Here is a 72089-nt window from a genome sequence, read left to right as displayed (position 1 = left end):
GATGACAGACAGACACAAAAACAAAAAACACACACACACATCATTGTAAAATCAATACATTCATCACTCCGATCAAAATAGCTATCTAAAAATGTTTGGTGAAGTTGATGGTGGATATTACACTGGAAAAATTGTATGTTTTAGTATATTTATTACGGAATATGTATATTACATGTCAATGTAATAATACAGTGTATGAACTCAGCCAGTTCTTAAAAAAATATTTAATATTTAAATTATTAGGGAAAAGTTTTTCAATTACCTGAAATTAAGAACATAAATCCATATACATTTAGACACTCAACTTAGCGAATTTGCTTGAAAACTTATTCCGAAGCTCCACCAATAGCAACTGCGCAAAACACTAAAAACATTATTGAATAGTGAGAGTGATTCATAATTATTATTAATAATATAACACGTAATATAATATAATATGATGAAATACGTAAAGTTTGAAATTTGAACATGTTGATTTTTAGTGCGCTTGCCGTCGTGTCTACAGTTTCTACTCCGTAAATTATATGCGTTGATATATTGCGATAATATAACGCATTGTTGCGCCGCGATTTTGGCAATTGTTTGCAGTGACCATAGATAATAAAGACATGGATAAGACGTATACAGGATATACAGGATGTAACAGGAAGACCTGACGGATGAAATAACTTTTATTCTAATTAATGATGTAAAATAACTTATATATATAATATATAGTCACTTGCACCACACGTAGAATAAAAAAAATAATTATTTTCATTTTTCAATACTGAAAATAAAAAATTTTTAATTTATTTTAAATTTTTTCGGAAAAATTGAAAATAGGAAATTTGCAAATTTGTAAATCTGTTTATACGAACAATTTGTACGGTAAGACCTCGGGTAAAACATTTAACTAAGTCAAGTATACTATTGAAATAATTAAATAATATATTGAATTATTTACTTTCAGTTAAGTGTGCAGTTTTTAACATTTCATCTAATTGTTTTTTTGAACTAGGGTCTTTTATTTTTTCTTTCAGTACATTTGCCTGAGAGTTTTCAATAAAATTGCAGTTAGGATACATTTTTTTGAAATCAATATTAACCTAGAAAAATATATTTTAAGATACAAAATTAATGAAATACAAAAGTACAAGACAATGAAATTTGTTAATATAAATTTCTCACAAGTCTATATCCCATTGGTTCTTTAAAGTGCTTCCAATGAAGAAAAATATTTTCCTCCTCTTTAATATTTTTTAATCTATAATTAGTTGTTTTCAACCATATTGTTTCTATTTCAGGCCATGTAAGTACTTCATGATGCAATTGTGAAATATATATACTGACATCTTCAATTTCTGGAAATAATTAAGTTATAAACATGGAAAATGCATTTAAGACATATTTAAATTTGTTATATAAATACCTATCATTTTATCAAATGATGATGATGATCGGTTTGTAGGCAAATTTGTTTCTGTTGACTGATATATTTTCTTATCAACTAGACCATGGTTTTGTAGTTGTTTGATGGTATTGAAGTACTTAGAATAAATTTTCCCTTTAGGAGTTTTATTAATGGAATCTTTAATGAAGTATATGTCCTAATATAAAATAAAATGTATAATATTGTTTCGAAGTTAGTCTTAGTTTATACTATTGAAAACTCTTACTTTTAATTCAGTGGGGAATTTAGCAACAACTGTGTCTTCTATAAAATTTGCTAAAGTAATAGACATTGATATTTTTGATTTTATAATATGGTTTATGATAGCAGTTACAATTATTGATCTGCATGAATCATTTAAACAATTATGTCGATGGAAATAATCAATTACATAGGCACACTGATTATGTTCTTCAAATACAGTTTCAAGACAAAATTATGTTTTTGACTGAGGAATAGATAAAGGTAACGCTGACGTTATTGATGAATCAGATATATTGGTCAAACTATTTATGTCCTTTTCTGGAAAGGTATTTTGCCATAACTTAAGACTTTTTTCAAATTTAATTATTATGCCAAGTGGATAAAGCAATAAAAGTTTCTTTATATGATGTACTTGCATGTTCTTTAACACTGCTATAGGTATCAATGTAATTATCTAAACAAATTATTTAATAAAAGTTAAAATGCATTTAAAATGACTATATTAATAGTTTACCTATGCAAGTTTGATGCAGAAACACTAGATCCCATGACTCTAAGATAACTTTAACTTCATTATTTTCTATTGTTGGAAATAACATATCCATCTGTTGTTTCTGATCCATACTGATATTAACAAATAGTGGTTTTTGCCATAACTTAAGACTTGTTTCAAATTGTATTATTATGCCAAGTGGATAAGACAATAAAAGTTTTTCTACATGATGTACTTGCATGTTTTTTAACGCTGCCATATCAATATAAAGATCTAAGCAAATTATTAAATTATAGTTAAAATACATTTTTAAACTAGTAGGTATATTAACAATTTACTTATGCAAGTTTGATACAGAAACACTAGATCCCATGACTCTAAGAGGACTTTAACTTCATTATTTTCCAATGTTGGAGATAACATATCCATTGGTTGATTCTCATCTATACTGATATTATCAAATACATTTGAACAGTTGTCTGGTAACTGATATGATTGGCTCATTGTGACTTTAATTTAAATAGTGTAAAATATAAGACTTAAGAATACATTAATAAGATAAAAAATTAAATATCAAGAAAGTAATTAATAGGTAATTAAATTTAAAAATAAATGTATCTATTTAAGATACATGCAGTTATATCTAACTAAATACATATAATATGCATTTACATTAGAAATATTCTTTTAATCGAATCATTAATGATCCATCCAAAACTGTATTAATGTTTATTGGTGGACCATTAAAATCCTCTATTGGCATAGCTGTAGTAAGAATTTCAGATTTATTTTTGTCGATCTTATATGATTTCAAATGTTCAACATAGCAATCAACTCTAATTTGTTTAAGAATTAATATGATTTCATTTGTTGTGTTTACTAGAATAATTTCTTAAATGTCATAAAAACTAAGTTCATATGTAAATTTTGTTACATAATATCCAATTCTATACACCGTACCTTTAAATTTTGAGTTGTTTTTACTTAGAGGAAAACTATAGTATACAGCAGATATAGATTGAAAATTTGCATTTGAACCTAAGGGATTGTTGATTTCAAAGTCATCAATAGGGCTCGGATTTATATGTATTAAAAAAACCAAAATATGTAAATATATATGTAATAATAAATCACTTTATATGTGATTAAAAAATGAAAATATGGAATACAAAAAAATTACAAAAAAATATAAAAAATTGCTTTATAAATGACATTATTAACTAATTTACTTATTTTACTACTATTATTCATTATTCATTTTGATTATCTTGATCTTGAAAGCAATGAGATACCATATACATGCTCAAATTTTCAAAGTTAAATGATCTACGATTTGGTCGTAACACAGATTTGTACCAACTGAAGGAGCACTCGACTTCTACCGAGGTAATGGGTGCAAATTTCATATTTGCAATGTCCAAAGCAGTGAGTTCAGCCGGAAATATTACCCCATTAATTTCGCAATGTGTATCTCTAATTAATTTTAGGCAGTCTAAACCAGGATTTTTATGTAATACGCTGTGCATTTTTTCTTTTACTGCAACTCCCAAGGGTCCTTGTACTTGTTCTATGCATTTTTCAGCTTCTTCTATAAGTCCTAAACTTTGAACTAAAGTCATTTTTCTTGTTTCTAGTTGTTTTATTGTATCTTCTAAAAATCCAAAATTAACAGATATATAAATTAAATTATTTTTAATATCATCCATATTTAATAAATGTTTCGCTTTTTGAATAGAAACTGCTGAAGTAGAATCCAACGTTGATACAACATCTTTTATTTTTTCAAAGTTTTCGCAATAGTATTTGACTGCATTCAACCATGTCCCCCATCTAGTAATTATTGGTTCTGGTGGAAGACTCAAATTTGGATACATTTCTTTCAGCTTTTCTACACGACTTGGAGCTGTTAAAAATATTTTTTTTACCTCAGTAATTAACTTGTCTACTTTACTAAATTTAGCTCTAATGGTTTCTCCGATTCTATGAAGTCCATGAGCTAAGCATGTCAAGTGAATCATCTTTGGGTAAAATACATTAATGGCAAATGCGGATTTCACCATATACGGCGCTGCATCAGTTAAAAACAATAATACATTTTCGTGTTTCACACCTTTTTGCCACAATAAAATCATCGAATCGTTAAATAGTTTGGCTATGGTTTTGTGGTTGCATTTTATTTTGATATAATTTTACTTTATCTTTCCATAAAGACCCTTGAATGAAATTAGATAAAAAAACTATCATGGAAATAAAATTCCCTTTGTATTTATTTCATCATACTCATTTTCACCAGCATGAGACACAAAATTGATTTCATTATTTATTGTGAATTGCACAATATCTGCAGTTAATTCCTTGTTAGACAACCACTTGTTCAACTTATATTCACTACCACAATATTTAAAAAGTGAAGAAATTTCAGATATGATCATTTTTGTGGTTGATATTAATAAAGGATCATTAATCTTATCTAGTAAAGTACCTTTGAGCAATAATATAATTGAATTTAATATTTTATCAGAAATTTCACATTGAATATTTAAAATATTTTTTCTAGAAAAGTTATTATTATTATGTAATTGAAGACTAAATTTAACAGCTGACACATTTAGAAAATCTAAAGCTTCTTTTAAATTAAAATGATTAGTATTCAACAATGGTGAAGTGATATTACTATTATTTAACATATTAATATTTGTATCAATTAATGGTGCACAAGAAGTATTAATATGACTTGGGTTTACCATGGTATATGTCGAGGTATTTGTATTAAAATTACTATTAACTTCAGTAAGTTTAGAACTATTATTGTGTATCCTAAGTATATTCAAATTTTGAAATGTTTGAGAACAGTTGCTCTCAGAACACTCATATGAGCTTAAAGGATTAAGAAAATGCATAAATTTATAGTGAAAAGCCAATGCCAAAAATGTATCTACACTAATTTTACAAATAAATCAAATCATAATTCTAAGTCAAAAGTTATTACTTATTACCTTTATCATGGTTTTATCTATTTAAAGCTGTATTCAATTTACAATGTTTTTAAAAGCACAATGCACCTGTAAAATGGTAAAATTTCTATAGTATATTAAATAAGTTATATTATAGCCTATAGGCTATAGGGCATAAAACTAGTTGCATTTCCATATTTTTTTTGTTTATTGGATTTGCTGTTATAGCGATTTAAATCCAGTCCATCACCTTATGACAAACATTATAATGTACACATTTTGTAACATTACATGCATAACTGCATGTAGGTATATATATTTACTAAATGTATAAAGCATTAAGTTCCAAGCCGTAGACTAAGGGCTGTATTCATAGTTGGAGAAATAGTATTGCTTAAGCTATATACTTATAACTAAAATGAGATTCATAAACGAGATTGAGAGTTTGGCTTAAGAAAAGAAAAAGTATAAGGTAGGTACTTAAATTAAGGTTAGTCGAGACCTACCTTAAGCATTGCTTAAGTTATCATCACAATTTTTTTATTTTTTAAATTAAGAAAACTAGCTTAAGCAATACTTATTTTTAAGCATCAAATATGAATACAGCCCTAACAATATTTAAAAAATCATTACTTACCACAACACGCCAGTCAACAGGACAGGACTAAGTAAGAACTAACTATACCTATAGTTAGTTCTGTAGTAGCTGTATAGTAACTATTAACTATTTTTTTTTTATAATAACTGTAACTTGTAAATTGGAAACTGACAAACTGTATATAGGTAGTAACTGTAAGAAGACAACTCGTAAGTTGCAAACTGTATAAGTAGGTAGTCCTTACGAGTAACGGCCAACTGTAACTAAGATATTGTAACACCAACGACCGACTGCAGAAGACATCAAAACAATACAGTAATAAACGATAGTAGGTATGATAATATGACGATATTTGAATCAATAAATAATATATATATACAGTAGAGCCTCGATAGTCCGGACCCCCGATAATCCGGTGAACGCGGTAATCCGGACGGCAAAATTCCATTTGTTCGTAAATAGATTTTATTTGATTTTATTTGATGCTCTAAAGGCCATAAATTTAAAAGACGTAGTTTTCAGTCTTGCAAATTGTTGGAAATTGGTCCCGCCAATGCTCATAAAGAAATCGTGGAAACACTTACTTCCTTTCCAAGCAGAAAATGAAATCGACAAAGTTGTTGAAATCGATGACATTCAACTTTCTACGCTCATAAACCAGATACAGGAAACATGTACGAATAAAATGTCTGATTCTCAAGCACAGGAATGGGCTTGCCGTGGCGCAGACGAAGATTTAGCGAATCATGAAATCTTAACTGATGATCAAATTCTACAAATTGCAGCAAAAGAGGATGATATTGACGACGAGGATGAAAGTGGCTCAATCAGTACAAGTAAAGTTTCTCCTTCAGAAGCTGTGAATGCACTGAATACTGTATTGCAATGGGCAGAAGATGAGAACATGGATAGCACTGATATTTTGTTGGTACGTCAATTAAGAGAACTCGCTTTTGAAATGAAAATTAAAAGTATTATTCAGAAAAAAATTACCGATTACTATACGTCTTAAGTTCTACATACATATTATTATAAACATTTTTTTTTGTAATTCATTAGTTTAGTTTTAATTTAATTTAATTATTATTCTTGTAATTTAAAATGCAATAAATATAAAGATGGCGAAATTAAAAATAAAATCTTAGTCATTTGAGTAGGTAATTTTGAAAAACCTCCGGTAATCCGGAAAATCGATAATCCGGACGATGCTCGGTCTAAATTCGTCCGGACTATCGAGGTTCTACTGTATATACATTTTACTATACTATTTATTATTTTACCTACTTACTAAGGGAAAACCCAACGGGCAACGGGTATAAATAATGATAAAACTGGCATTATTGCCATAGGTTGGGGTTTTTTTCTAAAAATCTATTTTCATTATAAACTTGTAGCTCGATAAAATTATTTTCTTGAATTTAAAATAAATATTATTAATTTCACAAACTCAAATTATTTAATTAAATACAATTTTACTTAAACTAATAAAAACAAATAATTATTTTATTATATTTATACAAATAAGTAACAGTACAGGTTTTATTGAATTAATTAATCATTGTTGATTTAATAAATTCAATATACTTGATTCCATAAAATTTTAATTAATTTAATCAAAATATCATTGAATGAATAATAATTTGATTGAAATTATGAAAAATCATTGGTTGATAATTAATAAAATATATTTGTTGATTTGTATAGTATTTTTTCGTTCAGTGTAGTTTATTTTTAAGAATTTTTAAAAATATCAATATTTTTTTGAGTAAATTAATTTAGAACGTAATACCTAACTTTTTCAGAATTCTATTTATGCGATCTTTTTCTAACAATATTTGCCACTGGACCTCCCTCTCTGTTATCAGTCCATTTTTTTATAGGTAATGGTTTGAACATAATATACATCATTGTATAATGCCCCATGCGTATTGCATATACCTAAGTACACGGGAGTACGGGACTACTATACCTTTAGTTAATGTATTTAAATAAAAAATTAATGGAGGTTTGAGTTAATAAAACGCTGTTTGATTGTTCAGTGTTGAGTTCGTAAATTATTATATAACTGCTAGGTGTGATAGGCCAGTGCAATGCACGAGCACGATATCATCAAATATAAATTTACGATTCTGTAAACTCGTTCGCATTTATTACGCGAGAAGACGTGTGCTGCCGCTTTTATCATTAATTTTGTCGAACAAAATTTTTTCTTATTTGTGAAATATAACATAGTATTGTTATTTGGTACGGCGAACGATGTTTTTAACTGCGTTTTTGGGAAAACGATGGGGATAAAAACTGATAGTTATCTTGTTTTAATATTGTGATTTACGGTGCACAAGGTCGCAACAGTTTAGTATACCAAAAAACCGTTCTTAAAAAACTCGTAAAAGCTTAAAAGCGTATGATAATTCAAAATAAAAAAAACAGTTGTATACAACGACGTCCACGAAAACAATTCAGAAAAAGTCTCGGAAAAAGTGGAAGCGTTCGGTTTGCTTTTAAATTTCGTTTTGAATGTAATTGGTGAATTAAATCTGATTACCTATTAGGTATTTATCTTAATTTTTTTTTCTCATAGAAACTGAGAGTGTAGAATCTCGCTTAACTTCGCTTATTCCGGTGAATGTCCTTCGCATTAATCATTTTGTTTTTAATCATTTTCATCCTTCATAATATCACAACAACCTATACCTAAATTATATACCATAATATACCAACATCACGCATTTTTCCCGCATTTTTATTATCAAAATAATTATTGTGTCGTATTATTATGATATAATATAATATATTATATTAAAGGTATACTTATTACCTGCAGCGATATATAACTACAATTTCGTTTTGATATACGCCTATATAATATGTAGGATTTTTATAATATTTTTTATTGTATAATATAACGGAGCAGAATAATCTTCTGAAAATGTTGACTTTAATTGTTCATAAAATGATAACGAATTTCAAATGTTAAATTCGACAGCGGCTGCACTGCAAGTACTGTACGTGTGTGAGCGCGAACGGCTGGCGACAAGTAACTTATCCGTCCCGTCTATGTGATTTTCGTCGTACCGGTAACTCTGTGGTAGTGAGAAAGAGAGTGGATTGTATATTGGGCGGATTGGTTTAAATAATAAAATCCTAATTTAAAAATAAATGGTGATGGCTGCGGTATACCCTAGCGCAGTGGTTCTTAACCAGTGTTCCGCCAACATTTTTAAAAAGGCGGAAAAATTATAAAATTGAGAATATTTTTTATTGATTATATCATTTTTTACTGACTAATTTGTAATTTGTATGTAAACTGTATACATGCATTGTTTAATATACTATACAATTTGAAAACGTATATAAATACTATTTTATTTTACGGCTATGTTCCGCAAAAATTGTATAAAATAGCAAGTGTTCCGTCATTCAAAAAAGGTTAAGAACCACTGTCCTAGCTTAATGAAAACAACAATGTTTTCGGTATGGAACATTATAAATAATTGTATTGTATGGTTCTGAAATAAAATGTATACCTTACGTGCTGTATTAGTAAAATATGCACGATCACAGACGATTGGCTATAAAAAATCAAATAAATAGTAAATACAAACGAGTGTACGACCCACAGAAAAATGTTTAAAATCTGACATGATCCGGGCCAACGACACCGAGTACGTACGCACCGTGGTCGCTCGGAAGAACAGGATTAGAGACCAAAACTGGACGAACGGGCGACGGCAAACATAATAAGTCGTGGTACCTATGCGCGCGTTTTCAGTTATACATCGGTTAGAGTCATTCTTGCCACTACGACGATGGAGCGTTTCCCAGTTCCCTCGTGGGTATGGTGCGCATGATACGCGTCCACGTGAAACACGTGCCTTAGAGACGGACGGGTGAAAAACGTGGGTGAGCACGGCTCACACTGCGTAAGACGGTCGGGCGACGGTAAAACGAAATAATGTCGTAGTATGACACATATGAGGCCAAAACACCAATCGTGAACACGACGAACAAATATGAGCGCAGGAGGCTCGGACGCACGGAATCCAAAAACGGCGATGGGCGATAACGGGCGTGATGACAGCTCCGTAACGGATCGCGAACGACAAGTTAGAAGGCCGTCATGGCAAGCGGCATCTGCGGTGATGCCATAGAACAGCTTACCGTTACCTCTCCGAGGGTACTTACCAAAGCATAGGCGCAACTAGGGTTGACATTTTGTGGGAGCTAACAAAACTATTTATTAAAAATAACCTATAGGTAGCTTATATCTAAATCAATAAAGAATATTTTTGGGGGGGCTAAATCTTAGTCAGGGGGCTAAGCCCCCCTAGCCCCCCTGGTTGCGCCGATGAATCTTCTAAAGGCAGAATTTCGTCGGTGGCAGCGCTCCGAAATGTCAAACGTAATTGTTATGTCGCGCAACATAGCCACGCCAAATTCAAAATAAATGATTTTCTATCCAACATGTAGTTGAAAGCAGAATGTTTGTTTTACTCGTCGCGAAAAATAGTATGAACTGATATGAATTGATATTTTAAAAAAACTAGTGCGTGTTACAAGACGTATGCGCTGGAAAAGTGAAACTTCTTTTGCGGTTAATCGTATGAATTGTGTGTAATAGAACCTTAAATCGCATATTTGTATGTATTCGGTGTGTGTAGTAAACCATTTTTTCCATCAATAATTATATATTTTACTCAATTATGTATCTATACACAATACCATGGACATAATATATGCACAATATATTATGCATGTCTATGCACAATACACTGTTTGAATGTAATTTATTCAAAGAAAATGAATGATCTGGCCGTTAAATTATTCCATATAAATAACAAAATTAATCACGGAAATGTCAATAGTATGCTATTGAATATGAATACATTGTAATTTCTGTTGTTTTGTTGATTTTTATCATATTGTATATTATATGGACATAGTGGCCACCTATGATAAATTATAAACTATTGTAATAATAATAATACGATGATGACGACGACTGCAAAACCAATCCAAGGTTATCCATTTTTTTTAATTGATAAAAATATTCTCTTAAATATTTTTCCGATTACGTTTTTAATTTATTACCTACACCCGAAGTTATGTGTATAAAAATAGGATACAATAAATTAAAATATTTGATGGATGGTATAATCTTCAGCTTTACTAATTAGTAGGTATTAACTACATTTTTTTTTCGGGGAATATTTATCTTTATTTGGAAATTCCCTGTTTTGTAACCAAGATCATAAGCTTACCTATCTATTTTTAGTTACACTATATTATATTGCTTTTGAAACCAGCTTTTGACACCAAACTTCGTTGCATGTTATCGATCCTAGTCAAATTGTCGTTTGACATTCTGTTTTAGATACGCTATTCATAATACATTATTGAATATTATTTACCACACATCTATAGTGTCGTCGAAAACAGTATATGCCACGGCAACAACGAAATGTAATATTAATATAGTTAGACGATTGAACATTTGAACAATATTCTGTCTTTGTATTAGTATTCTATCGGGCTCCTTTAAATTCAACTATAAATAGAAACTTACTTGTATGTAATACCTATTCAGGTTATTTACACATTATACCGATAATACGATAATAATAATACTAATAACAATACGATACACATATTTTATGACGGCGCATTGTGTAGGCAATTTAGGGTCACCTCGGTTTTTTACATCATATTATTATTTCCATTTATAATAATACTAGTCATTCGCAATAGAAAATCATAATGTACAATGGTTGGAAATCTGTCATATTTTTGATCGGTTATCAAAACATATTATTAAATATGAAAAAGATAATTCTGTAAATATGTATTTAGATAATGATAAATATTAATAAATTATAAATATTGATAAATATATTTTTTTTTTTAAATTGGGTAGGTTGGTACACGTGTGTGTTGTGTTTTGGTAGAATTTCTAATGGGGCACCCGTAGGTTTCTGCCGTGCCCCGGTTGGGGGGATGGCGGCACTTGTTCTCCGGACACCGTGACTTGCCCGAAGAAAAATGCCGCCCGCGGCCAAGGTATCGAACTCGGGTCGGCTGTGTCGCAGCCGACGCCTTAGTCCACTCGGCCACTCCGTCTCCCCAAAAACACAAATTATAACGAACGGTTATGCGTTATTACAATAATTCCATTAGAACTTCAACAATTTCATGCAGTCAATTAATGAATTATTTAATTGAAAAAAAATAATAGATAAATAATAGGTAATACTTTTCAGTTGGTTGATTGAGTAAAATAGTTTTAAATACTTTATACTAGTATTCACTCATGAAATGCTACTGACTATAAATGGTTAATTTTTAATATTTTAGGTAATAACAAAACTTGTATACAGTCAACTAACATTGTTTATAGTACTTTTAGTACTTTATACAATATTATACTGCATATTATTATTATCTTACGAAATACACAATCCGACGCGATGCTACATATTATACAGATACAGTGTCGCAATGAAGTTATACGTACTATTAATTTGACCTCTGTATAAATTCGCATTATATCCAATTACACTTTAATCAGTAAAGACTCGGCACATCCTTATAATTATACGAATAAACCTCACCTTGGTAATGCACATTAAATATATAATTTAAGTTTATGAGTTTAATTTTATGATATTATAATACATATAGTAGGAACTGACCACTAGTCACTAAAAATATACTGTTTTTACATAATGATATTTCAAAACGTCACTAATAAGTAATAACACGTTTATGAAAGCACGCGTGACAATTAAATTACTTTCAATAATTTGGACGTTCAATTAAAACGAGTAACTCATACAAAACTCGTACATGTGTCTATGCTAATTATTATTATTATTCTTTTATTCCCAATAATAGTCATTAACCGCAGTAACCATTGTTATCAATACAATTGTCAATAAAGTGCTTTGTAAGCTGTGGCTCCATGTAATATTTATTGTTGTTATAATGGACTTTTTAATGGTATTTTATTCACTACTTGGTGGCATGAAACGATTTAATCAAATATTTTGATTCACGATAACCAACCGGTAATCTAACTACGATTAAACTTTCAAATAGTATACTTAATTAATGTATACCTATTAGTTGGGTTGTTTTTTGGGCTTATAATCATCGGGAAGGTGATCTAAATAGAAAATTCTTAGTTTTCAGGCAGTATTGTGCGCAGATACCAAACTTTAAAATTATCAAGATAAGATATCAGAGACGTTGAAAATGTATCTAGATAAAAACAGATAATCATAATACTACCTAAATAGTTTTTAGATTTTTAATAACTATATAAATTAAATTAGGTATAATATTTACACTTAGATACAAGCTATTTTTCTACCTATAATTTAGATTTATTATATTAATTGGAAGATGTTGAAATTTGGAGCAACTATTTATTTAATAATTAATTGATGTATTTAATATTTTTTGAATAATTAAACAACGGAATAAAAACTGATAATATATATATAATTTATTTATAAAAATAAGTAATATATATGTTTTTAATAAATGGTTATAAATGTTATATTATGTTTTAGGCAATCATTACAACGTAGGTATAATATATTTTGTTTTATTTTATTTGGTAGGTCGGTGAGGGAGACTCCCAGACCCCCTCCCCTGTGTTAACTAAAAGTGGGTACCGATTTTGGAGAGTCGTTCAAATTATAAATGTCACGTCTGTAGGTGGGTCAAAACCAAAAAATCAGATGAAGTGATAAAGCTTGCGCTTAGACGGTCTCGTTTCAAAGGTGGGAATGTTTTAAAATCGAGTTTGTGGGTCTAAAAATATATCGCGCCCATAGAAAATCAATTTTCTATGATTAATATTTTTTCTGGCTATAATGTCCTGCCCTGAGGTTATTAGTTATTTCCTATATAAATAACTAATAACTTATAAGTATTCTTTCTGATAAATACTGTACATTTCTTTCTGAACACATCATATACTAACTTATAACTATTAAGAAATCCATGGAGCTGCAGTTATAATGATTTAACTACCTACATACTTTCGCAAGTTTAAAAAAAGCATGTTCGAGTATTACAATATTTTAATACAAGATTTAAGTTGAATTCTCCATTTTATTATACTAAATAATGTTTTTATATTATACTAAAATATTAAAATACTTATGTGTTTTATTTATGTTCAAAATTTGTTTTTTTTACATTTTTATACATATTACAAAAAAGTTTTAACATTAAACAATTCAATTTTTTTTACATATTTCCTTTTGTAAAGTATTGTTTAAAATGTTAAAAATGTAAGACGAAGAATAAATGAGAATTTAAAACTGACATTATAAACATATAGCACATATTAATATGATATAAGTTATTCAGAATTTTTCTTTGTCTTGAACTTTTCGTACATTTTTTTATCTCACTATTATACTATTATATATTCAACACACAAAGTATAGTAACTTTGGCTACATATATAAGGTATAAGGTATAGGTTAGGTATACCTTCGTCATAATACTAAATAGTTAGATACACATGTGTCATGCCAATCATATGTAGTTGCATTCAGTGGTGGCGCATAAAATGATACTCCTAATCTAATATTAGTGTCGTTGTCCGTCAGACACTTTTGTGATATTGTATGGTAAAATTCAGGTACCTATCATTTCATCCAACATATATCACACCCGCGCTTTTCAAATTACATTTATGGTGTACATTTAATTCATAAAAGGAGAAGAAGTTATACTTTGGAATAGCACACATTTTGCAATCACACGTCACTACATAGTTACTTTATAATATTATATTTATAGACAGTGTGTGTCTAACTTTCACAATATTTGACAAATTTACCCCTTAAGCTACTTGGAATTGCAGAAAGTAACAAAAAAGTACTAGGATCATTGTAAAACTTTTTTTCTTATTTCACGCAAAATAAAAGTTGAAAACCACGATAACCCGTTCTCCACAATTGCCAGGTATAGAACGTTTACATTTGATCCTATAATTCCTATTGCAATCAAGGTGCAATGTGCAGTAAATCTTGTTAGTCGCGAGAGTGCTCTAAATAGCGACAAAGCCTCGGGATCCACTTCCTAAATGCGCTTAATGTGTTCAAATTCATAAATTTAACTTTAAATTCTATGAAATACGTACAGCTAACGAACAACACGTCGCTCATCTTCAGTGCCACAACTAGGTTTTGTGGGGCCCTGATGCGAAATATTTATTATATAAATATTTTATAAGTAATAACAATGGTTATGATTTATTAACATAATTTCAAATTAACTCAGTGAATACCTAATTTATCCAAAAGGTATTATTTGTTGACTATAATTAACAAAAAATCAAATAAATAAATATAAGTCTTGTAAATATATAACTTATAAGTGTAACATAAGTCGTAAATGTATCCATATATAATACACTATATATTATATTCTGTATTCTGGAACACAGTTGTTAAATTATTATTTAAATCTATAAACTATTAGAATGTTAGTTTAACAATTAATATAATACTTACTAGAAAAAAAACTTTTTAAGAGTATTCAAATACAGATACATGTTTTGAAAAGTATGTAAAATACGCGTATTAAAGTGATTAAAAAGTATTTGAATACTTTTGCTCAAATAGGTACTTAATGAGAATTTATCATAGCTGATCTCAGTTCCAAAAATTGAACTTTAGATTTAGAGTTTTTTTAAAAATACTTGAAATCCTAACTTCAACAATGTTGGTCGTATCGACATAAAGTCTTCAAGATTCAACGCAGCCAAGCCTTGAAATCAAATTTATATTCTCAAAAAAGTATCGACATTAAGATTGACAAAAGAAAATTTCCCGCCAAATTAATTTTTGAATAAATTAAATTTTGAACTACTTTTTGAATATATCATGTATTAAAAAACTAAAAAACCCAACCAACTGTACCTAAAGTCCCTACTAATTATACGAATGGCGATACCAATATAAAAATTTATTTATGTAGGTATTCTATGAAAAATATCTATTTCCATATTCAAATATTATTGAATAATCCAAAAAAACTTCAAAATCAGTATTTAATATTCAATATTTATAAAGGCAACTGCCTTTTAGGAAACCAAAAAAAAATTTTGAATACATTTAACTGTAGGAATACACATTACAATGTACAAACTAAAATGCCCAGAATCTTAAACAGAAAAAAACTATTCAAAATATTAAGTTCATTAAGATAAGGATTATTCAAGGGTACTCTATAGTCAATGTTTAAAATATTTGGCTAGAGGTTAAATCCTAAAAAAAAAATGAAGGAGAGTGTTGGAGCCCGCAGGCAAATGCATTTTAGGAAACCAAAAAAAAATTTTGATTACATTTAACTGTTTGACTACACATTACAAAGTACAAACTAAAATGCCCAGATTCTTAAACAAAAAAAATCATTTAAAATATTTAGTTCATTAAAGATAAGGATTATTCAAAGGTACCCGATTGTCAATGTTTAAAAAATTTGCTAGAGGTTAAATCATAAAAAAAAAAATGAAGGAGGGTGTTGGCGCCCGCAGGCAAATGCATTTTAGGAAACCAAAAAAAAATTTTGAATAAATTTTACTGTATGATTATACATTACAAAGTACAAACTAAAATGCCCAGAATCTTAAACAGAAAAAACTTTTCAAAATATTTAGTTCATTAAAGAATGATTATTCATAGAGCATCAAGTTATCAATATTCAAGGCAATACAAAATATTCAACGAGAGTGACATTTTAAAAAAAAAAAATTAAAGGAGGGTGTTGGCGCCCGGAGGCAAATGCATTTAAGGAAACCAAAAAAAAAATTTGAACAAATTTAACTGTATGATTACACATTACAAAGTACAAACTAAAATGCCCAGAATCTTCAACAGAAAAAACTATTCAAAATATTTAATTCATTAAAGCATGTTTATTCATAGGGCACCAAGTTATCACATTTCAAGTCAATACAATATATTCAACAAGAGATACACTACTAAAAAAAAAAAATTAAAGGAGGGTGTTGGCGCCCGCAGGCGAATGCATTTTAGGAAACCAAAAAAAAAATTTGATTACATTTAACTGTATGACTACACATTACAAAGTACAAACTAAAATGCACAGATTCTTAAACAAAAAAAACCATTTAAAATATTTAGTTCATTAAAGATAAGGATTATTCAAGGGTACTCTATAGTCAATGTTTAAAATATTTGGCTAGAGGTTAAATCCTAAAAAAAAAATGAAGGAGGGTGTTGGCGCCCGCAGGCAAATGCATTTTAGGAAACCAAAAAAAAATTTTGAATAAATTATACAGAAGAAAAATACATTTCAAAGTTCAAACTAAAATGCCCAGATTCTTAAACAAAAAAAACTATTTAAAATATTTAGTTCATTAAAGATAAGGATTATTCAAGGGTACTCTATAGTCAATGTTTAAAATATTTGGCTAGAGGTTAAATCCTAAAAAAAAAATGAAGGAGGGTGTTGGCGCCCGCAGGCAAATGCATTTTAGGAAACCAAAAAAAAATTTTGAACAAATTTAACTGTAGGAATACACATTACAATGTACAAACTAAAATGCCCAGAAACTTAAACAGAAAAAACTATTCAAAATATTAAGTTCATTAAGATAAGGATTATTCAAGGGTACTCTATAGTCAATGTTTGAAATATTTGGCTAGAGGTTAAATCCTAAAAAAAAAAATGAAGGAGGGTGTTGGCGCCCGCAGTCAAATGCATTTTAAAAAACAAAAAAAAAAATTTGATTACGTTTAACTGTATGACTACACATTACAAAGTACAAACTAAAATGCCCAGATTCTTAAACAAAAAAAATCATTTAAAATATTTAGTTCATTAAAGATAAGGATTATTCAAAGGTACCCGATTGTCAATGTTTAAAAAATTTGGCTAGAGGTTAAATCATAAAAAAAAAAATGAAGGAGGGTGTTGGCGCCCGCAGGCAAATGCATTTTAGGAAACCAAAAAAAAATATTGAATAAATTTAACTGTATGATTATACATTACAAAGTACAAACTAAAATGCCCAGAATCTTAAACAGAAAAAACTTTTCAAAATATTTAGTTCATTAAAGAATGATTATTCATAGAGCATCAAGTTATCAATATTCAAGGCAATACAAAATATTCAACGAGAGTGACATTTTAAAAAAAAAAAATTAAAGGAGGGTGTTGGCGCCCGGAGGCAAATGCATTTAAGGAAACCAAAAAAAAAATTTGAACAAATTTAACTGTATGATTACACATTACAAAGTACAAACTAAAATGCCCAGAATCTTCAACAGAAAAAACTATTCAAAATATTTAGTTTATTAAAGATAAGGATTATTCAAGGGTACTCGATAGTCAATGTTTAAAATATTTGGCTAGAGGTTAAAACCTAAAAAAAAAAAAGAAGGAGGGTGTTGGCGCCCGCAGGCAAATGCATTTTAGGAAACCAAAAAAAAATTTTGAATAAATTTAACTGTATGATTATACATTACAAAGTACAAACTAAAATGCCCAGAATCATAAACAGAAAAAACTATTCAAAATATTTAATTCATTAAAGCATGTTTATTCATAGGGCACCAAGTTATCACATTACAAGTCAATACAAAATATTCAACAAGAGATACACTACTAAAAAAAAAAAATTAAAGGAGGGTGTTGGCGCCCGCAGGCAAATGCATTTTAGGAAACCAAAAAAAAAATTTGATTACATTTAACTGTATGACTACACATTACAAAGTACAAACTAAAATGCACAGATTCTTAAACAAAAAAAACCATTTAAAATATTTAGTTCATTAAAGATGAGGATTATTCAAAGGTACCCGATTGTCAATGTTTAAAAAATTTGGCTAGAGGTTAAATCATAAAAAAAAAAATGAAGGAGGGTGTTGGCGCCCGCAGGCAAATGCATATTAGGAAACCAAAAAAAAATTTTGAATAAATTATACAGAAGAAAAATACATTTCAAAGTTCAAACTAAAATGCCCAGATTCTTAAACAAAAAAAACTATTTAAAATATTTAGTTCATTAAAGATAAGGATTATTCAAGGGTACTCTATAGTCAATGTTTAAAATATTTGGCTAGAGGTTAAATCCTAAAAAAAAAATGAAGGAGGGTGTTGGCGCCCGTAGGCAAATGCATTTTAGGAAACCAAAAAAAAATTTTTGAACAAATTTAACTGTATGATTACACATTACAAAGTACAAACTCAAATGCACAGATTCTTAAACAAAAAAAACTATTTAAAATATTTAGTTCATTAAAGATAAGGATTATTCAAGGGTACTCGATAGTCAATGTTTAAAATATTTGGCTTTAGGTTAAATCCTAAAAAAAAAAATGAAGGAGGGTGTTGGCGCCCGTAGGCAAATGCATTTTAGGAAACCAAAAAAAAATTTTGAATAAATTTAACTGTATGATTATACATTACAAAGTACAAACTAAAATGCCCGGAATCTTCAACAGAAAAAACTATTCAAAATATTTAGTTCATTAAAGATAAGGATTATTCAAGGGTACTCGATAGTCAATGTTTAAAATATTTTGCTAGAGGTTAAATCCTAAAAAAAAAAATGAAGGAGGGTGTTGGCGCCCGCAGGCAAATGCATATTAGGAAACCAAAAAAAAATTTTGAATAAATTTTACAGAAGAAAAATACATTTCAAAGTTCAAACTAAAATGCCCAGATTCTTAATCAAAAAAAACTATTTAAAATATTTAGTTCATTAAAGATAAGGATTATTCAAGGGTACTCTATAGTCAATGTTTAAAATATTTGGCTTTAGGTTAAATCCTAAAAAAAAAAATGAAGGAGGGTGTTGGCGCCCGTAGGCAAATGCATTTTAGGAAACCAAAAAAAAATTTTTGAACAAATTTAACTGTATGATTACACATTACAAAGTACAAACTCAAATGCACAGATTCTTAAACAAAAAAAACTATTTAAAATATTTAGTTCATTAAAGATAAGGATTATTCAAGGGTACTCGATAGTCAATGTTTAAAATATTTGGCTTTAGGTTAAATCCTAAAAAAAAAAATGAAGGAGGGTGTTGGCGCCCGTAGGCAAATGCATTTTAGGAAACCAAAAAAAAATTTTGAATAAATTTAACTGTATGATTATACATTACAAAGTACAAACTAAAATGCCCAGAATCTTAAAGAGAAAAAACTATTCAAAATATTTAGTTCATTAAAGAATGATTATTCATAGAGCATCAAGTTATCAATATTCAAGGCAATACAAAATATTCAACGAGAGTGACATTACTAAAAAAAAAAATTAAAGGAAGGTGTTGGCGCCCGCAGGCAAATGCATTTTAGGAAACCAAATAAAAATTTTGATTACATTTAACTGTATGACTACACATTACAAAGTACAAACTAAAATGCCCAGAATCTTAAACAAAAAAAACTATTTAAAATATTTAGTTCATTAAAGATAAGGATTATTCAAGGGTACTCTATAGTCAATGTTTAAAATATTTGGCTAGAGGTTAAATCCTAAAAAAAAAATGAAGGAGGGTGTTGGCGCCCGTAGGCAAATGCATTTTAGGAAACCAAAAAAAAATTTTTGAACAAATTTAACTGTATGATTACACATTACAAAGTACAAACTCAAATGCACAGATTCTTAAACAAAAAAAACTATTTAAAATATTTAGTTCATTAAAGATAAGGATTATTCAAGGGTACTCGATAGTCAATGTTTAAAATATTTGGCTTTAGGTTAAATCCTAAAAAAAAAAATGAAGGAGGGTGTTGGCGCCCATAGGCAAATGCATTTTAGGAAACCAAAAAAAAATTTTGAATAAATTTAACTGTATGATTATACATTACAAAGTACAAACTAAAATGCCCGGAATCTTCAACAGAAAAAACTATTCAAAATATTTAGTTCATTAAAGATAAGGATTATTCAAGGGTACTCGATAGTCAATGTTTAAAATATTTTGCTAGAGGTTAAATCCTAAAAAAAAAAATGAAGGAGGGTGTTGGCGCCCGCAGGCAAATGCATATTAGGAAACCAAAAAAAAATTTTGAATAAATTTTACAGAAGAAAAATACATTTCAAAGTTCAAACTAAAATGCCCAGATTCTTAATCAAAAAAAACTATTTAAAATATTTAGTTCATTAAAGATAAGGATTATTCAAGGGTACTCTATAGTCAATGTTTAAAATATTTGGCTTTAGGTTAAATCCTAAAAAAAAAAATGAAGGAGGGTGTTGGCGCCCGTAGGCAAATGCATTTTAGGAAACCAAAAAAAAATTTTTGAACAAATTTAACTGTATGATTACACATTACAAAGTACAAACTCAAATGCACAGATTCTTAAACAAAAAAAACTATTTAAAATATTTAGTTCATTAAAGATAAGGATTATTCAAGGGTACTCGATAGTCAATGTTTAAAATATTTGGCTTTAGGTTAAATCCTAAAAAAAAAAATGAAGGAGGGTGTTGGCGCCCGTAGGCAAATGCATTTTAGGAAACCAAAAAAAAATTTTGAATAAATTTAACTGTATGATTATACATTACAAAGTACAAACTAAAATGCCCAGAATCTTAAAGAGAAAAAACTATTCAAAATATTTAGTTCATTAAAGAATGATTATTCATAGAGCATCAAGTTATCAATATTCAAGGCAATACAAAATATTCAACGAGAGTGACATTACTAAAAAAAAAAATTAAAGGAAGGTGTTGGCGCCCGCAGGCAAATGCATTTTAGGAAACCAAATAAAAATTTTGATTACATTTAACTGTATGACTACACATTACAAAGTACAAACTAAAATGCCCAGAATCTTAAACAAAAAAAACTATTTAAAATATTTAGTTCATTAAAGATAAGGATTATTCAAGGGTACTCTATAGGCAATGTTTAAAATATTTGGCTAGAGGTTAAATCCTAAAAAAAAAATGAAGGAGGGTGTTGGCGCCCGCAGGCAAATGCATTTTAGGAAACCAAAAAAAAATTTTGAACAAATTTAACTGTATGATTACACATTACAAAGTACAAACTAAAATGCACAGATTCTTAAACAAAAAAAACTATTTAAAATATTTAGTTCATTAAAGATAAGGATTATTCAAGGGTACTCGATAGTCAATGTTTAAAATATTTGGCTAGAGGTTAAATCATAAAAAAAAAAATGAAGGAGGGTGTTGGCGCCCGCAGGCAAATGCATTTTAGGAAACCAAAAAAAAATTTTGAATAAATTTTACAGAAGAAAAATACATTTCAAAGTTCAAACTAAAATGCCCAGATTCTTAAACAAAAAAAACTATTTAAAATATTTAGTTCATTAAAGATAAGGATTATTCAAGAGTACTCTATAGTCAATGTTTAAAATATTTGGCTAGAGGTTAAATCCTAAAAAAAAAATGAAGGAGGGTGTTGGCGCCCGCAGGCAAATGCATTTTAGGAAACCAAAAAAAAATTTTGAATAAATTTTACAGAAGAAAAATACATTTCAAAGTTCAAACTAAAATGCCCAGATTCTTAAACAAAAAAAACTATTTAAAATATTTAGTTCATTAAAGATAAGGATTATTCAAGAGTACTCTATAGTCAATGTTTAAAATATTTGGCTAGAGGTTAAATCCTAAAAAAAAAATGAAGGAGGGTGTTGGCGCCCGCAGGCAAATGCATTTTAGGAAACCAAAAAAAAATTTTGAATTAATTGAACTGTATGATTATACATTACACAGTACAAACTAAAATGCCCAGAATCTTAAAGAGAAAAAACTATTCAAAATATTTAGTTCATTAAAGAATGATTATTCATAGGGCACCAAGTTATCAATTTTCAAGTCAATACAAAATACTCAACTAAAGTGACATTTCTAAAAAAAAAAAATTGAAGGAGGGTGTTGGCGCCCGCAGGCAAATGCATTTTAGGAAACCAAAAAAAAATTTTGAATAAATTTAACTGTATGATTATACATTACAAAGTACAAACTAAAATGCCCGGAATCTTCAACAGAAAAAACTATTCAAAATATTTAGTTCATTAAAGATAAGGATTATTCAAGGGTACTCGATAGTCAATGTTTAAAATATTTGGCTGGAGGTTAAATCCTAAAAAAAAAAATGAGGGAGGGTGTTGGCGCCCGCAGGCAAATGCATATTAGGAAACCAAAAAAAAATTTTGAATAAATTTTACAGAAGAAAAATACATTTCAAAGTTCAAACTAAAATGCCCAGAATCTTAAACAAAAAAAACTATTTAAAATATTTAGTTCATTAAAGATAAGGATTATTCAAGGGTACTCTATAGTCAATGTTTAAAATATTTGGCTAGAGGTTAAATCCTAAAAAAAAAATGAAGGAGGGTGTTGGCGCCCGCAGGCAAATGCATTTTAGGAAACCAAAAAAAAATTTTGAACAAATTTAACTGTATGATTACACATTACAAAGTACAAACTAAAATGCACAGATTCTTAAACAAAAAAAACTATTTAAAATATTTAGTTCATTAAAGATAAGGATTATTCAAGGGTACTCGATAGTCAATGTTTAAAATATTTGGCTAGAGGTTAAATCCTAAAAAAAAAATGAAGGAGGGTGTTGGCGCCCGCAGGCAAATGCATTTTAGGAAACCAAAAAAAAATTTTGAATAAATTTTACAGAAGAAAAATACATTTCAAAGTTCAAACTAAAATGCCCAGATTCTTAAACAAAAAAAACTATTTAAAATATTTAGTTCATTAAAGATAAGGATTATTCAAGAGTACTCTATAGTCAATGTTTAAAATATTTGGCTAGAGGTTAAATCCTAAAAAAAAAATGAAGGAGGGTGTTGGCGCCCGCAGGCAAATGCATTTTAGGAAACCAAAAAAAAATTTTGAATTAATTGAACTGTATGATTATACATTACACAGTACAAACTAAAATGCCCAGAATCTTAAAGAGAAAAAACTATTCAAAATATTTAGTTCATTAAAGAATGATTATTCATAGGGCACCAAGTTATCAATTTTCAAGTCAATACAAAATACTCAACTAAAGTGACATTTCTAAAAAAAAAAAATTGAAGAAGGGTGTTGGCGCCCGCAGGCAAATGCATTTTAGGAAACCAAAAAAAAATTTTGATTACATTTAACTGTATGACTACACATTACAAAGTACAAACTAAAATGCCCAGAATCTTAAACAAAAAAAACTATTTAAAATATTTAGTTCATTAAAGATAAGGATTATTCAAGGGTACTCTATAGTCAATGTTTAAAATATTTGGCTAGAGGTTAAATCCTAAAAAAGAAATGAAGGAGGGTGTTGGCGCCCGCAGGCAAATGCATTTTAGGAAAGCAAAAAAAAATTTTGAACAAATTTAACTGTATGATTACACATTACAAAGTACAAACTAAAATGCACAGATTCTTAAACAAAAAAAACTATTTAAAATATTTAGTTCATTAAAGATAAGGATTATTCAAGGGTACTCGATAGTCAATGTTTAAAATATTTGGCTAGAGGTTAAATCATAAAAAAAAAAATGAAGGAGGGTGTTGGCGCCCGCAGGCAAATGCATTTTAGGAAACCAAAAAAAAATTTTGAATAAATTTTACAGAAGAAAAATACATTTCAAAGTTCAAACTAAAATGCCCAGATTCTTAAACAAAAAAAACTATTTAAAATATTTAGTTCATTAAAGATAAGGATTATTCAAGAGTACTCTATAGTCAATGTTTAAAATATTTGGCTAGAGGTTAAATCCTAAAAAAAAAATGAAGGAGGGTGTTGGCGCCCGCAGGCAAATGCATTTTAGGAAACCAAAAAAAAATTTTGATTTAATTGAACTGTATGATTATACATTACACAGTACAAACTAAAATGCCCAGAATCTTAAAGAGAAAAAACTATTCAAAATATTTAGTTCATTAAAGAATGATTATTCATAGGGCACCAAGTTATCAATTTTCAAGTCAATACAAAATACTCAACTAAAGTGACATTTCTAAAAAAAAAAAATTGAAGAAGGGTGTTGGCGCCCGCAGGCAAATGCATTTTAGGAAACCAAAAAAAAATTTTGAATAAATTTAACTGTATGATTATACATTACAAAGTACAAACTAAAATGCCCGGAATCTTCAACAGAAAAAACTATTCAAAATATTTAGTTCATTAAAGATAAGGATTATTCAAGGGTACTCGATAGTCAATGTTTAAAATATTTGGCTAGAGGTTAAATCCTAAAAAAAAAAATGAAGGAGGGTGTTGGCGCCCGCAGGCAAATGCATATTAGGAAACCAAAAAAAAATTTTGAATAAATTTTACAGAAGAAAAATACATTTCAAAGTTCAAACTAAAATGCCCAGATTCTTAAACAAAAAAAACTATTTAAAATATTTAGTTCATTAAAGATAAGGATTATTCAAGGGTACTCTATAGTCAATGTTTAAAATATTTGGCTAGAGGTTAAATCCTAAAAAAAAAAATGAAGGAGGGTGTTGGCGCCCGCAGGCAAATGCATTTTAGGAAACCAAAAAAAAATTTTTGAACAAATTTAACTGTATGATTACACATTACAAAGTACAAACTAAAATGCACAGATTCTTAAACAAAAAAAACTATTTAAAATATTTAGTTCATTAAAGATAAGGATTATTCAAGGGTACTCGATAGTCAATGTTTAAAATATTTGGCTTTAGGTTAAATCCTAAAAAAAAAAATGAAGGAGGGTGTTGGCGCCCGTAGGCAAATGCATTTTAGGAAACCAAAAAAAAATTTTGAATAAATTTAACTGTATGATTATACATTACAAAGTACAAACTAAAATGCCCAGAATCTTAAAGAGAAAAAACTATTCAAAATATTTAGTTCATTAAAGAATGATTATTCATAGAGCATCAAGTTATCAATATTCAAGGCAATACAAAATATTCAACGAGAGTGACATTACTAAAAAAAAAAATTAAAGGAAGGTGTTGGCGCCCGCAGGCAAATGCATTTTAGGAAACCAAATAAAAATTTTGATTACATTTAACTGTATGACTACACATTACAAAGTACAAACTAAAATGCCCAGAATCTTAAACAAAAAAAACTATTTAAAATATTTAGTTCATTAAAGATAAGGATTATTCAAGGGTACTCTTTAGTCAATGTTTAAAATATTTGGCTAGAGGTTAAATCCTAAAAAAAAAATGAAGGAGGGTGTTGGCGCCCGCAGGCAAATGCATTTTAGGAAACCAAAAAAAAATTTTGAACAAATTTAACTGTATGATTACACATTACAAAGTACAAACTAAAATGCACAGATTCTTAAACAAAAAAAACTATTTAAAATATTTAGTTCATTAAAGATAAGGATTATTCAAGGGTACTCGATAGTCAATGTTTAAAATATTTGGCTAGAGGTTAAATCATAAAAAAAAAAATGAAGGAGGGTGTTGGCGCCCGCAGGCAAATGCATTTTAGGAAACCAAAAAAAAATTTTGAATAAATTTTACAGAAGAAAAATACATTTCAAAGTTCAAACTAAAATGCCCAGATTCTTAAACAAAAAAAACTATTTAAAATATTTAGTTCATTAAAGATAAGGATTATTCAAGAGTACTCTATAGTCAATGTTTAAAATATTTGGCTAGAGGTTAAATCCTAAAAAAAAAATGAAGGAGGGTGTTGGCGCCCGCAGGCAAATGCATTTTAGGAAACCAAAAAAAAATTTTGAATTAATTGAACTGTATGATTATACATTACACAGTACAAACTAAAATGCCCAGAATCTTAAAGAGAAAAAACTATTCAAAATATTTAGTTCATTAAAGAATGATTATTCATAGGGCACCAAGTTATCAATTTTCAAGTCAATACAAAATACTCAACTAAAGTGACATTTCTAAAAAAAAAAAATTGAAGAAGGGTGTTGGCGCCCGCAGGCAAATGCATTTTAGGAAACCAAAAAAAAATTTTGAATAAATTTAACTGTATGATTATACATTACAAAGTACAAACTAAAATGCCCGGAATCTTCAACAGAAAAAACTATTCAAAATATTTAGTTCATTAAAGATAAGGATTATTCAAGGGTACTCGATAGTCAATGTTTAAAATATTTGGCTAGAGGTTAAATCCTAAAAAAAAAAATGAAGGAGGGTGTTGGCGCCCGCAGGCAAATGCATATTAGGAAACCAAAAAAAAATTTTGAATAAATTTTACAGAAGAAAAATACATTTCAAAGTTCAAACTAAAATGCCCAGATTCTTAAACAAAAAAAACTATTTAAAATATTTAGTTCATTAAAGATAAGGATTATTCAAGGGTACTCTATAGTCAATGTTTAAAATATTTGGCTAGAGGTTAAATCCTAAAAAAAAAAATGAAGGAGGGTGTTGGCGCCCGTAGGCAAATGCATTTTAGGAAACCAAAAAAAAATGTTGAATAAATTTAACTGTATGATTATACATTACAAAGTACAAACTAAAATGCCCAGAATCTTAAAGAGAAAAAACTATTCAAAATATTTAGATCATTAAAGAATGATTATTCATAGAGCATCAAGTTATCAATATTCAAGGCAATACAAAATATTCAACGAGAGTGACATTACTAAAAAAAAAAATTAAAGGAAGGTGTTGGCGCCCGCAGGCAAATGCATTTTAGGAAACCAAAAAAAAAATTTTGAATACATTTTACAGAAGAAAAATACATTTCAAAGTTCAAACTAAAATGCCCAGAATATTAAACAGAAAAATCTATTTAATATATTATTTAGTTCATTAAAGATAAGGATTTTTCAAGGGTACCAGATTGTCAATGTTTAAAATATTTCGCTAGAGGTTAAATCACAAAAAAAAATATGAAGGAGGGTGTCGACGCCGGCTTGTCAGTGTTTAAAAAATCTATATAGAAAGATCTAGATAGGAATTAAGTAACAGAAAAAAATTCTCTGAAGACTCACAAATTTGACAATATTCATATTAAAAATCAATTTAATTAAATTTATGAAAAAAAATTGAAAGGGGAACGTGGGCTACCGCAGGCAAACGCATTTTAAGAAGCAGATAAAAAATTTTAAAAAAATCATACGGTACCAGGTTGTTAATGTTTTAAAAAAAGATATATATAAAAGAATCAAAAAAAGTTGAATATATAAAAAACTTAATTGAATGGGGAACGTGAGAGAACCTAGCCTGTCTCTTTTCAAATTATATATTATGTACACAGGTACTCAGCGTACTCCCAGGTATAGTCGATTAATCTTGAAAAATGTTTATACAAAAAAATCTACTAGAGTTCAATGAAGTGAAAAAAAAAATGTTTGAGAAATCTGGGTGAAATAACACTAAACAAAATAATACGCTGGAAGCTAAATACTGCAATACATATTAACTACAATCCAAAAACTAGGTGTTGTTTACATTATAATAATTCGAACAGTTATTATGATCAGAGGTGTATCACGGTAATATATGTATTAGAAAATGTATAAAAATGAATGCAAATTATAAAGGATGCAAAGAAATTAAATGATAAAAGGTCCTGCACGGACTCTACTATGTGATTTTAATTTATAAAGGACATAAAATGTTTAATTTAAAATAATATTGTGTTTGGTGGGTCTACAGTCAATATTAAATTACAAACTATAAAGTCTAAATGCAAATAAAAACATAGTCAGATATCTGTTTCAGTCTTTGTAAATATGTGCGGAAAAAAGTTAGATTTAGTACAATGTAAAAAATTGTGGAAAGGAAACCCTGAGAATTCTTTGACAATAGGATATTAAAACACAAAACCATATATTAAATAAAAACTATTGATTTTATACATTTTCTATTTACAAAAACTCATAAGTATTGAAAACCTTATAAAACCCTAATAAAATAATATTTTGTTATATTTTATAATACATTTTATAATTTGTTGTGGTAAAAAAATCATTATTTAATGTTGGCTGTATTTAAGTTTTTAATAACTATACTGGTACAACTCTTGCTGACAGTCTTTAAGACCGTGTTAAAAACTATGATAATTAGTTAACATCTAATTTCCTGCCCTATTCTAACCCAACCTAACCTAACCAAATTAATAATATTTAAATATTTTCTTTCATTGTTATGTTTACAATATCGAATACCTTGATAGTTAGTAGGAAAAGATCATCGCAAAGCTCACGACCGGTGATGGTAGTCGTCTATCATTACCATAGCTTCAACTAACCATAGGTTTACCTAACTAACCTTCTTATGACTTATTAGGACACTTTGAATAAAAAGATCCTGATTTGCAGGTTGCTGAACTTAAGTGTTTGATTATCAAGTTGATCCTTAGATTGTTGACAACCTTAATCCATGCTATGGATAAAGCCCATAGATAATAAAGATATGGATAGTCCACGCCTATTTTAAATACATTTCAGGCCGCGTTCCCAGAGGGGAAGGAAATTGAGGCTCCTTTATATTGATAGTCGATACTCGAGTTGGCCTCAATTGTTCCCCTCGAAGATCAGACCGCTGATAAGACTATTTTGTCCTATCTATTATGTTATATCTTTATTATCTATGATGGAGCCATACCCAGCTCACTCGTGTAAACAATTTGAAGCACATAAAAGCGATCAACGACTCTCTATCTACTTTATTGGTAACGGCACTTTAACTACGGTCCCTCAACTTACTTAGGCAACCTTGAGGCATTTCCTTTTAGGAAATTAATTAAATCCTCAAACATAACTCTTAATTCAAGAGTTTGTAACTAATACAATCATAATATAATATGAGTCTAGTACATTTCGTAATATTTTTTTATAATATTTACTGTTAGTGAAATATTAAGTTTGTATTTCTAATATAATATATGTTATGATATATTTTATGGACTTGCACCATGGCCCCTCGATTACTATAATGTGGCGACCCGGCACATCTCTTTTAGATAAATGATTAAATACTTAATCAAGTCTTTCAATTTACTAAACTTTGTTACGAACACGGAATACCTACGTATAAAACTAACGACGCGTTACCTAACCGCTGACCACCGTAAAAATATATAGCTAGCCGCTCATCGTTGCCCGTAGAGCGCGGCCTTTTCAACGGAACAGTTGCGTATCAATAACAAACGCATTGGCGACCATAAGAAATATCGTTAATTCAACACGCTCGGTCGGCTGTCTAAGTACATATAAGAGAGCCCGGCCAACACAGAAAGGGACCATCGTTAACTCCAGTAGCCACTGGTTAATGCTAAAGCGGTTCTCGGCCACCCTTGGGAAGGCTAGAACCACTGATGCGTTCGGCCTAGACTACTCGGAGCTAACCTTCACACAGTGACACCGTCGAGTAATACGGGTCAGAGCGAGCAGAGCACCTGCCGCCGCCGTCGATACTCGTTTTCTCGTCTCGCCGCGCACCACGTTCTCGGCTACCTTCCGTGGGCAAGCTAGAGCGTGCCGATCCATCGCCGCTGCGTACACTATCGTAATACGGGTCAGAGCGAGCAGAGCGCCTGCCGCCGCCGTCGACACTCATTTTTCTCACCTCGCCGCGCACCACGTTCTCGGCTACCTTCCGTGGGAAAGCTAGAGCGTGCCGATCCATCTCCGCTGCGTACACTATCGTAATACGGGTCAGAGGCCAGAGCGAGCAGAGCACCTGCCGCCGTTGTCGACACTCGTTTTTCTCGCATCGCCGCGCACTACGTTCTCGGTTACCTTCCGTGGCAAGCTAGAACGGGCCGACCCATCGCCGCTACGTACATTATAATAATATCGGTCGAGCACGTCTTTTATTGACGGCCGCCGTATTAACTTGCGATCGTTCCGAACCGTATTCACCGTTATCGCGTGTTCCGCCGCCGTGATTGTGGGCCGTGTAGTCCAAACGTATAATCTTATCGACTTTAATCGCTTTCAATACCACCGCCGTCGAACGAATTAATATCATTATCATTTATTACGACATAGTGTGCGACGCCGGACAATCATATTGCAACCGTCGTCCTCATCACACGCCAATACCTATCTACGGAACACTAAACGTGACTTCATTCGTGGGTACGATATTATAGAGATCTAATTCGACGAAACCGTGAGTAATTTGTTATTTATAATTGTGAATGGGAATATATTATTGTAAAATCCGTGAGTCATATTATTATGGTCTAAAAAGACGTATTCCAACCGTAGAAGTATACGCGACACCGAAATTAAATTCTGTTTATATTCTTATTTATTACCACTACACTGAAATTCTGTTTATATTCTTATTTATTAACACTACGCCGAAATTCTGTTTATATTCTTATTTATTATATGTCTATATTATATACAAAAGCTTATAACTAATGTTGTCACGAATCAATAAAAATTAACATGATTACCTAAAAATCCATGCATTGTAATTTATTTATATATGTAATCGTATTAGGTACAATTCCTAACCGTTATAACTTTTATATTTCGTAGATAATTTGAAGAAAAATTTAAAATTGAAGAGAGACTGTGTGAATTAACAAAATTTTTGGTATGAAATGTTTATTTGAACACCTGTTATAATGTATTATATTGAACTTAAGTTAATTTTTTATAATGTACTATAGTAAACATTTGAACATTTATTACAATATACGTATATTATACATAGATTTCAAGTATGATTATTTTTAGTTTTTTTTTTTGAAAGTTACCCACCTACTGGCTACTACAATACAAGACACTTTATTTTTATATTTTGAAGCAATATATGTTTTGGACTATTTACATCTATATAAACTAAATTTCAGACCCATAGTTTAGTATTTAAAGTTTGTATGATCAAAGTCGTGGAACCAAATTTTATCAGACTCTACTAGAATGTTGTAGTTAAATTAAACTATAATAAGTATGTGGAATAACAGTACCTAACCTTCTATGATAATTTGTTATGAATATAATATTTTAAGTAATAGCTCAAATTTACCACTTTTACGGTACTTAATACATTTTCCTAATATTTTAACAGAAATGATGGAGCTAAAAATATAGAAATACCTATATTATGTCACGGTCCATAGTTCATAGTTTTTTTTCATTTATAATAATTAATAATAATGCTTTTTAATATACTTTTTCATAAATTAATATTTATTACAGTTGGCTTTTATGATTTGTTTGAACTATTAGTACGTATTTTTTTTGGGGAGATCCCTATTATTACAACACCGTTACCAATATGCGTTTTTTTTTGGGTTAGTTAATATAATTGCATGTTTTCATGATTTCTTCGTATTTGTGCTTATTTTCTTAAAATGTTTTTATATTTTCGGTTCATCCGTTACCTACTTACATACCTACCTACCAAGTGTGTAAATAAAGAATTTTTTTTGTAAACCAATTTAAATTATAATTTATAAATTTAAAAATTTTTTAATAAAAACGTTTTTATTCAGTATTTTTTTGAATTTTAAGTGCATATTTTTTATTATTTCAGTGCATATATTTGCCTGTTTTTAGTGCATACATGCAGGCAAATATTTAACACTTTTTCATTGCATTAAATTCACAGCCCTGCTAATTACTTTTACTTCCAATCATAATACCTATCACAGTTAATGTTAAATGTCAAATTATCAACAATCAACTGCTTCTTCAACTTGATAACACTAAGAGGATGTCGGATTTTTAGCGCACCATTTATTTCTCTCTCTGACCCAATCATTTTAGTGTTTTCTTAATCGTACATTTGGTATGCTACGCGTGGGTCAAAGATGGAAAACAAATAGTGCGCTGACATCCCAACCGGCAACAAGTTTACACGAGTGAGCTGGGTATGGCTCCATCATAGATAATTAAGATATTGGATAGGACATAATTATCTTATCAGCGGTCTTCGAGGGGAACAATAAATTGAGGCCAAATAAAGTATACTTATATCGACTATCGACTATCAATATAAAGGAGCCTCAATTGCCTTCCACCCCGGGAACGCGGCCTCAAATGAATTTAACATAGGCGTGGACTATCCATATCTTTATTATCTATGGGCTTCATCCATAGCATGGATTAAGGTGTCAACAATCAAAGGATCAACTTGATAATCAAACACTTAAGTTCGGCAACCTGCAACTCAGGATCTTTTTATTCAAAGTGTCCTAATGAGTCATATGAAGGTTAGTTAGGTAAACCTATGGTTAGTTGAAGCCAAAGAGTCAATAGGGCCTTTGCAATTCAAGATCTTTTCCTACGTATTCGGCATTGTTAACATAACTATTCTACCTTTACACTTTTTCTTCCCCCGTCTCTCACAGCTATATACAGGTTCAGCCACTCTCATTCCACACCTCCATATGATTGGTATTCTGTCTATCCATCTCTTCTTCAGTCTTCTCGTCCATCATTTCTCTTCTAAATTAACTTCTATAGCCACTCTCACTATCTCTTATCATACAGTGACCGAACCACCTAAACCTATTCTCTCTTGTTTTCACTACAATATATGTACACTACCCTAAACTACTCTTAATTAATTAATTTCTTATTCTATCCTCTTTTGTACCTTAACACCTTACTTATTATTCTCATATCTGCTACTCTCACTCCACTTACCAACCCTAACCTTACATTTCTTTTTCATCTTTCCCTTTCATACACCAAACATTCTGAAATCCTGTTGACCCATTTCCTTATCTTCGCCATATCACACACTTCCTAATTCCTATTCATTCAGTCTCTAGTTACCTACAAGTCATCGTACTTGATTATCGGTGAAAATATTTAAATATCATTGAGCGAATTCCCTACTCGAAAGAATTACTTAAAAAAATATCATACCTCACCAATTTTCTAATTTTGAACACGACTTTATTGATAGCCCGAATAGTGTTATACCAGTATAGTTACAATACAAATATTGAAAATTTTCGGGCAATACATCCCCTGATCAATTAACTATAATAAAAAAAAACCTATTGAGAAATAAGAAAATACATACCCCGTGACGGAATCAAAATCTGCTACGAAACTTAGTCTTCGAAACACTGAAACGTTCACACATTTCAATCTGCTTATGATATATTATTCCCAGTTTGAAAATGTTCACTGACGAATGCCATTTCTGAAATAACACGCATCTTATGCAGTAAAATGTTCTACAATATTCTAATGACCTATGCGTTAGAGTCTACAGATATTATTTAAACCTACCAATAAATACCTAATATTAATTTTTATTACACAGAGTTTGTATTTTTAAATGTTGTATTCAAGGATGTATTAGTTTTATTTTTATACCTAACAAAAATTACATTTATTCACAGGTCAGTTATCAACTAGAACTCGACTACGAGTAAGACAGCGTTTGGATTGTTCGGACTGGCGTATAATTTATTATTATTATACATTGCGCCTTTGGTAGGCAGTAGTAAACGTATATGCTTCTACGTTACTTAGTTAACAGATTTTCCGCGACAATAAATATTTAATTCAAGTCTAAAAAGTAAATGTAAGACCAAAATAATATAAAAACAAACTTACGCATAAACATCGACTCTTCCAGTGAAACCTAGCTGTACTGCAGCACACGCTGTCGTCGATGAAACAGCTATCTTCATCCGTCTACATCTCGCTCCATCTCCATCTCTCTCTACATCTCGCTAATTGAAACTTATCTAGTATACAATACTAGTATCTTTATGATCTGTAATATATTCTGGTGTTCGATGAAAAAGATTGAAATAAGATAAAAATACATATTTTTTTGGTTTTGAATATCAAAGCTGTGAGATGATCGATATGAATTTTGTGAGAAATCTAGAGGTACTAGAAAACTGAGACGAGTGTGTTGAATGAAATAAATTAAAAAATTAATTAACACAACAATCGCTTAAAACTTAATTTAATTCAAATAATGAGATGAACCTTATTAGATCATTTAAATTTTCCAGAACAAGCCCCCAGTTGTTGGTCGCATGCCAATTTTAACCATATACTAGACCACAAGTTTATAGACATCCTATAATGCATTCTGCTGCCGGTGGCCCTAGACAATGTTGGGGAAATTATAATATTTCTTTAGTAATTAAATTACGATACGAATTATAAGTTACGTAGGTACTTGTCCAATACTTGACTACCAGAATTTAAATTAAAGAATGTGATATACCTAGGTAACCTATTGATCGATTCTAAAACAGAAACTTAACCTAGGTTAAAATAATATCACAATATCAAATAGTGAAATGTGAAAATTTGAAGAAAATGTCCTATAGGTATATCCCGTAAAACCCCCAAAATAAATCGTACGTTTGAGGTGTTCTCTAGGTATGATCTGATATGTACTTACAAATCATATTAAATAACATTAATCATTATGTATTTTCTTATTTTGTTAGGTAGGTATAAAAACCTACCTTCCTACTTATAAAAGCATTACCTAATCATTGATTAAAATTTTAAAAATTATTCTACTATAACAATAAATTAACAGTTGTTGGCAAAGTATTATAATTTAAGATATTTTTCATAATATCCTAATTTTTGTACACCTATAACAACTGGATTTTAAAAACTACTCTACGTCTAGCGGGTATATAAGTTTGTCTGACAATAAATATTTACATTAGGTCTACCGCGTCAACAGAGTAGTAGGACAAAACTTACGTAATTATTTATTCTTCCGGCGAAACGCGTTCCCTTCGAGTGTATAATATTGTCTAGTGTCAGAGCTGTGCATCTCCGCCAAGGAAAATGCAGCGCGCGTCTTCATATCTCCGATCCAAAAGTTCAGTCTGGAAGTGTTGAGATTAATGACATTTATAAAAATAGGCACCTAGTTTAATAACCAGAATGGAACGAAATATGTGAGTACGTATTGGAATCGCTGTTCGTCTCAGACGATCGTCATTTGCCATAGATTATTTATAATTATAACCTCACCGTCCTAATCATAGAAAATATATATATGGTCCTAACCGATGGATGATGGATATTTTTACATTATCTTCAAAAAAACATTTATTTGTTTCTACTAGACGCAAATGCGGTAAATTGAATTCAAATTTATAATATAGATCACGGTTTTTTTACTTGGTAACCACTTATTTATTACTTGGTTTATAAACAAATTCTAAATAGATTCGTGTTTTTTTTTAAACATTTTCACAACCCCCCCCCCCCTTACGAAATTGTGTCACTCCTCCTTAGAGCGGTGCGCCCCTTAGGTTAAGAGCCCTTGAAATAGTGCATGTTAAAAAATCAGCCATATCTTCCCCCCCCCACCCCTTGACAAAATCATTTGATTAATTTAGCTACTTTATGAATTAAAAACGATACATTGAACGTACAAAACTGTACCTACCTACATAATAGTTATCAACCTATTAACCCATCATTAATATTATATTTTTTATTGTGTACACTAATCGATTGGTATATACAAAATAATGTTAAGTTATAAATAGGACGTGGATTTAAATGCATTAAAAATAAGAAAAACGCCTTAAAAATACGATTTAATGCACTTATATTACAAAGCTTAATAAAATGGCCAGAAAAATTAAAAGTCCAATTTAAACGAATATAAAATAGAATTTAGATCAGTGTATAGGTAGTGTATTCGTTATATTTTGAGTTTCATTATAGCACATCAGTCGATCAGATGCTATTTAATATTTTAAAATAAAAAAATTCGATAGTAATTCCATATATTGGCAAGTGTTGTTTTCTATAACTGAAGACTGAAGTTATAATTTCGAACATAATGGGTACGTAAAAAAATAGAAATATAAGAAAAAAAATTACCTTTATTTAATTGTATTTAATTTTTTTCTAATAAGTTTTTTATAAATTGACTTTATCCCATATAAATGTTCTAATTTCATTTTTCAATTCGTTGATAATATATGAAACGAATTCTTTGCTTGGAAAGCAATGTCTTAGAAAATTCAGAAAATGCAGTTTATATTTAAATATTATAAATAATAATTACTGATGCATTGATGCGGAAGAGTAAGGGGGTGGACAATCAGCCGAACCGAAATCTAACATTTTAAACACTTAATATAAACAATTTTTCACACACGCGTCATGCTATAAAAATAAAAAAATATTTATAATTCATATTTATACCGATTTTCTACCGAAAAAATAAATTACTTTAATCTCAATATTATTTATTAGTTAACGATATCTTTGCTCAGAATCGTTTTTCGTTTTTGTATTTTAATAATTTATACGTGGATATATTATTATTACTAATAATTATAGTAGTTGTGTTTGTTTTATTTCATTAATTTATTTAGTACTATACCAATAAATTATATATTAATTAATAATTTTTAAAACATTGTGTTCAAAAAAATAAAAAAAAAATGTGATTTTAATTAGAGTCTTGTAATGTACCTACCTATATTTAAAAAATAAATAAATATAATAATAACTGTTCAACTTTTAGGGACATAATAGGTAGGTAACACATTCGAGTATGTAGTATTACACTATTTATATACCTATACGAGTATACTTATTATTCATAAGTGCGCACACGTCAGGATAGGCAGTTGACCATTCCGTGAATATACTTTTATGTGTACATGGTTATACATCCCTAATCCCTATGATATAGAATATAGATATTAGGTGAACAATAGAAGTTAAGTATGTGACACTAAATTAATAGTTACCTATAACTTATAACGTTGTATTTGGAAAAAAAATTATCAGTTATTAATTAAAATTGTATCTTATGACTATTATCAGTTATAAGTCATAAGTCATAACATATATTTCTATAAATTAAACCAAAATATTTATATATTTATATTAAGTACCCTGTATAGGTATGCACCTATTAATTATAATTATTCTACAAACAGGGACTGGAAAAACGACGACGGCGTTTATATCTCGCGTATTTTATACATTTCTAGTCCGGAACTAAAGCGCCTACAACACTTGGATAGCACATTTTTCGTGACATTAAATATTTGTTATAAGTCTTAAAAGTAAATTTAAGCCCCAAAAGAATATAAAAACAAACTTACTTTAATTATCGACTCCAACGGCGGAATCCGTGACGTGTGTGAACTGCGACGCCCATGAGGAAACGCTCCAGAATACAGCCAGAACTTAAAATATTGTGATTTATGAAAAATAAAATTATACGAAACGTAGTAAGTTTTTTGCTCATATCTTCTTTGCTTATTGAAATTTTAATCGACTGTGTCTTCTGCAACGACTTTGAGATTTGCCATAGATTAAATAAATAAATGATAGATATCATACTAGGTCAATATGATGAATCCACGGATATAATATAATGCAACTTTTTATATCAAAGAGTTCTGTGTTAAGGACCAATTTGTTCATTGAAATTTGATAAGACAATAAACCAAAATAGTTTATAATTTTGAATTTGAATTATAATAATATGATATAGGTATTATTTAAATTATTATTTTCATTTATCAATTTAATTATTGATTAAGGTGGTGAATAGATATCAGAAGCACAAGAATATTTTTACAAGAGCATATTGTATTTTATGAATTATTAAATAAAAATGTGATTACTGGATTTTAGAGTTAACATAAAGCCATAAACGTATACAGTAAATTCATCAAATACTATAATACCAACTATATTTTTACAATGATGCGTGTTTTTTTTTTAAAATATTTTTAATTATTTTTTCTTGTGGTCTGTGTAAACGATAAGTATTCATAATAAAGATTCAATTTTCATATATAGTATTATATTATAGGCACTCAGTATGTAATCATATGTTTATTTTTAGTTTAATTTAATTGTAGGTATTTAGTAAATAATAATAGGTATACGAAATTGTGTTTTCAAATAGCAATTTATTGTTTGTATTAATACCTACCTACACCATAATAGGGAACTAAAATTTTTTAAATGATGTACAAATGTATTTTTGGTGTTTTAAGGCTGCTGTAAGATCAATTTATGAGAATTCTTGCATTAAACTGTTAGGATTATTTGATATGAATAATTATTTTATTACATATAGGTTTATTACATATTGGTAAGTCGATCAGAAACTATATTTACACTGAATGTTAATAGTAAAAAGCTATTAAAAAATCTATTATTTGTATTTATTTGTTAATAATAATTAAGACTTAAATATTAGCAGTAATCTTGTTCCTTTCACAAAATGTTTTTTAATTATTTTTAATTTAATTAACATTTATCCCAAAGTGATCTCTGAATAATCATTCAATGATGAATTTAATAGTTACATTCTCGATTACATTAATTGGATTATAAATTAAAATAAACTACAGTTTCCAGCTTCTACTACAACATTATTTTATATTTTATTTTATGTTTTTAATTTTTTAAACACAGTCTGCACCTTGTGTTGGTGATTTTACACGTAATATAATAAAATTGATACTAGTGATGAGTAGGTAAGTACCTTATAGCTTAATCAAATTATTTACACGATTATTAACTAAAAAAATATCTATGAAGTATAAACATCCGCATTTCCATTAACTATAAATTCATAATTGTATGAGCTATACATGTTACATATATTTTTCGAAAAAACTATTTAATAAAACAAGAATAATTCCTATTTGATGTCACACGGGTTGATCTAGCAACTGACTGCTACGACAACTATGCAATTTTTTTGAAGCATAATACGTTTTGAAAACGTCCAGAAAAGAGTTTGTTTTAAGACTGTCTGTCTTGATAACAACTAATTTAATTTAGAGTGTATTGTTATATTATATTATAATGAAATTAATAATTATAGTAAAATATATAATTGCAAGACATTTAATACCTATATCTATAGCTATCTAGGGTATAAACTACACTAAAAAAGGTGTAAGTATGCTAATAAAATATATGAGGTATATAATGTATTTATGTATATAAAAATATAAAATATAAAGATTAAGAACATTATGTTGTTTTAAATACTTCGCGCAAACCTAAGGTGATACCCGGCGTATAGTATAACATGCAAAAAGGTGCGTATTAAACTTGGCGTGGTGAAACGAAGACGGTCTCGCGTATTTTATACATTGCGCTATTGGGATTAAACTTATAAATGCTTCTACGTCACGTAGTTAGCAGATTGTCCGTGGCAATAAATATTTAATTTAAGTCTAAAAAGTAAATGTAAAATAGTAGGTAATAATATGAAAACAAACTTACTCGTAAACATCTACTCTTCCGGTGAAACGTAGATAGAGTGCCGCCATCGCCGAAGAAACAGCTATCTTCATCCATCTTTATCTAATCATCTAACTCCGATGAGCTGAAACTTGAAAGTATCGAAATATTTTATGAAAATAACCTGATCAAACGAAATTTGCGAGTTTGTATTACAACTTATCCGGTTTAACGAACTGTCCGTTTATATTTGTGGCCTATTATTTTTTTGTTTACTGAAATCAAAATATACAATATATTATATTTATAATACAATAGTATTGCTGAAATTATTAGAATTGTTAACCGTCGCCGACGAATTTCGACAATTGACGATTGCCATAGATATCATAAAATATATTATTTACTATGATAAATCCAAAGAACTTATATATTATAGTATTATCTAGTACTATCAGTATTATCAGTACCTATACGGTATATTGATAAATCGTATGTTCTTTTACAGAAATCTTTGTCATCTGCAATGCACCTATTCTGGTTTTCTATTTCAATTATAGTTCGCATGCCAAATTTAACTATACAAACTGGTCCGCAAGTTTATAGACATTCTAATACATTCTCCCGCCAGTGCCAATAGACAAAGTGTTTGAGAAGTTATATTTTTTTGGTACCTAATTAATTTACAATATGAATTATTATAAGTTACCTATGTAGGTACTTGTCCAAAACTCGACTAGGTACCTGCAAATCATTGGTTTCTATGGTATACCCTTACGAAGTTCACGATTTTCGGTGTTTTACGCACCCGTACAACGCTTAAAGTTTACCGAGTTTAAGTATTACAAATTAATTTTTTTTTTTTAATCTACGTAAATCAACGTTTTAAAATTGATGATGCAAAAATAATTCTGACACCCACCCATGGTGGTTTTACATAACAAGTCGAGGGATGTTTTTGATTTTAATTGTTCGAGCAAGCGCAGTGTGGTACACCGGGTACATATGAAAATACCAAAAATTTCAATTAGTTATAATACATATAACTTAAAAATAAGACTGACCGCCAAGTTCAGACTTCCCTGTCGTTTTCAGTTAAAAACTAATGATTTCCGGCAATTATTTTTTGCAATATCGTTCTTAATTCGTTGTTACTTGTAATATATACATATGCCTATTTTAAAAATATTATTCGTGGGTAATTGAAACGTCTAAAATATATTATCATATACAAATACGATAATAAACAAATAATAATAATTCAACTTAACCGGCTACGGTATTAATAATATTTAATAATATCAATAATTAATATAAATATAGTATACAATATCCTAGGCCGACAAATCGTCTCCACTTAAAATCGTTTTTCGTATATTATGATATTATATCATTGAATTCAAATTTAACACTATCCATAACAGTCACCCACTTGTAACCTACTGTTCAGCAGAGTCACTTTCAATTTTTTTTTTTAGATTCTGAGGGAAGCGATGAATGTATTGATTTTACAATGATGTTTGTTTTTTTTTATTTTTTTTTGTGTCTGTCATCACCTTTTAGGACAGTAAAAGTGCTTGAATTTTCATTAACAGTAACTTTTCTGATAGGAAAGTGAATCTAGTTGGTACTATGGGGGGTCAAAAGTAAAAATTTCCCAGTAGTTTTTAAAAGCGACGTGAAAAACAAAGGAAAAACGAGAATTTTTTACGCAGAGTCCGTTTTCGAGAAAATCGATTTTGGTTTTTGGTGCAACTCTAAAACAAATGACCGTAGGTACATTAAATTTTGACTGAATGCTTATATTAGCATTTTCTATACACCATAACATTTTCCTAATATTTTGACTTATTTTGAGCTGTTTACGGACATAGTCAGTTTTCAATTATTTTACTTTTTTTTTATATAAATATCAATAAAATTTTATTTGTTGGGTAAAAAAGCGTGAAAATTTAATATAAGGCTGCTGATATATCGTTCTAATAGCAGTTAAAAAATATTAAAAATACATAGGCTCAATTTTTATTTATAAGCATTTAAAGTTCAAATTTTGACAACATTTATCAAATTTATAATTTAATAATTATTTTGTAGTTAAAAATTTATAAAATGTTCAACTTTTGTAGCTAAGGATTAAAAATTTAAAACAAGGTTCCACGTAAATAGGTTATATATAAATTACTTTATTCACTATAATATCAACAAAATAATATACTTGGTAATATCATAGGCTGACGGACCGTTTTCGATCAGAATCTTTTTTCTTATACAATGATATTATATCATTGAATTCAAATTTAACACCATCCATTACAGTGACCCACTTGTAACCTACTGTACAGCAGAGCGACATCCACTTACCCACCTTTTTTTAATTGACCTCCCTTTTTATTTAATTCCTGATAATCGAGTTTTGGATAAGTACCTACCTACATAATAGGTACCTGTCCTACCTATATTAATTAAAAACTATTTTTAACACGACGTATTTACTTATTATTTTTGTCTTTTAGTTTATCTAATTTTGTATGATTAAAATTTGTTTCCTTTATACCCAAATAATTTTTAAGTACCTACAAATAATATAGAACTCAATTTTATTTTAACAATAAATACTTTTATTAATACAGTGTTGACTTTGTAGATGGATAGTAATAAATTAACTCGCTGTACATTCAGGATTACATGCATTCAGGTGAATAATTATAAGATTGCAATGATAGATGTAAGATGTAAGATGTATTGTTGATTCATCAATACGATGCTGGGTGGACTTGAGGACTTCCCATGTTCAGCGACCGGCGTCGACCCGTTTTGCGGCACAGCGGAAACTTCGTACAGCTGACTGTTCGACAAAGACACTGTAATATTATTTGAAAAATATTATTTCTACTTAATCGTAATAACTGGGTATAATGAGTTTAATATTATATTATATTACAATAAATATTAAGTACCTATATTATTAGCTTCTAATAATTGGACGTCATTTTTGTAGATATTGATCCGGACAAAATGATGCTGGCCCAGCGCTAGGCCACGGTTTATGGCGTACCTATCCGATGAAATTGTTGGAGACTCTTTCAAACTGGGCAATCTGATAAACGGTGACGTGATCGTTACTTCGCGGCCATCATAGGGTAGACCAGAATACACAAAAATGTAGGTCATCGGGCTGTCGGCTGTATGTATGATAAAGTCCTGGAAGTGGGAATTACAATAGCCCCTAAAATGCTGTTACACCTCAACCTTAATAAAAACAAAGAATGATTAAAAAATGGCAACGGAATTGGCCTACAAATCTGAAAATAAGTTTATGGACAGATAACTTCTCAACGTAATATTGTGACCGATCCAATAATAACTTTCCATAGGTACATCAGACCTATGTGCGACGGCTGCTCACCAACGTATCGACATCCACCAGATAACTTTGGTAAGTTTTCAAACTATACCGCTCATTCTTGCGGAATGCTAAAGAAAATTAATTTATTAGATAAATATTATATTATAACAATTTTTAAATATAGACGTTTTCAACTCACAGTTATGCAGATGGATGTCGACCGGTTTGGGAGCGACGTCTGATACGCCATTGTTCTAATGAATTCAAACATAAATAATATATTATTATAATATTTTTATATGTATATAGGTACGGTTAGGTATATTAAATTAATTAAGTAGGTACTATATTAATATAGTCTATTAATTATTTTTTTACTATGCTTTTATTGTATTAAAATATACACAATGACTTATAACTTACATTATTGGACCGGACATACAGCAACGTCGAGTTGAGGTACCTGTCCATAAACACATTTTCATCAACAAAATATAATATAAAATATAAAATAAAGAAATGCATAAAGAAAAAACTGTATTTATTCATACAATTTTGAAATCAAAAACATTAGAACAAGATAATGCTTTCTTGATAAATTAAAAATATTTGAAGATTTTATTTGTCATACGTTTACATGGCAATAGTAAAATTCTATTAAACCTATTAGGTACGTAAACAACATTTATTAATATGACAAATATTTAAAATTTCAAAAAAGGGGGACCATCGTGTTAATATACCCCTCACTTTGTTTTTTGGATAGTGCTGGGAGTTTTTGTGCACAAACGTTGGGACCTGGTGCACATTTCTGCACAAACGATGCACAAACGTTTGGCGTGGTCAGAAGTTCAAATTTCGAAAGTGGGTGGGGGGGGCATTGAAATGGACCTACTCAAAATAATTTGCTAATTTTCGTGAGTTTTCCGTATTTTGTCAACATTTGAACTTTAAATGCTTATAAATAAAAACTGTGACTAAGGATTTTTAATTTTTTTCATCTGCCTTTGAAACAATAACCTAGGAGCCTTCTATTAAATTTTCAAGCTTTTTTACTCAACAGATAAAATTTTATTGATATTTATAGAAAAAAAAACTAAAAAATTGAAAATGACAATGTCCGTAAGCAGCTCAAAAAGAGTCAACTCTACTTTTGACCCCCCCCCCCCCCCAAAGTACCAACTAGATTCACTTTCCTATCAGAAAAGTTACTGTTGAAGAAAATCCAAGCACTTTTACTGTCATAAAAGGTGATGACAGACACAAAAAGAAAATACACATCATTGTAAAATCAATAAATTCATCGCTTCGCTCAGAATCTAAAATAAATAAAAAAAAAAAATGAAAAAAAAAAACACAAATCATTATAAAATCAATACATTCGCCGCTCCGCTAGAATCTAAAAATGTAAATTATTTAATTGTTTGATTTTTTGTTTTTCGAATAATATCAAAATAATAAAAACATATCTAAAATAATATCAATATATTATAGAAGGTATATTTTCCATTTTTTTTTTCTTGTTGATGGGCCCCTCATTTAAACATAAAATCTAGCAAGGGAATGCAATGCATACCTTGCTTACCCTATTGTAGCGGCACTGCTCATCTTTCTGAACATTTTAAATAAAACCATTGACCTGCTTCGACACATAATCTAAAAACCAACAGAAAGTTTTTAAATAAGCCGATAATAACACGCAACGTCATCTCTAATATTTCCTGTAATTCCGTCACAGCAAATTATCAAACCTAGAAATAATTTTACCCTTTAGATTACTTTTTTAAAATATTTATTTGGGACCTTCAATCAGCGTATTTGTTTTATGGTTTAGACCTAAAAGCTTGATCAAATTACACATACTTTGAATAATAATATTTGAATTCTGTGAAACGATAAATTAATTTAGTTAACTACACACAATAATATTAAATATAATAAATAAATATTAATTTTATATTTATTTATAAATTACTAAACACGTATATTATTTACGAATTTGTAATACTATTATTACATATGAGTATATGACGAAGATGGAAACGTGACTACAGCCTACGCCTACCTCTTTCTGTATTCGTATACCTAATACTCCTGTATAAAAATAAAAAAAAATTGAAAAATTGAAAATTTGAAAAACTTGAAAAATGTCAGTTGTTGAAAAAAAACCACTTTTATATGAAAATGTTCAAACTTAAAGCTGTAGATAGAGAGGTAAAATAATTTGAAATTAATACAAATAACAATACAGAATATATCATATATTAAATGACAAATAATTTATTAAATATTTAAAAAAAAATAGTAAATCAAACAGTAGCATCCTTATTCCTTATACTTACTTAGGTTACCTAGTACCTAACATATTATTTATTTATTATATAATATAATAATAATACAATACGTCAATACTATACCGGGTGATTCTTTTATCAAACAACACTCATTATTTCAAAAATTGTAAATTTTTTTGAAAATATTTTTTTACATAGTTTCAAGTTGCTTATAAAACAACGTATTTATTAAAAAATTATATTTATAAATAAAAGTTTTTTACTTTTTTTGAAAGACAACACAGGGTTTTAATTTTATATTCCAAAACAGAATATTTTTCTTAGTATTTCGATACATGAAAATCGAATTTGGGGTGAGTAGTTTATGAGTTATAAATAGGGCAGCGAAGTTGTTGCATTTGCATGTTTTTTTTAAATGGTTATATTTATTGCTGAGTGAGCTTAAAATATGTTTCATTAAACTCTTAATTTAAACCAAAAAAAATTATATTGCAATAAATGCAAATTTGGTGATTTTTTTAATTCTACTGCAATTTTAACTATTTTTGATAATTTTCGTTTACATTTAAGATTATATAACTTAATATATAAAATAAAAGTAACTAAACGTAGCAGTGAACAAATTTCTATATTTGTTGTAATACCTACTTATTATTTCTATAGAGCGATTATCGCATTTTGGTCGTTAAGATAAAAACTTGTCCCTCAATAACAATCGAAGCCTTATCCATAGTTAAAAACGTTGAAACTAAAATAGAAAAAATTACGGAACAAAATGGAATATTAATAAACCAGAAATTCAAAACTATTTTACAAAAAAATGAAGGATATCAAATAATTTTTCGTATATCAAAAATTCTAAGTGGAGAAATACAGTCAATAGAGGGCTTGCCAGAAGACTTGACCAACAACGATTTAATCTATTTCAAGTACGCACCAATAACAACTACTGACGTAGAAAGAAGTTTCTCCCGATACAAAAATTTGTTGTGCGATAACAGACGATCATTCGATTTTGAAAACTTAAAAAAATCATTTGTAGTGCAATGCAATAATGTAAGCAATATTCATATTTAATTTTTATTATTATTATGTATTAATATATTTAATTGTATTGATTATAATTAAATTTTTTTAAATTTTTTCAATGCAATTTTTAAATTTATAAGTGCAATTTTTAATATATTTTAATGCAATAATGCAATCAATTTAGTGTGTTTTTTAATGCAATAACTTCACTGCCCTAGTTATAAATATTCTAAGTGTTGATGAGCGGAGAAGTGGACAAACATACCACTCCACTGCGCTCATCAAAACTTTGAATATTTATAACTCATAAACTACTCACCCAAAATTCGATTTTCATGTATCGAAATACTAAGAAAAATATTCTGCTTTGGAATATAAAATTAAAACCCTATGTTGTCTTTCAAAAAAAGTAAAAAACTTTTATTTATAAATATAATTTTTTAATAAATACGTTGTTTTATAAGCAACTTGAAACTATGTAAAAAAATATTTTCAAAAAAATTTACAATTTTTGAAATAATGAGTGTTGTTTGATAAAAGAATCACCCGGTATATACCTAATACAATATAAATAGTAGTGTAATATTATTCAAGTATGAAGTAGCTATATTTAACTAAAAAAATATAGTATAAAAATATATACATTACAAAAATATCTAAAATATCTCCATTTTTACATTTTGAAATATACTTAACTGATGCAATTTCATTTGTAATTAACATAATTAGGTACCTATACAGAATGTCCCGTGAGGATATACCCATTAGCCGTAGAGGGGGACTCGCCGCCCGGATGAAAACCGATTTTTATTGTTTTACCTATAAACTAAAAAAATAAATAAAACCATGAGATTAATGAAAATAAAACGTTGAAAAGTCAAAATATTCACAAAAATAAACTCTATAAAATGGCTATCTTCAAATGTATCAAAAATAAAAATTAACTTTTTTACCGAAAAATTTAATTTAATTAAAAAATAAAATATGTGTAGTCCTTGCCTCTGTGAGTCTAATAAAAAACAGGTTTATGATATATTTATTATCTCAGGAGATATCGCAATGGGTAAATGCTCGCTAGACATCCTGTATAATTATTTTTGGAAACCTGTGAGTCGGATGGATATTATATAGATAATTTGTATTGCCAAGTTTTATGGTTTGATAAAAAGTGCAATCCAGATATTTATTAAACATGTTATTATCAATATCGCATTCCTTTCCTAATTTATGATTTTGATTAAAATTAGTATTTTCGTGAACAGTGCACATATTATTTACTTTTTCTAGTATTCTATAAGTAGCTTCTTGTAACAGAAACCGTGAATGAGAAATACTATTTTTTATAAGCCTCAAGTAATTTTCAAATTTTTAATCACTGAATTTGTCCAAATAACCATGTATTTTAACATACAATGGAAGATGAATGAAGCTGTTGTGGGTAACAAAATGTGCTCTGTAAATTATTCTAAATTCTTTAACAAAATCGATAGATAAGTAAATTATATGCTATTTTATTCTTAATTAAACATAGGCTTGTGATTACCAACATTTTTATTGCCCATGTAATTTAATACAATTTAAATATAATTGTTTTGTAAGTCGTCTTTTTAATACAACGTGACCGGTAAACAATAGGTCCGGAACTCGTTTGCTTTCCAATATTCTTTGTAATTTAAAGACCTTGGTAACCTGACAAACTGATGGGAAGTAATCTGTTAAGCTATTGAGGCAGTGGCGCCGAAGTCCATGTTTATGTATGGCAGCTGCTGTACCCTGGGTGGGTAAATAGGAGAATACAATTATGAAAATTAATAGGAATAGAATAACGAATTATTAAGTAATATTGTCCATCGAGAGTAATAACAATATTAATATTGTATACATAATATTATAATATAATATAAAAGGTTGCATTTTGTTGCAGGTAACACAGCCGTTGCAGGTAATTAATTATTATTTTTATATTATTACATACGTATTGGTTGAAAAAAGAAGAGAAATCTGATCAAAAATAAAACAAAAGTGGATGGCAAATTGATTGTGAGACTGTGAAAGGGTTTCAAATTTTTTTAGTGGGTTTTGTGGGGTGGGGTGGGTGGTTGTCGGAGATCCTTGCCATACATTTAATTTTGTACTTCGGCGCCACTGTATTGAGGTCTATATTAACAGCATAATATTTTTCTAACGTAATTTTTGTCTACTGTTTACCCCTTACCTAAAATTTCAGTAGACGTCCCATTGTCCCAAGACAGACAGCATGTCAGCATGCATGTAATATATTGGTACATCTTTAATCATGTCATTTTATTGGTAAACACTCTAAAAGACAATTACCCTTATACCTAATACTCGTCATCTCATCACTTCTAGCTTTAAAACTATCATCTGTTCGCAATGGAGCCTTAACTTCCAAAAATTTCATTCTATGGTCTCTGTACTCACCCTCTACTATAATAGGTGTATTACATCCAAAACAAGCGTTATGACCTTTATATATTAAGGCCCCTGCGAACCCAATTCATTTTCCATCAAAACGACCTTAGCGACTGACAAAAATTAAAGTAAAAAGTGGTTCGATTTAAAAAATGTAAAGATGTTTTAATTGGTCAACAAGTCTACTTTGCATCGGTCGGAGCATATTTTTTGTATTTCAGATATTTTTTAATATATTCAATATTAAAAATTTATAAAATGTAAAATATTTATTCTCGTCAAGAATATGCTAAAATTTAAAAAGTGCTCCAACTGATGCAAAGTAAACTTGTTTACCAACACAAACATCTTTAAATTTTTTAAATCGAACCACTAGAAGTACCTTAATTTGTGTCAGTGCGACGGCTATTTCACGTCCATAAATTGGTTTTCTAATGAGTTTAAATGACTTGTGCATGTGCATGCGTGCGACCATAAACCAGATAAGAAATAACAATGAAGTGTAAATTGATGCGGTTCGTGGGTGATGGTAGGGGAATATACACACACTAATGATCATTTACTACACACACAAAGACGATCAGAAATCGAAGTAACGAAATAATTGCCTAAACACAACTCCTTAAAAATGACACATTTGCAGGGGCCTTAAAATATAATATATATTTAAATTACTATAGTATGTTATATAGTATATAATATATTTTATGTTACTCGGGGATATAGTGTAACTTTCTATTGGTAAAATAATTTTTATAACGTTCAGTAGTTACTGAGATTACTCCCTAACATACAAACAAATTTTACCCTTCTCTTTATAATGTTAGTATAACCAAAATAGATAGAACGAATAAATTTACGATTCACCAATAAAACGTGTTTGAAGGTTTAGACATAGTACTATAATAATATTATAACTTATAAGTATGTATTTAATATACGTTTGTTTTACAATATATGATAAGTATCACTATGGGCTTAGGAAACTTTTGCAAGTTTACGCAGCTTTTAGTTTAGGTATCACCGGCGCCATCTTTCGAGACAATACAAACATTAGTACGAACGAGGACGATGCGACGTCCGTCCGGCGGAGGTCGTTTACCACGGAGCGTTTTCGACGTATTGTCGTCGCCGGGCAAAATGTCGCGGGGCAACACAACTCGCACGCACGACCGTGAACACGCTCGTACGATCCGCACGACTGCCGCGGCCATGACGAGTTCCGTTTCCCTTATCGACACGATAGTCGCGCTTTTCGGTTCACCGGTCCAGATAAAAATGAAAAAGGCCGACGGGAAAAAGCCCAACCACTGGAAAACTGAAAATATGAAAATACAAACGAGTTGTGGTTGCTGCGTTCGGGGTGCCTGTCGGACGTGCAGGGCGACGATTTTTTTTTGGCGAGCGCGATTATCGCGAAAACAATCGATAAACAGTGCGCGCGAAACAATCGCCGCCGCAGCTGTTCGCGGTCCGCGTCGAGTGCCCGTGCGCGCCGCGTCGTCGTGTCCGTGCAGTGCGTTTCGATTTTGCTAGTCGCGTTGTCGTCGTCGTCGTCTTGTCGTCTGCGCCGCCCGACGTCTCGGCACAAATTATTAGTGATAAACGACAGTAACATTTTCAACGCGTCCGCCGTGTGCGAAAGCGAATCACCGCGACACCCGTCGAGCAGTTGTGCGCGCATCGTGGTCACCGCCGACGATCGATCGACCGGAAGCAGAGTCGTCGCACGTTTTTGATGGTGAGTTACTGATTATCTACAGCCGTCTACACGCGTACGATGGAGTAGCTGATGTCCCATGTGCTACACCATTGCCTTATTACGTGGTTTTTCTCGTTTGTTTGTTTGTTTGTTATCGCACACCGTGGTCGATTCAGATGTGTCGTTAGTCTTCAAGCACATCCACCGATCGCGAGTGCGGCGGCCTAAATCTGGGGGACTTGAACACGATGATATTATAATGCTGGAAAATTCGATAACGTTAGATTTTAATTTCATTCCAAGCGAACACAATGTTGGAGCGACCAACGTCAAGTATGCAGTTTATAATCCCGCTGATCAACAGCCATCCGGGGTAACATGGGTTGGCAGTCAGGGTACAAAATATTATTTCTTCGGACAATAATTATTGTTGCGCTCGAACACCGATGACAGCTAGACTTAAATCTGTTTTATCGCTGAACATTTTCAATGATTCGATAGGTAGTGCACTGCTCAATTACGTTGTGAATGTCTATCATATACGTTTCGCTAAACGTTTGCATTACTATATAGCACATAAACAAAAACAAATTAAACAGAATAGTTACATAGATACAGGAAGATACTCTAATAGTCGAATGTAAATCAATCCAAATCTAACACCTTCCAGATATTGTGGACTGACCAAAATCTACTAAATAATTATATATAATTTTATTAAATGTGAATACGGCTCTCAAATTGTGTACCAACACACACCTATTGTATTCATTTTAATTTAGAAAATAAAACTTATATGTATTATATTACACTACACCTAACTACATATTATTGGTTTTTAAATTATTTAAATATACCTAGGTATGTGTACTGTCATCATAGGTTTGTTAGTATGTTACTCTAAAATTTGATACAAGACCATATACTAAGACCATATATTAAGTAAGTTGCTCATCTACCCATCTCTTCCATTGTAGAAATAAAAAATTGTTACTTGCATAGTGCATACTTAAATAAAAACATAATTGAAACTTAAATTATTATCATTGTATTCCCAATAAATTATTTACTTACTTACCTAGTATTTAGAATAATATGTTAGCGACTTATGGTAAGAATATTCCTGACATAGGTAGCGATGATTGTTTTAAATAAAAGTTGTAAATTAGGTAGGTACCTAGGTCAGTTAGAAAAAAATCTTTATATTTCTATTAGGTATGATAACTTATTTACTTATTTCATACAACTATATCTATCTAGGAAGTCATCAACACATTTAACTTTGTAGGTTCCTAATTATGTTCTTTCTAGTAAAATCGAGAGTAAAATGTTGTCATTTTGATTTACAAAATCCAATCTTTTTAATAATTAGTTATTAGTAGGTAATAGTCGGTAATAGTGTAACCTATGACGTTAATTGAATAAGAATGATTATTAGTAATTAGCAATCCAAATTAAAGAGGAACCGTAGGTTCACACAATTTTTAGACTGGCTTGTTTTTTCTATCTATTGTGGATGGTAAATCACTCTTAAATAAATTATACACAAGATTTCAAACACCCAAAGATTACTTAAGACAACTTAAGATAATTATAGAATTTGACAAAATTAAGTACTAGAGATTTCCAAAGATTACCTTCATTTTTATTTATTTTATTCATAACAATAAACAAAATGCATATTTTAAGAATAATATTAGAAATACAAAAATTAACAGATCTTATGATAAGTTATAAATTAAAGAAAGACAGTATTCGGAGAGCGATTTAACATCAAAAACATCAATGATATGACTATATTCGTGGGGTGGGTGGGCTATATTGAGTCGGAAACGGTCAAAACTCAGAATACGGCTCTGAACTTTATCAAGATGTCGCATGTCTCTCCCAAAGTTTAAGGAGACCAAATAATGGCACCGTACTCTAATAACATCCTTACTAGCAAGCTACATTGTGCTGAAAAACATTTGGGAGAATTGAAGTTTGGTGAATGTCACCTTATAGAACCTAGTACCTACACAGATTGCTTTGCAAACAATTAAATTAATGTGAGGTCGAAAATCCAGTGAAGAAAAATAGGGGAAATTCAAATCCTTAACTTCGGTAACGCGTAAGAGGGGGGTAACAGTAAGGAAAATAATCAAACTTTATAATAAATACTTACACACATTTAGTGGCAGTATATATTACGATAATATAAACATATCAAAGTTACCTACATAAAACATAACAGTAAATAGTTAAATAATAGGTACTACCTCGAATGCTACCATTGATTTTAGAATAAACGTACACTGTATTACTATATTAGGAAGGTACATAGTAAGTATACTACCTACTCTCTTCATATTCAGGCTATTTTCTTACAAATTATTATTTAGGTTTTAGTCAGTAATATAATGGTGTTAATTATCTTGTAAATATTAATATTACCTACCTTCAAAATATTTTGTAATATCATTGTTTGATATCTTCACAAAGGATTAAATTAAACATAATATTTTATATATCTTATTATTTATTAGTTTACCAAAAGTTTGCACAATTGGGTAGATACCGGTAGATACCTTCTTAATTGCTCAGTAAATTTTTGATTTATTATATTTTGTTGAGTGATTGTTATATTCAATTAATCCCATGTTGATTTCAGAATTTACATTTTCATTAAAATTAAGTAAACAAATTTAGGTAGGTAACACTTTTATGTACAATCTAGATGACATTTCTGATCTTTTAACAATTTCAATATCATAAACTTTTTAACCTGTTTTATGATATTGAAATTAGGTATAAGAAATAAAAACCATAGGATCAGTTGTTCGCTTTGCTCAACATATAAATACCTACCAAAAATTTTGTTTTAGTTTTCAGAAGTAGAAAAACAAATAGATATGTAGGTACTTAGTTCTAAATTATAATGAAATATAATTAAAACCAAAATAACATTGAATAAAAATTACCATAGGTAGTTAGATAAATCTTAATACTTGAAAAAAAATGTTCTCAACTTAAATTATTTAAAAAGAAACTTCTTTTTTTCTTTTTTAACTAACAATTTTAGGATTAGGAAGAATATCACATCAAAATAATATATGAGTAGCTACTGTATCACTTTATCACATTTTTAAATTTTTGAAAGTCACTTCATTGTCCACTGATGTTTATTATAAGTCAGTAGCTTATGTATTCAGTAATGAATAAATTTAGTGGCATGTATCAAAAAAAAAAAATTGGTGCTGCTCAAATAATTGTTGTCTACCTATCATAATATTTTTATACCTATCAATAAAATGCCCTATTTACCTTCCATCAATACCTACCCACCCATATTTAAGGTGTTGTCTGACCAAAATGGATCCTATGTTACTCACCACTGTCTAGATTGTGAAAGGTAGGAGATATCTACTTAATCTACTTATTATTTACCTAAGTGTATATTTCAGATATTACCTATATGATGATGTCTCTTAGTTAATACCAGAGCTCATACTAAACATTCTAAAATTTAAATATAGGTGATAAATTATTGTTGGTATTTTAACAAAATTGTAAAATTAATTGCTCATTCAAGGTATTCTTTCTCATATTTTATAATAGGTATTGACCGGTTATTATATAACAACAGCCCTGTGGGTTTATGCATTAATCTGAATATGACCTAATTTACAGAATAATGTTGATAAATATAATTTGTAATTTTCATTATTAAATCATTTGAGACATAAAATAATTTTAATTGATAATTATTATCTTAATACTGTAAACTAATTTAATTAAAATTAAATGTTGGCTTATTGTTTGTAACTCATACCTAGGTAAAAATTGGGTAGAAATAGATTATATTCTCTTAATCAAACATTATTTTAGTGTTTGTAACCCTATTTTACTAAATGTCTTGCTTTAATTTTATGTTATAGTGTCCTTCCATATGAGTTGCAAACGAGATACCATGGCTGATATAATGGTACATTCAGCTGATAACTCGCCTCGGCGTGAGGTGTATCGATGTGGGATGCTCTCGCCAGTACTTGGTCCACGTAGTAGTTTTCGTATGAATAGCGAACTCAAGCACAGCCGTAGTGATGATCTAATACTGCAAGGTGCTCCTTATACTCCACCTGATATGCAGCATGGTATTAGTGATGCTGCATTTCAAATTCAAAAAGATGCTTGTGTGGTGTATGATGATGAAGTTAATGATCATAGAATATCTGTGGCTTGCTATGAATCACCTATCGTTGCTCCAGAGTCAAATCCAACGCCGCTATTGAAGCTCACTGGAGATTTTTCATCAGAGGGTGCTAATAAAAGATGTAGTGTAATTGACCGCATAGATCCAGAAGATAGCATTGGTGACATCATATCTCAAAATGACTTTTACAGGTAATAAACAACAGATTACGTTTATTTTAGATAACTTATTTTGCTTCTTGTATATTCTTCTTGTTATACCTACCTCTTCATTGTACATTTTTTTTTTTAGGTATAAGGTAGGAACTTTTATTAATTATTTTACAGTTACAGTATATACTTACCCAATAGCAATATTTTTTTTAGTATAAAAATGTTAAATTAAACATTTATTCTTTAATAAAATAAACATTTATTATTATTAATACATTTTTGTAGGTATGTCTGTACAAGAATTTCTTTGAAGACAAATTTGTTTTAAATGTATTGAATGGCGTGATTTATTAAATATATATATATACCTATTACATTTTAAGAAAGCGACTAGCTAATTAATTATAAAAAAATTTAGAATTGAGTTTAATAATTTAATACCGTTCAAAATGAATAATTAAATAAAATAACAAAAACAATTATTTTATTCGTTAATTTTTTCTATTCATAAATATTATTTAGTTGTGTGACTATTCTGCTAAACATAGTAAATTTTATATATTTTAAATCTTCGTTAAGTATTTAATTTTATACCTATGGAAAATAAATACAATACATGTAATTTCAATAAGATTTAATAATATGTACTTCAAAATTCTCAAAGCATTCATAACAATTATTGTGCGAAATAAATTTTAAACGATTTATTTACATGAACATTATCCTTGAGCATAATGACGAACACGTTTATAACCTCAGGGTCTTAATGTCCAACTTAACCAGTTTCGTGGTAAGGTGTGCTGTTGGATTTTTTTCATTGAAAATAAATGTTTATATTTACAAATTAAAATAACCCATCTTAATATTTGAATTTGAAAAATTCAAAGCGTGTTCTTCTTTTTTTTATTTACAACAATTCACAAACATGAAAACGTGCATCATTGTAAGACCCATAAATTCCTCACTCCGATCAGAATCTATGATTTATCTACTTAAGCAATAATGGGTACCTCTTTTTTCATCCAGTTATAATACTCTTTTAATTATATTATAGTAAATTGGTACTATGTATCTGTAATGCAATGTGATGTATAAGTACCAACATAATATATAAATATATTGTTACAACAAAATTTCGGTATTATTCCTGAAATAAATATTATATTTGCTTTTAGCAAAATAGCGATCTATTTAGTACATAATTAAATTTAAATAAGATTATTTTTATCTCTGTGGATCTATTGATTGAATACATTATTATGTGAAGGGTACAACTACAGGACTGTAGGGTGTGATTGAGCTGTTGTATTGTCATAAATATTTACCAATTAATTTTGTAATATTATGATGAATTCCATGACACTAGCCATACTACCTTGGTGATGACAACCAAGAAATAGTGTTGGACATAAAATTTTCAATTCTATATTTAATTGAAATTTAAAAATTTAAATGCCCTTCCATATTAAATTTACCAACTGGGAATATGTAATAATGCATTGTAGGTATTTATTAATAATTAAAAAAACAAAAATTACTTCATTATTTTGATTACCTTTATGAGTAATTTTAATTAAAGTGTATATTATTAGGTATATATTCTTGTGAGCTAGAAAATGTAAAAATGTTGGTATAACCAGGTAAAGTACCTACCTAATTATTTTTAAAAAAATGTTGTATAATCGTAAGACTATAATATTACTATAACATAATATTAAAACTGTTATTCCATAAGCTTATTTATACATCGATATTTATTATGTAATAGTATATTATTCTTCAGACTAATGATTATAATTTATAAGTTATAACTATTTAAATGTTTGCATATTATATAATAAAAAAATTCAATATGAAAAAAAAACTAATTGTAAATTGTTATATTGTAATGTTAGCTTAATTATTTTAGAGTCTCATTTTTGTTTGTGTTAGCTACTTAAGACGACAAATATTAAATGATTTGTATACGTTATAAAAGTATAAAACTATATTTTAATAGTACCTATAAAAAAATTATATTAGGTGGAGAGGAGACGTTACAATTTAATATGAATTACAGAATGTTCCTAGTAGTTGGCAAATGGATCGATCTACTGATGTTTGATATTTTGTACTTTTATGACGTATGTGATATTTTTATTAAAAACCGTTGTATTCTTTTATACACATTACAGTATTACATGTCATACAATATATCTAAATATTGAATTGTTACGCTGAAAGGTGAAAATTGTTACAAGACATGCGGTTTTGCTCTGTCGAGTTCATTCATATTACGATGAATAAAATCACAAGGTTAATTCGATAAGATTTCCGGTAGCTAAATTCCCAAGAAATTCTATCTAATTATTTGTAAAGGAACATTGTTTAGCTTCGGAGTAGTTTTGTAGCTTTAAAATATATTTAAAATTAACATTTTTAAATTCGTGTGAGTAGAACATATATTATAGAAATTAATTGGACACCAAATGTATTGAAGGTGTACCTAACAATAAAATATAATCAAAATCATTTGTGAACATCAAGAACACAATTTGGAACGTCAAGACAATATACGCAAAGATTTGTTATGGCTTTGGTAGTTTATGCAAAAATAGTTGAAATTTCGTTTTAACTTGAAAAATTCTATTCGTGACTGAAGTTTAATTTACATATTTTGTTTATTTATTTTTATTTTATGATCGTTAATTTTGTATGTTTTCTTTACTTATAATGTCCTGACACAAATAATAATCTAGATTATATTTGACAGATCAAATAGCATCAAACATATAAATGGATGATGGACGTCCATCATATTATGTTTAATATACAACAATATAAGTCATTAACTTCGTTAACATTAACAGTTATAACATTTAATTAATAGCTCCTAAATTAATAAACAGCAACAATAATTACCTAATGTATCTCGTTTTCTATAATGTATTATTTTTAATGAACGTTCAATTTTACGATAAATAATATATTTAATAAAATGTTCATATTTTATTTCAGATTTGTGTTGTTCAAACGTCACTACGAAAAGTATCTGGACATATCGCGGAAATATGAAGAAGCTCGAAGCTTGGCATACTATTTAGAAGAAAAATATCATGAAATCAAGGTTAGTTTTTCTCTTCCCATATATGGCCATTGTTCGGGGAATTTTTTAGAATAATGTGGAACGAATATATATAGGTCGATATAATCGTACATATTGTTTTATTCGTTATTCCGTGGCTATTAGCACTTTCACTATTCCTGCAGTGTTCGGTTTGAGCGACAACACCCACAATAATTTAAAACCGCATTAGGAGACCGAAGATGATGATTATATTCGTTTAAACTAAGCCTAAACATCGACTCACAGAGTGGTGGGTCTCTATGACACTAATACAGTATTTAGGTCATCGGCTATAATTACGCGTATGATCAAAACAAGAGAAAGCATAGTACAACATAATAATATGATGTCTTTGAGTCGTTTCCAATATACTTAGGCGTTTCTACTAATTGTAGATATTAACACGAGCGCCGAAAAACTTTGATCGCTCGAATACTAATTACTGACGAAGCGGAGAAAAACCGATTTAACTTCCGCTTCGTAAAATATGACTGCTGCTGCAGGCACTTCTTTTAGTTTTTGAAACAATTAAACTGCTTGATATTAAATAATTCAGAGCTAAATACAAAAAAACGCTAATAAAAGTTAACAGCCTCATGGTTTATTAAAAAAAATGTATCATTACGCTCACATAATAATCGGCGAAGGCAAGTAGTAATAATTGTAATTGTTGTCCACTCGTTATGTAACTCTACGAACGCGAAGTGAGAGTTGATCGTGTGGGTACCTACTACCTCTACCGTTATTCTTCAGGAAATCCTATCGATCAGTTTTTCGTACTCAGCCATAACATTATTATGTGTGTGTATGATTTTGCTGACCTATTCGCCCCAGACATTATTATTATACAATAATACAATATCATTAAAAATAGATAAAAATAACTATTTTCGAATAAATAATAATAATATAACGCACGAATCGCCTTGATGCATACGTTTCCAAGGTAAAAACGACGACTGAGTGCGGGTCTCGAGCTCGACCGTAGGGGAACTGCGAAATGAGCGTGAAAAGAAATAATATTATAACCAGTGACGCGTAATGCAGCGGTGAAGCCGTTTTCCGTACAGTTGAGGTGTGTACACTGCCTTTAGGCCGTACACTGACACGATCGTTTTGCGAGAGATCGGCTTCTTATGTGACCCACATTTAACGTCGAAAGAGCAGACGGCTTTGGATTCGCGTATGTGAAATGGATACCGTATCGGGAAAAGATCGGTAGTGGCGGTTGCTAGAATACGTTTCATATATTATGCGCGAATAAAAAAGTCGGCTAGAAGTCTTTATTTATATTTTCTGTGGCTTTTTGCGTAGCGCGAAGAAAGTATTGAATGTCATTCGCTGTGGACAATCTAATAAATACGATGTGACTTAAATTCAATTTCAAGTATAGTTGTCGAACATAATATTGAAAACTATGTTCTTAGAAGCTTGCTTCTTCAAGCCCAGGTCGTGGCGATTTCTTATTAAATATTTATGTTTAGTATAATATAATATTATTACTGAACGTAACGAACAATATCAATCTGTTTTCAAATTAAATTATTGTTTTATAAACTAAAATTATTAAATTTGACTGCACAACTATAATAGCGGTACGAGTTCTACGAATACATTACTATATTGGCATTCCATAACTATTCGTTTCATAATTTCTTATTTCAAAATATATTGATTATATAGATTAAAACGAAAAAGGTATTTTCGTTACCAATGTAGTAGACTAGCCATAGTGACAGTGACATACGAGGAACTATATTAATTTTAAACGTATTCCTATTTCCTATAGACGCCGTTCTAATAATGTTTCACTAATTCAATGCTTAGCTTTTAAAATTGAATTAACCAACAGTATGTTTTCTCGAATAACGTCGAACATTAATTATAAAAATAATAAAATACAATTTTAAAATATTTATAATTAGGTACCACCATATATTGTCGTATTGTGTTAAAATGGCTATTTTAGTTATTTACAAAACAAATAGCTTATTAATGTATAAATACGACTAAACAAGTATACAACTACACAAGTGTAGATTACACAAATATATAAATAGATTGTAGATTGTTACAACCAAAATATAATATATTATGTTAAATTACAGTGTTCTCAGTTTAAATATTGTCCCAACAAAATATGAATAATGAAATCATAACTAGATATCATATTGTATATTATTCATTCTTTTAATTTTAAATAATACGGTAATAGTGTAATATTGATATAATATCTTTTAACTTTTAAGTATTGAATATTGAAGTGAAGTGTTTATTTAATGTATTATATGTTTACTATAGTCTATAACCTTTTAGTCAGCATTCATTGCTTTTGATTTTTGAATACTTTTTAATGAAAATAGACAAATATTCCCAATTCTCAAAGACTAAAATTACTTCCATTATTCCGAGTCTAAACAAGAAAACAAAAGAAAACAAAACGTAAACCATACTCCATGTGGATCCGCCATTATAATATACAAATTACATAATATAAGAGGTCCCATGGCTCGTATTCCTCTGAATGGGTATGAATAATATTTCCATAATATTAAAGTTTGTGTTATGTGTTTGAAATAAAGTAGATGCTCCATTCAAAAGGTTCGGAAAAACTAGTAACGTACACGTGCGGGAAGTCGGACTAAAGCAAAGTAATCATTTATCTACTACTAACCGGGGTGGGTCGTTTCTGTTTTTAGTGCGTAGTTTCTTATATTATTACAACGAATGAAACATGTACATGTTCAACAAATAAATCGATTTTTATTTTGGGCGTCTCTGGATATAATGCTATAATATTTCGTGTGTAAGACAGTCGATCGGATTTTTAAAACTTAATTAGTGTAAAAGAAACGTCAAAAGAACATTATGATTTTTAAAAGTTGAATATTATGCTTGTTTCCAAAAAAAATTCTGATAACATTATTGTTGATTGATTTCATCATATTAGTTTATTTTCATAATACATAATATTATATTCTTCTGGTTATTTAATATATAGCATTGGACATTTAGTTATATTTTTGAATTAACTGAACTAAAAGCTGTCAAGGATTTTGAATGAAATAATTTACATACGTCATAATGATTATAATAATGTGTCTAGTGGCCTACATTGAACAATTTAATTTATATAATATACAATTCGGTTAAAATGTATCTATCATTATTTATAAATTATAATACATGTTTATAATGTTGATATATTATTATTATTCTTATAAATAACCCAATAGTTATTTATTAATTGTTCATAATCATTAAATCTTGGTATTAGTAATATTTCAAAAAAGGTTTAGCTTTCGCGTCTATGTAGGTATATTAGTATATAGTATATACTATCATATTATATGACATTGTATTTGTAATTTTATTATGATATAGATGCACGAAAAATGTTCTTGTAGTTAGCTCATATAAATTGTTAAGTACACGAAGAGTAATTGTCTGTAGTAATTTATTTTAGTATTAAGCTCACGTCTCGCACGAAACGTAAGTTCCGTGTCCTTATATCTTTTTGGGGTATAATTTATTGTGTAAACAAATTTTGTTCGACAATCGCTGAACTTCGTGTAATATTATGTTTTATTTTAATTTTATGTATTAATATTTTTTTTACTACCTTCCTATATTATTTTTTGCATACGAAATTATAACCTGTAATTTTATATTTCTATTGGTATGGTTTTTTACAATTTGAATCCGGTGAAATTTGCATTCATATTAAAAGTTTAAAAAATAAACAAAGTATGTATTTGTGTTTTTTTACGTTGCAATACAGATGCGCCAACAAAATAACTAAATTTAAAAATGTGTTTTAATTTTTAACTTCTTTTGAGTGTAGGTACTATATAATGGATTGCATATTCTTCGAACCGAAATCAATACGTTCTCAATCCGACACTATACCAAATAAAGTAATAAATAATAATAGTGATATAGGACATTTCAAATTTTAATCCATTTATTTTGTGAAACGTGCACGAACTCCTCTCCGTGGTCAACGGTAATAACTAATAAGTAATGTCGTACATATTGATGTTTTTGCTGCATGATAAATCGTGTGTAGACAAAAATATCATACAGAGATATTTTAAAATGTATATGTTGTGAATGCACTTATGTTAAATTATTCAAATATTCGGTGTGCATCCGTAACGGGAAATCGTGTAGGTACTTCCGTTTTTTTCAAACGCCCATATGATAATCAGTATACAATATTATACGAACAATAGACAAGTGCAAGATGATTCGGTCTTTAAACAAAATGAAAGCATTTAAACATAAGATAAATATAAGATTTTACCATAATGTTGTTTATAGTACAGTAAGAACAAAGTACGGTACAGAGGTACAGTATATTACTGAATTATACTATAGTAATATATAGGTTGTAATAGTAGTAATAGTTATGGTTATTTTGTCCAAATAATGGTATTGTATGGTTTCAAGCTTGGGAGTGTTTTTACAAATTTCTATTATGTTATAATTTATTATATTATCAGTTATATTATGTTGTTGTCAATTAAAGTGGCCGAAAAATAAAAATAACTACTTTTAAATATACTCAAGGACATTTTTAAATCGTTCTTCTCATTTTAGAAAAATTACATACGTAATACGTAGGTATACAAAAATAATAGTGTATTTCGGCTGTGCACGCTACGTAAATATTGTCTACGTTTATAAATATAATATAATATGTACGTCATCCGTGAATTCATATCTATATAATATTTGTTTTGAACTTTGCTACAAAACTTAATGTGTTATTTGCGTCGATTGTATTTTTTGTCACGATTCTGAAAAAGTTTATATGAACTGTGGACCCATTTTACCGATGCTACAAAGTTGTTGTGCCCAAATTTTCGTAATTTAATAAAAAGTATAAAACCTAATTTCATTTAAATTGCTGTCTATTATTTGATCAAAATCAAAATCAAAACGATTGTATTTCATTATTATATACATTCCGAACATAATAATAGTAGTTTGTTTTGTGTAAAAATGAGTAGAAAAATTCTATTCGAAATTATTTCTAATTTGTAAGCCACTCTTCGTATTTCTACTACTGCAGCTAAGTTCAATAACTGCAATTAACTGTGCATGTATTGCAGTTATAGTCGTCGATTGTTCAATGGTTGATCGACGTACATACAAATGTCGTAGATGATTATAATATAATAGCAAATCGAGAAAATATGCGAATGTCTTGGAGGTGATGCGGCAGATTTGACGAAGATAAAAGTAAAAACGATCAATCACAATACTTTCGAGAAAAAAGTTTTTAAAAAACATTTCTCGTTCAACCTTCGTATACATTTGTGAGAATTCGTGCAGTGCAAACGTGGTATAATAGTGCGGTCATCCAGGACATCCCTAATATATATTATATATATATATGTTTCACACGGATATTGTCTGTTATGCAAATACAATGTATTGTATATCAAACTGTCTGAGCGGAACATATTAAATTGTACATATTTTATTCAATTTACCGATAACGGCGACGGTATTTTGCACTCTCGAAACCCGTAAAACAGATCTGCTTGAAAAAATCTCGACGTCTTGTGGTCTGTTTTCAATTTTGTCACAATCTTCTAAAGACAACAAAAACTGTATTACCTAGAGGGGAACACAAAAAAGATAAAGGTGGGCAAAAAGAAAAATTCGTCAGAATCAAAAAAATATATGATTGTTTTTACTATATTATAATGCATCATATTATCATTGCATCAATTATACTATTTTATATAAAAAAGTAAGGGCATTGCTAGTTATAGTAATTAAAACAAACTACATTAATAAAGTTATATCTACATTTTGTTGCGTGTAATTATTTAAGTAAAACAAGACAGCTACAGAACATTTAAACTAATATGTAATTACTTATATTTTTAAAAGGGATGTAAGTGCCCTGTTGGCCTCGGGGCGAATATGATGTTAATGACCCTGATATCTTAAATATTCAGCTCAGAGTCAGCCGTGAAGCGTTTCTATTAGGAATTTCTTTGAATATTTTTATACTATTCCAATATTTATGTTTTGTTTAACGCGTCGAAATAGTAATTCTGCTTATTGCCATCGATAAATTAATGTCAGTTTCGGTCACCTATTAAAAACAAAACAAATACCAATACCCGCCATAAAAAAAAATACACCGCGCTGCATGATAAAATTATATGTAAAACATTATAATGTTTTCGACACTGTACATTAAACACGTTATAATATTTTTCACCTAGCCACCGGTGTGACGCAGTAGCGGTGTGTATACATAATACCTATATCTATACCGGACATAATTGCAATAACGTGTTTACCAAGGCCACAGAATAATGTACATTTGAATCCGTTGTACCCGGTACGCCGATGTTACCGCAAATTTGTATACACAAACACGAGTATTGTCTGTATTATATAGGTATCTATATATATTATATTATATTTATTATATACGGGTAATAATAATAATAATGCGATTTTGCAATTCGCGTCCTTTCGCGAAAAGGACACGCACAGCGCCGCTGTGGCGGCGACCCGCGTGCTGCGCGCATTGTGTGTGTGTCGTGTGTATTAGAAAGTCATGATAGCAAAAAAAAAATATTTTAAAAAAAAAGAAGAAGAAACGATATAATAGAAGATATAATAAAACTGTCTAATCGTCGTTTGCGCTGACATCACGAAATAATATACCGCGTTGATGTAACATTAATATATGGACGAGGTGCGCATGAAACGGAAAGTAGGTAGGTCCTATGTATACATGTTATGTTGAGAATATTCACTAAAAAAACAAAACTTTTCGGTCTTTTGTCTGTCTCATTTGGGCTGTCTCCATGCGTATAATAATAATAATGATATCTTCGCGTCATGCGTGAGTGCCGAGTGATTTTCACATCCTATTTGACAATATACCTACGACGTGACGCTCTTGTACAAAACAATATACACATACGATGCAATTGGCGCCCAGTTGACTTTCGAGTACACAAATCAAAATTAATTGCATTTCGTTTCTTAGTACATTCTTATTACCTTATAATATTCTGTTTGCCTTGCGCAATTCATAATAAAATGTAGGACATATACAATTAATATATTGTACGTACTATGTACGCATAAAATAAACTATTTTAATAATTCAATGTACTTAATAAAGTAATAAGTAGGTAATAACTATCAATTACATTTTAATGTGTAACAAAGGAAAAATTCTAAATAGTATACAAACTGATGATTATTTAGATAATATAAAATGTTACTAAAAATGATGAAAAACGATTATACCCGACACTCCCGATCGCGTGGTTTCAAATCCAGATAGGCATGCACTTCTGCGATCTGCACACACACGGTCGCGTTGTATATTATAATATATCATATTGTTATATTTAGGTAGGTTGTACTTCATAAATAATATCACGCTCTTCCAATGTATATACGGGTGTACGTATAATAATAATAATATCATATGAAAACGACCGCTTTTGTTGTCGAGATGAAACAATGAACGAAAATCCAGGGAACTGGGCCGTCCAGAGAGTTCGATATACTTACGCTCGCGACGTCTAGACGTGTACGCGACCCGGAAACTCGCGCGCCTACGATACTGCAGTCGCCGCAGTCTACGACCGTCTTTGCGAAATGCGTGGGAAATTCTCATTTTCTTTTCCGAGATCGTAGGTACACATGCATACGAATAATATCCCTTTCATATAATTTGCGCTTTTATTATTGGAAAAAAATTGTTTCTATAATATGCATATATTAACACATTTTAAAATATAAAAAATAATATATGGAACGTTGTTGTTCCTATATTATTTCCTTATAACTTATGATATTATCATAAACATATTATTATCAGAGGCACGAGTGACAAGAGAAAAATCCTATCGATACGACACAACTGGCGGTGACTAAAATATCTGATTACACCGTGCCGATACCCAATACGGTGACTTCTCCGGTTACGACGTCACGTCGTGTGTATCGTTGGAAGTCAGAGAAAAACTCGCTCACGTTTCGCGACCGTCCTTCCGTCCGATCGCTGTCATAATATTGTAGTTACTATCGAAAGAAAATTATAATGAATAATCTGCAGTTCTTCGGTCGTGCGTGTGAAAAACCGCAAATTGAATAATTAAAATTTGTATAAAAAAAAATTGATGAAATTAGGTTTTATAAACATTATTTGAACGCATTATAGAATAAATTCGATGATTGTACATATATTATTTATTTTATATTATAATGAACAAAGAGGTTCATGCCACGACGGCCACGATTCGAAACGGTTCTAAACTAGTCTTGGCAATGCACGATTTGGCCAAGTCGAAAATTAATATAATATGGCACACGCGGGACGTTTGGCAGACGCTCGCTTTTGTGCCGCATGTGTGTAAATTGACATTTTGTGGGAGTACAATTCGAATTTATTCGTCGCAAGTTTAATTATTAATATATTCGAACACGTTTAGGTCTCCGAGGTAAAAATAAAATAATCAAATCAACAATGTGCATATTTAGGTTTGCGTATTGATTCAGATTTTCAAAAAAAAAAATTACATAAACATCTCGTATTTGCGTTATTTCTGTAATTACTTTTTATTTACTTTTTAATTCCGTGGTCTTGCGTGGGTAGGAAACTAAGACATGACATTAATTTTAAACACTACGCCAAAACCACCAAATCATTCTGTTGACCTACTTGCTTGCCCATCTTTTCGAAATTGAATATTCCCAATAAAACCAGTTGCCTCCTAAAGGTCGGTGTGAGGTACCGAATTCATATTATAATAATATAAAAGGGCAACGTGCTTGTAGAATATATACTAAAAATACGTATTTCGTGCTCAACGTACATTTCCGTTCCGATATGAACACACTGCACAGCGGATTCCAATATTATAATTTATGACATATAAATAAATACCTATTGTACCTAATGTATCGATTTTATCACAAATGAAATTTCCAATTTGCTTTTATTTCGATATACCGATAAAACTTTTATTCCTCTACATGTATACTGTGAATTCAATCGTTTATTGCAGTTTAGTTTATATACGCACCGTGAGAAGTACAATACACACCAGGGATTTTGTTTACCATTTTTATTCGCGTGCAGTAGGTGATATAAGTACCTATAATACATACATACATAGTTTGTTTGGCTCCGTGCGATCTATTCTCAACGGACATTTTTATTAATTTGATAACGACGAAACTCCATTACGTTCTTCGTATTTGTCTCTTATTTCGTATATAATATGTTTTACCGTGCAACGACGGGTACGTAGGTACGTAGGCGATAGGTAGGTTATAAGTTATAACACTTGTTAGCTATTAAATGTATATAATATTCGCGAAGAGTATATTAAGTAAGTATATCGAACGACAGGTCGCGGTGTCCCGTGAAGCGTGTATAATACTATATATTGACTCGAGTTAGCGGTGTCTCGCGTTCGCTTGCGGTAAAAAAATGAACCCATATTTCATTGATTTTTTTTATTCTATTTAGGTCTTCGCCATCGTTTAATTGTGATAAAAGCAAAGAGTCGTCAGAATTGGCTCTCAAAATTAGAAAAAAAAACTAAAAATTAAATTAAATTTTATATAAACGTGCTCGTGCGTTTTCTTTAACCTAAACATAAACAGTTGCACAGTTATAATATATTATAAACTTCTATATGTTCTATATACTCAGCAATGAAAGCTTTTTACAATAATAATAATTATAGACCGCGTCATTCTTCTTTATATCAACAGATAGGTAATGATATAGACAATATTATAGTCATATAATACTAACTTCCTGAAAACGGTTATATTTGTAAGACATGTTTGTACTGCGTGCGTTGTCTTCTTTTCTATATACTATAGTAGGTACCTATATAATAGTATACAATATACGTATACATTTTTCGAATTGAGATTCAAAATTGCATTTATTTTCCTATAATGCTGTGAGCGCCGGAGAAAGGCGAATCGTCAATGATGTATCTCGGTGTTTTTAATTCGAAAATTATAAAGCAAATCAAACGAGTTTGAGAACTTAACCGCCGTGTAATGTAATAATGCTTTTCCTGCTTAGATACTTAATATACTAAATATGTTATTATGTATTACATACATGGGTAGATTAAATGTTATGATTTTGATAACCTACATATTACTAAAATTATATCACCATCGCAGAAATGTTACATAGGTACTAGGTAGGTTATTCTCGTAAACTATACATTGCCTACAGCGCAGTAGTATAATATTATACATACGTAAAATGGTTATGTACGGTATGAATAAATCGTTTGTGGTCATCGGAGTAAACATACACACCACATTAACATTTCGAGTGTGACGTTCAAACGATTTAAGTATCGTTTGGCAGACTTACAGAATTCCTAGTATTGCATTAAAAAGACTAATAAATCTTGGAACTGGCGAGGTCAAAAGTTTGTGTTCGGTTTACCGTGCACAATAGTATAGCATGAAAAATCTCGACGTATATAGATATTCGACCCAACATGATGATGACGATATTGGTAGCCGCTGTAACGGTACACTGTCATCGGATGGCGAGCAATCGTGTACAATTCGGGAATTGCCAGAGTGTGTATATACAGGGTGTAACAGAAATAGCTGAATTATGAAGTTATTTTTGTTTTACCTATATAATCAATATTAATTCTTTTTTTAAATATTGTAATGTCAGTTATCATATATTTAAGTTTAAAAAAAAAGTTTTAACAAGTTGATAATAAAAGTAATCACATAGGTTGATTATTTCTATCAGTTCTTTCTGTTACACCCTGTATACGATATAAAATCGAAATGATACTAGCTACAGTCTACGATAATAATAATAATTATTATTATAAAAAGGACAAAACCAATCGAAGAAATCGTCTCGTAGATTATCTACGACGCTGGTTTCGCGCACAATAGACACGAATACGTGACGTATATAATATGATTATAAACCCGCTATCGTTGCTTATATTGTTGTGCATTGCACGGTGAATGGTGGTAGCGTTACGCCGCTTGTCCGTGCTTGTTGTTGACCTGATTATAATATTATGTAGATTTGAAGGCCTATAAGCGCTCACGGGGAGGGGGGGAGCAAAAATGGATATTGAAAATATCGTGATAGTATTCTATATATTTTAACGTTGGCGACATTTTTTTCGCATTGCTTTACAGGCAGAACGTGATAGTCTGATTGACACGCACCATGAGCTAGAAAAACAGCTGGTGACCCGGGACCTGGAACTGCACGAAAAAGAAGAAGAACTATTTCTGCAGCTAGAAAAGGTGATCCGGCTGGAAGAGGATTGCGAGAAATTGCGCACTGAAAAAGACAAGATGGTCAAGTGGAAGGATCGTCTGGAGCGCGAGAAAAACGAAGCGTACAGGCAACTGCGACTCCAGACTGAATCGTCGGAAATTACTAGGCGCAACTTGGAAAGAGCGCGTTTGGACGCGTACAGACAGTTTTCGGAGATCGCAGCCGAAAAGGACACCCTCGAAAAAGAGGTACCTATATTATTTGCAGAAAACGTTTGAAATGTGTTTATTAAGTACATAATATTGTTGGTTTTTGTTTTTAGAACTCTAGGCTTAAAGAAGTGTTGGAGGATCTCGGGAGGAAAGCCGACTTGTACCACACCAACAGCAGACAGGCAAGTAAAAAGGCCAAGCGCGTATCTGGCCTGGAACGCGAAGTAAACGAACTGAAGTTGATGGCCAAACAGTCAGCCACTCTAAACAGTCAGCTGCAGAAAGGTATGAAACACTTGGCCACGTGCAGGCGCAAGAAGTGTTCCGTTTGTTCGTACACAAGAGCCACGTTCGGAGAGTACACGTCTAGTAGACATGGGTAAGTCCAAACATTGATACTATACTTGCAGAATTTGGTGATTGAATCTGTTTTTTTTTTGCCTTGAAAATAGTCAAAAACTAATTAAGCTGCTGCGCGCTTACATTAAAAACTCTTTTTTGTCCTTAGATCGCTCTTAATCCTTATATTCCTTATATTTAATCCTTATCCTTATATTCCTAAATACCCTATTTTAACCAGCCCCTATATTAAATAATAATGTTAATCTTTTTTTGTACAGGGAAAAAACTTCGAGGTTCATCGGAGGTTGTTTCCCGCTCGAAGAGTTTCGCCGTTCCTCCGATCGGATGTCCACGTCTGACCTCGAACATGAGTGTGCAAAACTAGCCGAACGCCTGTCGGCGTGCTCGTTCCCACACACGCCACCGTCGACACCCGAACGGTCCGTGGCCAGTGGATCGCTGTCCCGGTTCGTATCGTACATCGACGACGCGTTCTCTTCGGCCAGCGACGATGAAGACGTCTGCGGCGAGATAGGCGGCCGCCCAGCCAAGTGCACCGGAAGCGGAAGCCGCCGTCAGTTCTCTTCCGATTCAGGTATCTCTTCGTCGTCGGCCACACCGACCGACCCGAACAAGTTAACTCCGGCATGTGGTGGTGGCGGTCATCGCCCTTCGTCGACCACGTCATTCAACCGTTCCGCCAAGTGGACTTCATCGTTCAGGAAGCTCATCAGACGCGTGTCTTCCAAGAAGCACGTCGACGAGTCTCAGTAATAATAATAAGAATATAATATGTTAAGTACACGCAACCTGAGAGGTTCGGAATAGTTTTCCATCAAAAGTGTTATCTACATCATCACGTGTATTGTTATTTTTATTTTATTTTTTAATTTTAGTTTGTTTACATCATTATTATCATTATAAATTTAGGGGAAGTTATTACTGTCGATATATTTTACTAGTTTATCGGATATCTCGTTTATTATTAATGGGGGGGAAGCTGGGTTGGCAAGAAGACGTGCCTGTTCTCACGAAAAGTATTTTTACGAAATTTTATCGACGCCGTCGTTGTTCACTCTGATGTTGTTTTGCGCTGCTTATACGAAGTCTGTCATCATAGATGTATAATATATAATATTATATTAGTAGACTAGCCAGTAGTTACTTAGAGGTAGGTACTGAAGTCTTGATTTTTCGTAGTGACGTGACTACGTTACAACTTATTGATAGCATACTTTTCTCGCTATTTTTTATTGTTTTTATTACGATTTTAATTTTATTTTTTAACTTACGATAATTGCAGTATTAATATATTTACTTTATCATATCGTTAATATTCAAGAAAACTCATCATTCCTATTTAACGATATGTTATTCCTATGTATCTTTAATAATAAATAATGAATTCTTCAGATTTTTTTTATTTATCAATTCTATACGCTTACTCGTTGTTTAACAATATTTTATTTATGGAAGTGTTGCATTTATATTATATTACGATAATCTATTAAGAAAATGTTTATATACTGACGGGGATCAGGAGTATAACGAATGTTTGTTAAAAAGACATTAAAATATAAGTATTAGTGTATTGATGGTCCTATATACAAACGATGTAATGGTTAATTTAATAATTAATATACTTTACTGTAGATTGTTTTGTTTTGTTATAGACCAATAACGTTATTTGCCTTAGGCCTTACTTTTAAAAATAAACATTTTTACTGTCGTTGAAAGATATACCTACTAAATATTATTGTAATTGAATAATGTTTAGTTTTTTTTTTTATCATGTAAACAAAAAATATTGCTTATGTGTTGAATACTGTATACCTGTCCGTTGTATAATTAAAATTAATATAAATATATCAAACAGATTTGAAAGCAATAGAAAACTGTATTGTCTTTTTACACTACACTACACCGCACCGAACTTGAAGCTGACGACCTCTTTTTAGGTACACACTCAAAACAGACGAATTATCAAATGCGTATTTAAAATATTTTAATGCATGCCAGTGATTCTTGCGAAAGCCGTCGCCGACGGGGCGTATAGTGTACCCACCGAGCTAAAAACAAACATTTCGTACAATAACAATTAAAACTGCAGAAAATGCCAAATCGATTATTTTATCATTATAATGGTGTGCGGTGTTACTCGATTATACTATAGATTATAGAACACGTATCTAGTAGCC

General features: G+C 30.0%; 2 protein-coding genes across 2 annotated transcripts; one reads left to right on the top strand and one right to left on the bottom strand.

Annotated features, from left to right (window-relative positions):
• Positions 1-938: 938 nt before the first annotated feature.
• LOC132938834 (uncharacterized) lies at positions 939-1789 on the bottom strand. Its single transcript, XM_061005840.1, has 4 exons — positions 1659-1789; positions 1412-1589; positions 1171-1343; positions 939-1031 (listed from the first exon to the last, which is right to left on the bottom strand). The coding sequence occupies exons 1-4, from the start codon at positions 1722-1724 to the stop codon at positions 939-941; spliced, it is 510 nt and encodes a 169-aa protein (XP_060861823.1). The 5' UTR covers positions 1725-1789.
• Positions 1790-50123: 48334 nt separating this feature from the next.
• On the top strand, positions 50124-71768 carry LOC132938601 (uncharacterized). Its single transcript, XM_061005524.1, has 6 exons — positions 50124-50630; positions 54509-54974; positions 57933-58041; positions 69253-69585; positions 69660-69928; positions 70170-71768. Exons 2-6 carry the CDS (start codon positions 54520-54522, stop codon positions 70663-70665), a joined length of 1662 nt encoding a protein of 553 aa, XP_060861507.1. The 5' UTR covers positions 50124-50630; positions 54509-54519; the 3' UTR covers positions 70666-71768.
• The last annotated feature ends 321 nt before the right edge of the window (positions 71769-72089 follow it).

The sequence above is a fragment of the Metopolophium dirhodum genome, chromosome 2 (genome assembly GCF_019925205.1).
Source record: "Metopolophium dirhodum isolate CAU chromosome 2, ASM1992520v1, whole genome shotgun sequence".
NCBI lineage: Eukaryota > Metazoa > Arthropoda > Insecta > Hemiptera > Aphididae > Metopolophium > Metopolophium dirhodum.
Note: the sequence above shows the minus strand (reverse complement) of the source record. Positions and strands in the feature narration are given on the sequence as shown.

Coding starts and splice junctions, on each gene's coding strand:
- LOC132938834 (XM_061005840.1), bottom strand. CDS start 1,724: ATGTCTATTACTTTAGCAAATTTTATAGAAGACACAGTTGTTGCTAAA. Junction 1,344..1,411: donor ATCATTTGATAAAATGATAG/GTATTTATATAA, acceptor AATTATTTCCAG/AAATTGAAGATGTCAGTATA. Junction 1,032..1,170: donor AACCAATGGGATATAGACTT/GTGAGAAATTTA, acceptor GAAAACTCTCAG/GCAAATGTACTGAAAGAAAA.
- LOC132938601 (XM_061005524.1), top strand. CDS start 54,520: ATGAGTTGCAAACGAGATACCATGGCTGATATAATGGTACATTCAGCT. Junction 58,042..69,252: donor AAAAATATCATGAAATCAAG/GTTAGTTTTTCT, acceptor ATTGCTTTACAG/GCAGAACGTGATAGTCTGAT. Junction 69,929..70,169: donor TACACGTCTAGTAGACATGG/GTAAGTCCAAAC, acceptor TTTTTTGTACAG/GGAAAAAACTTCGAGGTTCA.